We start from the raw sequence: 72,089 nt of genomic DNA, 5'->3' as shown, positions 1-72,089 counted from the left end.
ATGGAAACTTCCACTGGACAGTTCAAGTCTAGACTTCTGACATGTGGCATGCTTCTTTCTCTTTTCAAATGTTAAAGATAAATTTGATCTGATCTATCTTAAACAGTATGAGATTGGACTAATAAGAATGCAAACTACAGATTCTTAATGTATTGAGCAGGAAATTACTATATGAATTATACATTTATCTCTACTAAGTACACAAAAATTATGTACTTATTCCTAGATTAAAATGTATAGAATAAAATTCATTCATAAGATTTCTTAAAATTGTTTCAATTGTGAATTATAGCCAATTTAAAATTAATTAAAATTAATAAATATTCAATAAAAGAGACACTCAAAGTAAATACATTTTAGATTAATTCAGAATTCACTTATTACTAATGCCTCCCTCCCAAAAAATAGGATATGGATAATTTATCTCATGACATCTTTTTTTTTTGCATACTGCAATTTTTTTTCTAATTTCCTTAAATATATGAATAATTCCCATTACTGTACAATAGTTGATTATCCTTACTTAACTAATGACTACACAAACCACCACCAGAGATCTAACTGCAAGAATAAAAGTCAAAATCAGCTGTTGTTCCAGGTATTTTTAACCTATTCATTTCAAATCATAGTCAGGTGAATTAAACTGAAAATAATTGCCATAAAGTAATTTAATTTAAAACATTTCAATATTTAAAAAAGAAAAATAAATTATCTATTATTTCCCATCTAGGCATTTCACATGACATCACTCCTGAAGCTTAATCATGTTTTAATCCTTTTGTAAATCAAGTTATGTTTCATTTATTTTAAAGGAACGAATGTAGAAACCCCATAGAATGCATGAACAAATCATCTTTTGTATAAATTTTTGGACTTATTGTTTGATATTTAATAACAGGGATTTGCACTAAAACTAATACAACTTTCTGAAAAATTGTTTTTAAGCAAATTTAACCAGTCCACACAAAGTTGTGTGCCACTTGATTGAAAAACCATGGGAAGACAGAGAAGTTAGTGATATGCTTTCATAAAAGAGATAAGCCCACATTACATGTGAAGGCAAAATTAACTTGAGTACTGAGCTTGAGATTCTGATTATACAAATGCTGTTTTAGGAGACAAGATACATGATGAAATGACAATAAATTTTATTTAAATCTCATATGTATCTCAGATACACATGATCTCTCATATTAAGAGAGCTTAACCAAATAGTATTAAAGCCAATTATTTTAAAAAGGGGAAAATATAAACCAATATATATATATATATAATATTATATATTTTATATATATTTATATAAAATATATAATATTATATAAAATATTATATATTTTATATAATATAAAATTGGTTTATATTATATATATATTTATATATATAATATAAACCAATATATATTGGTTTATATTATATTACTGTAATTAGACAATATTATGAACTTTCCCTATTTCATCTATGATTTGAAATGTGAAGCAGTTTTTAAGTTGGTATAATTTAATGAAATATATATTTCATTTATACCAACTTAAAAACTGCTTCACATTTCAAATCATAGATGAAATAGGGAAAGTTCATAATATTGTCTAATTACAGTAATCAAATAATTAAGTTCTAGGTCTGAGAAAATGATTTTATTTCTTGTAAAACACATCAATTCTCATCATCTTGCATTAAATGCGCTGTGATTTTTAACTTATATGTTTTAAACAAAACAAAAATATATTACCTAGAAAGACCTAGTGCTGGTATAAAAGACTGGTTAACTATCAGAAGATTTGTCAATATAATTAACTACATTACATGGCTGAGGGAAAAAGAAAAACGTGTTATCATTTCAGAAGATATTTAGAAAAAGCTTATGATATAATAGACACTAAATTTGATTTAAAAAATAAAATTTTGGTAAACAAGAAATAGAAGGTTATCATTCTAACCTTACAAAATATATTTAGAAAAAAAATACAGTAAATATTACATGAATGGTGACATTTTAGATGTAGTACTATCAAAGCAAGAGCAAGATAATTGTGCCTGTTAGTTTGAGTCCTGTTCAAAATTGTACTGGAAATCCTTGCAATAAGACAAGATAAGGAAGAAGGACACAAGAAAAAGAACAAAAAAGCCAAAAATATTTGGTTTTCTATAAGAACAAGAAAGGAGAGCAAATTTCTAGGACAAAAGATGAATACACAAAAATTAATAGCTTCCCAGTACAGAGTGGAAGCTAATTAGAAAAAAATTATTGTAACAACAGGAAACAAAAAGAAATTAATAAGCAGGACTTTTGTTGTGAGGGTTACAAACATTGTTGAAGGACATATAAGAAAACCTAATGTCAACATGCACTAAGTTCACCTTTTGGGGGACTCAATATTAGAATTAATTATCTACTAACTGTTCTGGAAATTTAATGCAATTTAAATGAAAATCTTACAGTATTTTATATGCAACCAGACAGCGTATATTATTTAATGGTTGAAAGATAGACAAAGAATCTAAAGAGAAAAAATATAAAGTTCATAAAAACCCACAAAAACTAAAATCCTGTCACCTGACCAAATTAATAACTGTCAGATGGAAGAAAAAAAATGTAACCACCTGCTTCATAACAAAATTAAATTTTCAATGCTAAAAGAATCTAAAATGTAAAAACTCTTAGATGATCTCATGAAAATGATAAAAAACCTTAAGCCTCACAGATCATAATCATAACAGAAATATTAATACATATCTTCACCTATACTTCTCAATAACTTTTGCAGACAACATTTAAAATTACAGAATCAGTTTGAAAAGTCAAAAAATATATTGATGCTGAGTAGTATCTATATTCAGAAGTTTTCTATTCATCGAGAATTATTTTAATAGGATATTCAAGCAGAATCTTTTATTAGTATCTGTATTTTCTACACAGATCCTGGCATGAGAAGCTTAATACATGTCTCCTGAATGAACATTGGAATGCTTAAATAACTATCAATTATCATTTATCAAAACTGCAGATGTAAAAGAAACAGGGGTAAAGCTGAAACAACATTGCCCTTATGATATACCCTGGAAATTGCTTTTATGAATAAACTACAGATAACAACTTGTTTACTTGTCATTTGTCTTTTTCTCTTAAAATTGAAAGACAGAATGTGAAAATGCAGTCCTTTCTTGGCAATATAATGTAACTGGCTTCCTAATTAATCACTTCAGAAGCTGAGGAAGCTTTCAGTAAATTCATCTTCTCTATGATTTTTTGTCAGTATGTATTGACCTTTTAACATTTAAAACACTTACTATAATTTCTGTGTCAGTAACAGTGCATGATATGTCACCATTCTTAGTAGAATTAATATTCCCTTCCATCTCCTTTTCATTAAGTTTACTGACTAGATGTGAAGAGCATTGTTCCTCAACATTGTAAGGAGGTGACACCTCTCTGCAACCCCAGGCCACAATTATATCAGACTACACTTAAAGGAATGATTATCTGAGTAATCCCATGAACCAAAACAACAACAACAAAAAATCTTTTTAAAAGAAAATTGTCTTTCAATTCATATGATTAAAAACAACATACAGGACAGTGGTTCTCAATGAAGGAGGGAGGAGTGAAAGATATTTGCTTACCTCCACACATATGTGTTCAGCTATGTCTAGAGGCATTTTTCACTATAGCAATTGGGGAGGGCACACAATTACTTTCATTTCTTGGGATGCTTCTAAACATAACTCACAGGAAAGTTCTGTACATCAAAGTTGTACAGAAAGAAAAAAAGGTCAACACTGCTAAAGTTGAGATACCATGATGTAGAGAAACTGAGTGCCTCATGAAATATTTCTCAATAAATTTTATATTTTAAACAATTCCCTGGCCCTCTCTTCTTGATTCCATGTAGTGATGTTATCAATACAAAAACACAGTATGATTATTAATTACCACTGACTCTTCCATGGCTATGAAATAGAGTTCCTGTGGCATCCTCACATCCATCAATTAAAGATCAAATGTTTACAGCAGATAAGCAGATATTGGCTTTTAAGTTTATAAGACTATTATATAGACAAGATTTGATTTTATATAAGTTCATGTAAAAACAATTATTTATTAATTCTGCTTAAAACAGTTGTTATTTGGATCAATATGAAGTTTAGAATGTAGTGAATCCTGTCTCAATACTCCCATTTCATCAACACTACAAAGTTATTCTGGAGAAAGATTATATTCATCAATTTTCTTTCTAAAAATAAAGTATATTTTTCTTCCTACAATATTAAATCTGCATATCTCTGCCAAGACACTTCTATCCACTGGACAAATGCTATTTTCAAAACAATGTGACCACCCCCAGAACACAAAAGTAATCTTTCACAAAATTGGGGATGCATCAGTCAACTGTGCTTGCTCACAGAAAACAATTGCTTTTTTGAACAGCCATTAGGTTACAGATAGAGACATCTCTGTATCATTTTGCTGAAACAATTGTAAACATGGTCAAATTGGACATACATAGACTATGTCATTTCTTTGCATTTTTGTTTTAAGACAAATGAGAAAAACATTTTAAGCATGTTGCATGTTCACGAAATGAGGCCAACATTGTAATTGTGGCTCAGAATTTCCATGTTTTAACAAGTACTCTAAGAGAAATGTATGTAAATGATATGAGCACACAATTCACAAACATGAAATATTAATGATTAACAAAAATGGTTAAGCTTCATCAGTAATCCAGAATATGCAAATTAAAACAAAGACTCTATACCTATAAAATGACCAGAGCAGAGTAGAAGACATCCTTTCAAGTTTCTAGTACAGAAATATATTAAGTCCCTACTGTCTACATGGAATGTTCATACAAATGAATATTTGAAAATAAAAATTTAAAGCCACCTAATGGACAAATCTTTTATTTTTATTTTAATAGAAAATATCATGACATTGAAGGATTTTATACAACATTCATACGTGCTAGATGGGCTACAGCAAGAGTTCTCTGTCAATCTGGTTCAAATATATTTTCTACAAAGAATTTATTAGAGATTCTATAAAGAATGTTGCATTATTATAATTTACTATAGCAAATTGACTTGTCATATAGGAAAGAGAAGATCTCCTCTTAATTGCATTTGAGTTCAAAGCCCAAATAATATCCCAATGCCCAAAACAAACTTTTCCTGTTTGGGGCATTGGGAGATTATTGGGAAGTATTTGTTTTGAGCATTGGGAGATTATTGGGAAGAATTTGTTTTGGACATTGGGAGATTATTTAGGATTTGAACTCAAATGCAATTAAGTACTTTACTACTTAAAAAATAAGGAGTTGTTCCAGTAAAATATAAAATGTACATTTCATTTTCTTTGTTTCTATCACTGCAAACCCCAATTCATGTTATACACAAAGGTAGGTAAGGTCAAATTTTATTAGGAAGGAATAGGAAACTAAATTTTAGTGCTTTTTGAAATTATTAGTTTCAAAAATACAGGGAAACATAACTTTTCTTAGTAGAGGCTGTGTATACCAACTCATGCATTGGCACATTAGCTTCTAGCTCACACCAAACAAATGAATCGGAGAATAGTAAAAATGCAAAAGTATATGAACAATATCTTGACCTTTTTTTGTATTTGGTTACCAATTGGTTTCTCAGTGCAACCTTTTGCTTGCCACCATTTCCTTACAGAGGTTAAGTCTAAAAATATATTCTAATAGCACAATTTCACTAAGAATAGGGTCTCTTTAGCTAGTGTCTAAAGTATTATACAAATGTTTTAAGCTCCCAGGTTAATATAATTATCACACCTGAAAGTTACTACCAGTACTTTGGTATAAAAAAAAAGAGCAACAAAACTAAAGCCAGGAATGGTTAACAATACTGCAAAATAGGTGGGTTAATCAGTGCACTCACTCTTGCTTTCCACCACCCATCCCCCAAGAAAATAAAATACATATTTCTCACATTCACAATTTAAAAAGAAAATCAAGAAAAAGATTTTCTTTAAAGAATTGCTCCCCCTCCATTTGTTTTTCCTGTTCTGAAAGAGAATTATCTGCTAGCAGCAGCATTTGCTAAATGATGCATTTCTTGAGATAAAGTTGCATGGTAGGTGGAGGAAAAAATTTGCCACCTGTTCGATAGTCATTTGAATTTGAGTGCTAAATTTTTCACTGTATTTATTTCCACCTTTGATAAATTAATTAAAAATTTGAGATGGTAAAAATCATTTCCATTGTTTTCCAGATAGATTCAAATTATGCATACAACATTGAATTCTAAAGATGTTAATAACTTTTCTACTGTCCTTCATCACCCCACCCAAACAAATCTTGAATGTTAGACCACAAGAATTTGTGCAAACACACATACACACATGCTCAACTTCTATTATGAATAACTAGGAAAATATTTTAAATAAAATCAGACATAGAATTTCCAACTCCTGAAATGAATTAACATCTATAAAATAAGCTTGTCAAGTTCATTGGAAAAAAAATCTTAGTTTAATTAATTCTGTATAAACACATTCTGTATAAACACACCTCCTAGGTAACTGTGGTTGACAAGATTTGGTTATGATTACAAATTTCATAAAAATTATGGCATAGCTTTACATATTATGATTGTATTTATAGCTTTGACTATAAAATGATTGATTGTAGATCATTCCCTTGCTCAAAACTATGCAATGACTCACTAATCTCTAAACAACAATCAAATTCTACACTCTTAGATTCAAAGTTTCTTTGCCAAGCTCTCTTTAACTGATTCCAGATTTCAACAAAGGATTCAAAAAATATATATATTTAGTAATAAGAGAATAAGCAAAAATACAAATTAATATTTCAATGTAATAATTTTTCCTTTAAAGTACATTGCTTATACATATTCACAGCTATAACCTTTTGTCTATTGCTAACCAAATTATGTGGAAAAGCCATTTTATTTAAATATTTTAATAGAAAGGAAATTCATTTCATTTAAATCTAATATCTGCTAATCTTATAATTTAACTGCATTGAAGCACTTTAAGTATAAAAACTTCAAACAAAAGTAAATGTGGATTATGTTTTGAGTACTAATTTTAAATACATTTCTCCTAAACCCTATTCAGGTTTTTTTTTCTCCTAGTCAGCCATTCTTTTTATTAAATTCCTCACACCAAACACAGTATCCTTTCAGTGCAAGCATACTAGCTCCAAGATATAAATTTGTCTCAAATAGTTTTCTCTGTTATGATAAAAGATGTGAAAATAACTCAAATAACTCCTAAATTTAAGAGTAGTTGCAATCTTCCAGCAGATTATACTATTATTTTCTTTATCAAATTACCATTGGTGCACCATAACTAAGTATTTTTATGACTGGAAAACTACTTCCAATGAAACTATTTCCAGTTTTTGCTTGCATCTGAGTATTAATCAGCAACAATGAATATAATCTAAATTTTGTATCCATTCTTTAATAGGAGAGATACCCTAAATTACTCTTTAGTAATATTGTGATATATTACTCTCTCTCTCTCTCTATATATATATATATATATATATGTATATATATATATATATATATATATAATGAAGAAATCCAACACTATTAAGTGAATAGATATAAACAGTGCTACCGACTTAAAAACTAGCCTCTTTAAATTCACTCATACATTCAACATTCATTCAGTACCTGCTACATGCCAGGAATTGCATTAAGAAACAAGAAAAAAAAAAACAGCAGTCAGGATACTTTCTTCTAAGATATCATCATCAAATAAATAATTACTTTCCAAAGGATTAACTGATATATTAAGATAACATTATCTACCAACAAATATCATGTTGTATAATTCATATAAACAATAATAACAGTTAATTACAAACTTTGTTGGGAGTCCATAAGGTTATAAGTTCATATTTAGCATATAAACACCATGGTTTTTAAAAAGTCACATATTTTTCTTACTATAATATTAAAGGATTATTTTCTTCTGGATCACGTATCTGTAAGTCTGCATCAGCAATCAAATAATATCCACTATTCAAAAAATAAACTGCAGATCTGGCCGGCGGCCCGGTCTGGCAGGCAGATGGGTGGGGCAGCGGCCACGGGCACAGGTGGCCCCACTGGCATAACAAATACTCGTGGCCTGGTGCCCCTGGTCCCTCCGCCGCCTGGCCCCGCAACACCCGCGAACCCGTGCATTGCCCAGAGGACCCGCAGCCCTTTAGAATTACTGAGGAGGCATGCCGAACACTAAATCAGAAATGAGCCTTGAACCAGACCCTATAGAGGATGATGTGGAGAGCAAGAAAATGAAAATGGAGAGAAGATCGTCAGCTTCAGACTTAAACTCTGATGGAGATACAAGAATGACACCTGAGCCAGGAGCAGGTCCAGCCCAAGGATTGCTGAGGGCAACAGAGGCCACCATAATGTGAAGAGGTGAGGGACTGGTGAGTGACGGGCCAGTGGATATGTGAACCTCACACAGTGACATGAAGTCTGAAAAGAGACCGCCCTCTCCGCATGTGATTGTGCTATCTGACAATGAGCAACCTTCAAACCCAAGGGTGAATGTACTGACCAAGACAACCTTGAAGGAGACGAGCAGTTAGGCTCTCCTGAAAAGTAGTCCTGACAAACAAGAAAGAATGATCAAGCAGCTAAAAGGAGAGCTAAGATTAAAAGAAGCAAAGCTTGTATTGTTGAAAAAGTTGCGGCAGAGTCAAATACCAAAAGAAGCCACCTCCCGGAAGCCCACGGGCTCCAATGGGAGCACTGTGACTACCCCTCCCCCATTCGTGTGAGACACTCAGAACCTTCCCTTTGGCAAGACATCAATTCAGACCTCTTCAACTCGAGTACCATCCCGCCACCCCCGGTCCGTGGCGGGCAACAGGTGTTTTCTAAGCCGGGACCTTAGGGGACATAACAGATCATCATGCCCCCACTTGTCAGGGGGTCCCAGCAAATCCATAACATCCGGCAACATTCCACCACAGAGCCACCGCCTCTTCTTCTACCCCCCCACACCCCCGCTTCTGTGCCCAGTGTGCAAATTCAAATTCAGGGACAGAAAATCATCCAGCAGGGACTCATCCATGTCACCAATGTCTCCAACACCAATCTGCTGTCAACCTCCCACAGCCCACCCCAGCATCACTGAAGGGGACAACAGCTGCCTCCGCTCAGGCCAACTCCATCCCTACCAGTGTTGCTTCTGTGGTTACTTCTGGTGAGTTTCCAGCCAGCCGATAGGTGGTCACCAAGCTTGCACTAGGCAAACAACTAGAGAAGACACTGCTGGGGATCCCCCCACCCGATTCCCCAGCCACAGAGATGAATTTTCTGCCAAGTGCTGCCAACAATGAGTTCATATACCTTGTTGGCCTGGAGGAGGTAGTGCAGAACCTACTGGAGACACAAGCAGGCAGGATGTTGGCTGCTGCAGCTGCTGCTGTGCTATCCCGGGAGTCCTACATGTGTGCACAGCACAATACAGACTTCACATGCCATTGGCAGGAGGAGAAGGGTGGGGCCATCATGTGAGAGAATTGCATGACATCCAACCAGAAGAAGGCACTCAAGGTGGAGCATACTAGAGCCTGAAGGCTGCCTTTGTGAAGGCGCTGCAACAGGAGCAAGAGATTAAACAGCACCTTGTGCAGCAGGGCATGGCCACCACAACCACCACCAAGGCTGATCCCACTGCTGCTCCCCACTTAGCCCTGAAGCAGGTTCATAAAAGGCCCAAGACTGGAGTAACGGTTCTAGCCAGCTGTCCTGAAGCTCAGCCACAACACCCCACGGTGTACTGCACACATTCGGCCAGTCACCCAAACTGCAGAACACAGCCTCGGCCACAACCCTGGTCAGCAGGACTGGCAGACATTCCTAGAGAGCTGCAGGTACGGCCAAGAGCAGTGTCACCTCCAACTGGAAGAAAACGCTCCTGAGCACAGGGGGGACCCTGACATTTGTCAGTCCAAACTTGGCAGTTCATTAGATGTCCTCTGCTGTGGATCGCCAGCGAAAATAACTCTTCTGCATGATTCCACCATGCTCCATACCCCAGTCGGCCACGTGGAAATAGTGTGAGCCAGGCCCAGTGGAGGACAGGCTCCTCCTCCCTCCCAACTGGCCCTTGTTCTAAAAGGATACACCACCACTGCCCTCTGAGAGCGAGTGATGGCCACTCTGCTACTGAAGCAAGATATTAATCCTTGGTTGCAGAGCCTCATCACAGCTGGGGAAAGGGGTGCTGCTTCATGGTGGGCAGGGATCAGAACTGAGGGACCTTTCTGCGGGCTTCCTTCCTTACTTTCTTTGCCTTTAGTTTGCCCAACACAGCAGAAAAGTGGACCTCAGGGGCTGGCTGTTCTTGTGGCCTTCTCTCTCCACTCCAGGTAGGCACACACTACCTGTTCATCTTGGACACTGTGACACACTCAGGTGAGGCTGGCACCCAGGGCTTCTAAAGCCAAGCAAGGCATTTCATTTTCTTTTTTGCTTTTCCCCATCTTAGTCTCTCAGTCTTCGACCACCTCCCCCATGGCAACCTATAGGTTAAAGTTTTTTGTTTTTTTTTCTAATAATCTCATGATGATGGAGTTTAATGTAAACCATGCAGGTCCAGGGGTCCCTGTCATGCACACAGACCCACCAGGCCCATACCTGGAAGGTGATTCACTAATGGTGCTTCAGCCCCCCAGCAGAGATGACTGGCCCAACCCAGATGACTAATGGACACAGGGACAGCCAACATGGCTCTTGCTTCAGCTGAAAGCCTCCATTGCTGCTCGTTTGAGACCCCCAGACTTCCCACAAGTAGCAGATGAACACACTGCAGCCAGACCCAGCCAGGGACCCAGGGATTCCTGAAGTGGTGTGCTGCCCTCAAATCAGGGAGGAGAGAATCAACTGGCAGCCACACCCAGGAGCCTGAGCAGGAAGTTAGGAGGGAGGGCTGCTGTGGGGTTTCTGTTGTTATTGTTTTTGTGGTTATTTTATTAATTTTTTTCCTTTTCTTTTCCTATCTTTTTGATGGACACAATCTGAAGCCACCCTGGCATGTGCACCTTTCAGTGAGCTAGCACAGGTGTGTCCAAGCTGGAAGGTGCTGTCCAGGTGTGTGGCAAGCTGCTTTTCCTCAGACTTAAAGATTTTCACTTGGGATTATTTAGAGCCTTACCTTAAAGTTGGGGGTTGCTGTCAAGGTCTGCTTTCAGGCTTCATTTCTCTCACTATTTTACTTTAGAATCTATATAAATGTTTTTTAAAAGAATCAGGTCTGCTTTCAGTTTTATTTTCTTTTTATTTCTGGCCCTTTTTCTTAAAAATTGGTTTTGTGAGGAAAAGTGGAAGCCATTCTGCGTCTACCACATGCTGGGCCACCCCTGTGCCCAAGTGAGGGTATCCCATGTACATGCACATCTGTGTACCTACCTACAAGAAGACTGGGCACCATCATTCCCTAGTTACTCTCCAGCCCATTTTCCTACTGATACATTCAAGGATTTTAGTTTAAAATCCTTATTCTGTAGGATCACCTTCTCCAAACACAACTGCTACAACATTCCAATAAAGGCTCATTTAACCGCCCCCCCCAAAAAAAATGCAACTGTACTTATATGAAAGAAAGACAAAATTTATGATGATTTAAAAAATGGCAGCCTTTAATTGCATCTATTTATAAACTTCAGCAACATATCTATGAAAAATATGTTAATGAGGCAAATCTCTGATCTACTGAAGACCAACAATTTTGGTTCCAGTTCCCCATATTTATGTTTACCTGTGAATCATTCAAAATGATTAGGCACACATCCTCTCTGTAGGAAAAATGATCATAATAAATGAAAAATTGATTCATCCAGTTGATGCTAAGGAATTACCTACTGTATCATCTATTAACAACATATTCCATCCATAGAATTTTAAAATTTCCATTTTGAATATTTTTATCTTTAGCTAGATACTATTAATTTGGAACATATTTCACCATAGAACATAAGGAAAGTTCTGATGTAATCATATCTATAAAGAGAGACATATTTGAATCTTATAGTAAACTTATCTTTAATATTAACTTATAATACAGTTGATGAAATGATATTTTTTAAAATGAAATATAAACTAAGATTGGGTTGAATCATCAAATAAAAATGTACCTAGGTGGAGAAAAAGTGATTAGGCATTTCAAAGTACATGATACACCCAAAAGAGTGATTTCTAAGGTGCCTTTGAGCTCCTGGATTCAAAGAGCTCTTAACAAGATTATTATGTTCTTTTTAAGATTTCAAGGTCTTATCTCATTGATTAGTGAAACACTATATTTTTGAAACCAGGAAAATGAAAAATTAAAATAGAAAATTATACAAGGAACCTTGAAAATCATGATTAAGAATCATTTAAAATTTTTGAAACACCTGCAGTGAGAGATTTAAATGTGGGAAGGAAGAAGGGAAGGGAGAGACAGAGGGAGATCATAAGCATTAGTTTAGCACACTGTCCACATACCCTAGACTCAGCTTGCCACTTCATCCATATTCTCCTCACATTTGGTTCATAAACTTTTGGTACTCAATAATGCAGTATTTGAACTTTTTGTAATCGTAATCAAGCCCTTGGACTTCCCATGATAAGAAACAGTGTCTAGAGAGGTAGGCAACTCGATCTGAGATAAGAAATTTCCTACATTGAGAGAAATGCCACTTTTCAGGCTAGAGTCACTTCCTGGTGAATCAGGTTTAAAAGCTCAGAAACAGTAGCATACTTGCTCATCACTTGTTATTTTACAGCTCCTATTTCATTCAACAATAACTGAGTAACAGCCCAAATTTTAATATTCTCCCCATTCATCTGATAAAGACAAAGTGTTGAAGGGCATTATCAATGCCAACCACATAATTGTATGCCACTGTTACCTAGTTCTATAATATTTTTAAGATTATTAAATTTCTTTCATTTTTAAATTAAAATAAATCTATTTTTAAACTGACACATATGGAGATTTTTAAAGTGTTCACAACAATCTGTGCCATTTCCAGAGACATGTGAGGACATTCCAGTTGTAAGCTATTATTTTATAGTGGTCTTTGTTTCTTTAAATTATTTATTGGTGCAATTCATTATGCCACATTCATACTTTCATAATTTGATCAATCTCATTCAGAGTACACCTGATTTACTTGCTCTCCCCACTTCTACCATTATTATTTAAATTAATGTAATATATGTATATATATATATATATATATATATATATATATGTGTGTGTGTGTGTGTGTGTGTGTGTGTGTGTGTGTGTGTGTGTGTGTGTGTGTGTACATGCAGGATTCACTGTGGTACATTTACAAAAATCAAGCATAATTTGTTAGATTTGTTCACTAGTATGTCCCCATATGTTCTACTTCTCCCTCCCTCTCAAGCAACTTCATCTATTGATTTCCCTTCTATTTTTCTTTTTGAATTTCTTTTTACTTCTCTCTAGCTTCTTCATAAAAGAAAATATTCAACACTTGACTTTCTGAATCTGGCTTATTTTGTTTAGCATGATGTTCTCCAGTTCCATTAATTTGCCAACAAATGCCATGATTTCATTCTACTTTATGGCTGAGTACAATTCTCTTGTTTATATATACCACATATTTTTATCCATTCTTATGTTGATGGGAACCTGTGCTGGTTGCATAACTTGACTATTGTAATGTACATAGAAGCATAAATATTCTATATGATTTTGAACTGTTTTAAACAAACTGAAACTGTTTTAAGATAGAAACATATAAACATAGATTCCTTCAATTTTTCTTTTTTCAGTACAGGAGAGTGAACTGAGGGGCACTCTTATCATTGAGCTACTTCCCCATTACCACCATCTATCTTTATTTTGACCCAGGGACTCACTAAGTTGCTGAAGTAGGCCTTAAACTTGTGATCCTCCTGGGACAGCCTTCTAAGTAACTAGGATAAGTGTGTGCCACAACACCCAGCTGAGTCCTTTAATTGTTGAATACAATTAACACTGACTAACTTATATTATGCACTCAGTTTTGTACTTTTGACAGTTCTGATGTCAATGGAGTAATTTTGAATACTTCTATTTTTTACAATCAAATTTTATTAAGAAAAAAATCCCATTATTTTATTAAAAATGTGGCAATACTCCTTATTAACTTAAAAAAGACTTGAATCTATCAAAGTTTTAATGTCTAGCATCTTAGTTTTTACTCATTTCTGCATTTATGTGATTATGCAAAAATTAATATACTTCCTGGGAACAGTGGTGCATGCCTTTATTCCCAGCAGCTCAGGAAGCTGAGGCAAGATGATAATAAATTCAAAGCCAGCCTCAGCCACTTAGCAAGTCCCTAAGCAATTCAGCAAGACACAGTCTCTAAAAAAAGGTCTGAGTATGTGGCTTAAGGTTTAAGTGCCCCTGGCTTCAATTACTGATACTCCTCCTGCACCCCCCCCCCAAAAAAAGTAAAAGTGTTGGGGGAGTACCATTAAAATACAAGAGACATCAGTAGAGTAGCAGAAAGGGATTGTACCTATGTGCAAACAGGGAGAAGACTTATTTTATAGAGTTTTGGGATAACATCATGCAAGTTGCTTATCACTTTTACAGCTGTACACAATAAATTGTATTATATTTAACTAAGCTAAACCAGTACATTTTTACCTTGGGAATAAATATGTCTCATATGAAATTGAGAATATCTGATATACAAGATAAATTAAAGTTATAAACTGGTTTTGTTTATATTTCCCTTATTGAAGGATTATTTTTTCACTTCTCAATTCCTGTGGGGGAAAATGGATAAAAATAATAGGTACTTTCATCATAGCAAGTTATTCCAGTAATAAAATTTCAGTGTAAGTGGAAACAAAATCATTTTATTTTAAACTAAGATTTCATCCTGATGAGTAATCTGAGACCAAATTATTGCTTTTTGGAAAGCAATATGTGTACCCTTATACGATATAAAACATCTAAATAATAAATTGTTCCCTGTCCAACATGAAGGATGGCATTTTATTCTTCTTGATCAAAAGAATACCATTAGGTTTAAGCATAAACTTTATTTTCCATGCTGCATGATATGCACTTTGAAATTCGGTACCTATCTCCTACTTATTTCTCCTCATTTATTCCAGATATGTTTTGCTTCTGTAATGTTTTCATTGCCCTTGTATCCATCATCAATACTAATATTACAGTAAACAAAAATTTTATTTAACCTATTTGTCTTGGTTCTGAATTTTCACAACTGTAAAATAAACAATTTAATCATTTATGAATAAAGATATTGTGGGAGATGAAGAACAGTCTGTCTGCATGGATACAAATCTATATTTTTAATACTCACAAGAGTTATGCCTGACATATAATAGTGAGTAACTGCTAAACACTTTAAACTTAATATAAGCTGAGTGCAGTGGCATACACTTCTAATCCCTGCAGCTCCAGAGGCTGAGGCAGAAAGATCTTGAGTTTAAGGCAGCCTCAGTAAAAGTGAGACACTAAGTATTTCTGTCTCTAAATAAAAATATAAGATAGGGGTGGGGATGTGGCTCAATGTTCGAGTGCCCCTGAGTAGTTCATTAACTGGTTGCATTATTTGCATTGTATTATTCCTAAATATTAGTTTTAATGCAAGTTAGGGAGATTATTTTTAATATAAATTAACATTTCTGTTTCAGTGAGTAGAACATTTTCCTGCTATTTTTACCCTACTCTGAAATTACTAGGGACCTCCACATTGAGAGTAAGGGATGGATTCAGAGCTCTGCTGCCTCTCCTGGGGCATTATGAGGAGCCCATTACAGAAGGAGGAGAAGCTCCATCCCCACCATGTTGATAGGTATGCCCTAGATCTGGCTACTGTTAGACCAAAAACCATCTACTTAAATAGTGAGGAAATGGTAATAAGAAGTAAGAAGAAGTTATTGTACATGATATCCTAAGTGATGAATAATTATTTGCTATATATAGGTACAGCATATTTGTATGTTGATTAGATTTACTATGTAATCTTTTGGTACTGATAATGTTCAATTTAGAAATAAAAACAGATACTTCTCAATGGCCTACAATGTTCACCCTCTGATGTCAGTGTCCTGTGATATTTCTTCCCCAGTGCACTAGAGTTAGTTGTCCTAGGTTTTGAGCTGGAGATACTTGTATTCTTGGTACTTTGTTTCATCCTCCCTCTCTTTCTCTATTTTACATTATGGCTTTGTCTCAATGTTTCTGTTTATTTGTCTTCCTGCTCATCAAGTCTACTGCTTTCACTGCTAAAGCTATGAAAATTCTAACATCTCATTGGGAGTTCTCACTTGTGAATTCTTAGGATATGACTTTTCCACAAATATATATTGTCTGTGGCTCCTGCTTTGGTAAGAGTGTACTCATTTTACCCTAGCTTGGCTCCAGTCATTTCTTCTCCTTCTCCAAACTTGTCTTCCAGCTCTTTAATTTCTTAACCATGGGGCAAATTCCATAGGAAATAGTATTTTAAGATGTGTTTTGAAATTGTGGTATTTATACACAATGCAATGTTACTCAAGTATAAAGAAGAATGAAATTGTGATTATTTTTCAGTAAAAGAATGAAATTGGAGACTGTTGTGCAGATGAAATAAGCCAATCCCAAAAGGCAAAGGCCAAGTGTTCTCTCTGATAGGCAGATGCTAATACATAAGGAAAGGGGAGGGAAAAATAGAAATACTTTGGATTCCACAAAGGAATGAAGGGAAGTGAGCAGGGATAAGAATGGGAAAGACAATAGAATGACTTGGACATCACATTCCTATGTTCACATATGAATAGACAACCAGTGTAACTCCACATCATGTACAACCACGTGAATGGGAAGTGATGCTATGTGTTTGTGTAATATGTCATAATACATTCTACTGTGATGTATAGTTAAGAAGAACAAATTATTTTAAAAAGGCCTTCTGTGAGCCCTTAAAAGCAATCTCTCCTTGTTATTCTTACAAGATCTCCTTCAATTTTTTTTTTTTTTTTATCTTTTAGGATCATTTGCCTGGTTGAGTTGTCTTGTATATGTCTGAGTTTTTTCCTAGATGGTAAATTTTGAGGGATTTCTTAAAACTATGGTATAAATTTATGTATAAGCAAAAATATAAATGTACATATTGCATGAGGGATTGATCCATTTATGGTTGACCATTGAGCTACATCCTCAATGGTGGCAGTGGTAAAAGTACTGGCTCACCATAGAGGGAGGGAAAACTGTGGATAGATTTGATATGGAAAAGAACCTGAGATCAGAAAAGCAGCCTGAACTTAGCTGATCCAGAGGCTGCAACCTGAATTGGTGTTTTAAAAAGGGCTCTGTTTCTCTCAACTGCCCATTTTGAACCAATGCAGGAGACATCTTGAAGCAGCCACACTATAGGTGCTGCTGCGGGAGCATGAATATCACAGCAAGCATTGACATATTGCCCCAGCAATCACCTACCATGTGATCCAGGGTGTACCTAGCAGAACATGAGTGAAACAGGCATTGGTACTGGCCTAAAAACAGATACACAGAACAATGGTATAAAACAGAAAAGAGACAAAACCACACAGATACAGTCATCGGATCCTTATTAAAGGTGCCAAAAACATACATTTAAGATATACAACCTTTTTTACAAATGCTGCTGGGACAACTGTTTGTATGTAAAAGAATAAAATGAGACCCTTATCTCTGACCCTGAAATCAACTTAGTCTGGATCAATGACTTCAAACTTTGACCAGAGTCTATGCAACTTCTAGAAGAAAGTGTAGGGTCCAGACTCCAGCTTTTAGGCACAGGCATTGAATTTCTCAATAGAACCCTTAAAGCCCAAGAAATGCTGCTAAGGGTTAATAAGGGAGATGACATCAAATTAAGGAAGCAATTATAAATGTGAAGAGAGAACCCACAGAATGGGATAAAATCTTTACTAACTACTCTTCTGACGCAGGATTAATGTCTAGAATATATGCAAAGTTCAACAAACTTAACAATAGAAAACCAAATTACCCAGTTAATAAATAATGGAATGAATTAAACAGATACTTCTCAAAAGAAGAATTAGAAATTGCCAAGAAATAACTGAAAATATTCAACATAATTAGCAATTAAGGAAATGCAAACCAAAACTACACTCAGATTTCATCTCACACCAATTGGAATGTCCGTAATTAAGAATACAAATGATAATGAATAGGAGATACACTAAGCTGCCACTGCATGGGTGAAATGTGAAGCCTGTGACACTGGGCCAGCCCTGATTCTGGTGGCTGGAGGTAAAGAATATATTTCAGAAAAGCTCCATAGAACACTATCATCAGCTCCGAACTCATAGTAAAGATAGCCATGGAAAACCTTGTTGGAACCTCACTAGATCTGACTATAACTGGCATTCTCAAGAATTATTTCTTTCAAAAGTAGCAGGAATGAAAATCAAAGATATATTCCTACCACTTCAAGAAGTTCCTGTAAAAGCCAACAATGTCTAGCATATCAGTTTCTTTCATTATCAAGCAAATACTCAAGCCACCAACACAGAAGAAATCACAAAAATGTCTTTTTATCAATGTTTTTCACAGTGACCTGTTAGAGTCATGAAATCAATTCTGTGAGTAACTGTAAGAATGTTTTTAAAAGACAATAAAATATAAAGTCCCAGACTGCTTTGTATAGATTTTTTGCTTAAATAATGCACATCTTTAGGAATATTGAGATCCAATTTAATATATGAGAAAAATATTGATACAAGGAATATGATAAATAGAGTATATATTGACTAAGGAATGGCTTTCAGTAATTTGGTAATGGGTGTCACTTGGTGTCCATGACAACAAGGTTAATGTGCAGTCTGGCTTTACATTACCATGACTTGCAACTGGATGTGAAATCTGAGATTAATTTGCAGACTTTCAGTACATATTTGTAAAGATGTTATAAATATATAGGCTATATATTTTTTCCTTTTATTTATTTTTGAATTACTAGCAGTTATAACATTTTAATCAAACTTGAATAAATTATTGTTAAAATGGATCATTTCTTTATTAGAAGAAAGAGGAATAATGAAATGAAATGTCAGAAAGTATGTTCTGCAACTGGAAGTGTGAAAATTGAGGCCATTGTAAAAAATATTGACTATAATCTTCCAAATTCAACTTTTTCATTTGAGCCACATTTCAAAAAAAAAAGTAACTACAAGAGGTTATAATGAAGATTACTTAAATATGATTTTATCCTTTGGAGAAGATAATGCTAAGAGAAGATATTCAACCCGCCAAAAACAAATGCCAAATGTTTTTTTTTTCTGATATTAGGAGACTGATTTATAGTGGTGTAGAGAGAGGGAGCATGGGAGGAATAGAGGAACTTTACATAGAGCCGAGAGGTGGGAGGGCAAGGGAGGGGAAAGGGGGTTAGCAAGGGTGGTGAAATGTGATGGACATCATTATCCAAAGTACATGTGTGAAGACATGAATTGGTGTGAACATACTTTATATACAACTAGAGATATGAAAAATTGTGCTATATTGTTGAGGGCCACGAATCAAGTCAAAATGGCTCCTGGCAGTTTGCCAGGAGGAGTGGGTTTGTGAAGCAACACCAGAGAGCCATTATGATGATGAGGATTCCTTATTGGCTGACTGCTGTATCTAGATGATGTTAATTAAGTTAAGCTGTGTGTAATTAGTTAAGCATGTATACCTCTGCTGTCTGGCAGAGAGGCGGCTCCTGCTACCTTGGGTGCCCACTACTTTGATTTCCCACTCAATTCATGCTGAGTTCACTCAAACTAAAGTAGTTCCTGCTTCAAACTTCAAGTTGTTTGTCACCTCTTGCTGGACTATGGCACTATATATGTGTAATAAGAATTGTAATGCATTATACTGTCATTTATTTTAAAAAATCAATTAAAAACTTTCATAAAAGAAATATATATATATATATATATATATATATAGTTTTATCAAATGCAAAATACTTTTGAAAATGATAGGCCTCAGTGTATTATTTGTAATTATTTTTCTGCAAATGAAGCTTAAAACTTTTAAATATAAGAGATATTTGGAAACTCAACTTGCTGATCTTTTATTGATAAGCCTCTTGAATATTTTTCAAAGAAAGAAAAAAGACATAAAGTTATCAACACAATTTTTTATTGCCCTACTGCTGCTGAGAAAGACTTAATCTCATTATATTTAGTTACATATAATGTGTCAAAAGAGAAAATGGATCACACAATTGCTGAAAAAAATATTCTTCCAGCATTTTTGGATATGGTATGTATATGTAATATTTGATTATAAGTCATCTGATAAATTAAAAACTATACCCTATTTTTTATGCATTTATTTGTTGTCATACAGGTTGGGTGGTTGCATACTTTCGCTATTCTATAAACTGTTGAGAGCCAAGGCCATTCAGAATGACACCAGGCATTTGCCAGAGGGAATGTTTGAAAGGTGACACCAGCGAACCATTGAGATAATGATTTGAGTTAAGCTATATATAATTGCTGTGATGCTGGATTGAGTGTATTGTATATTTGACCTTTGGGCAATGGGGTGGCTCTTGCTGCCTTGAATGCCCACTACTTTGGAGTTCTCACGGGGATTCCCAGAGTTCCCATTGTTTGGGGAAGTGCCAGAGGAGGGATTTCCGGTTTGGGGGGTTTCTGGAAGGGCCGCATGGGTGGTGTTGGCGGAAAAGCATGCAAGCAGTGCTGGTGAGAGTTAAAATAAAGTAGTTGCTGTTTGAACTTACAAGGCTTTGTGGCGGCTCGTGCCCAGCCGGATTGCAGCATTTGGTGGCCCGTAAGTGTGGCATAACATTCTAGCAATGTGTTTTTATATTTGTGTGCTAACAATACATCATCCATATAGTGAAATATTTGTAGTTCAGAATTTTGATTTCTAAGTGGCTGGATTGCTTTTTTTTTAACATAAATTTGACACATAGTTGGACTGTTAGCCATCCCTTGAGGGAGTACTTTCCATTAATATCTCTAATCGGGACCTTCATGATTCAGTGCAGGGATAGTAAATGCAAAACGTGGACTATCCTCAGGATGAATTGGAATTGAAAAAAAAAACAATCTTTAATATGTATAGCTAAAATATACCATGTTTTTGGCAAAGCAGACAATTGGGGAATCCCCAATTGAGCAGGTACCATAATAACCATCTCATTATTAATGGCTCTTAAATCTTGCAATAATCTCCATTTACCAAATTTCTTTTTAATGACAAAAATGGGAGTATTATGGGGAGATACAGAAGGTTGTATATGTCCCTTCACTAATTGTTGTTTGACCAGGTCATAGGCTACTTGTATCTTTCTTTAGTCAGGGGCCACTGAGGAACCCATACTAGTCTTTCTAATTTCCAAGTAATTTTTATTGTCCCAGTGACCCCTTCTGAAAACCCAATCCTTGTCTGTTTATTCCTTGATCTATTTTAATTTGTGCTGCTATATCTTTTTCTTGTTCTCCTAATCATTTTTCTTTCCTAAAACCTTGTCTAGCCCTAATAGTGGGCACATTTTGATTGATGTTATTTGTTAATATCAAACCTAATTGATCTAGGACATCTCGTCCCCATAAATTTATAGGAAGATGATCCAATGCATATGGCTGTATAGTTCCTTCACATCCTTCAGGATTCTTCCAATCTAATACCATTGCACTTCTATGGGGATTAGTTGCCACTCCTAGGCCTCGAAGCATTTGAGTGGCCTGTTGTAATGGCCAATGTTTTGGCCACTCTTGACGACATATGATGTTAAGGTCTGCACCTGTGTCCAGTACCCCATTAAATTCACATCCTTAAGTATTTACTTTTTGGGCAAGAATCTAAATTTAAAGACAGCATAGCCCAATCTACACCTATGGAGTCTAATACCCTGGAACCTAATTCTACAGTATGACTGGAAAATTTATCATGCAGGCTGGGTATTATTAATAACTGTGCTATTCTATCTCCTGGTGAAATTACTGATATATCTCTTGGAGAACTAGCTATAATTTTTATTGCAACCATTGAAAACAATATTTTCACAGAAAATGAGTGATAGAAGTACTCTTATAATCTAATCCTGAGCAGAAAAAAATCAGGAACAGAGTGATTCTGATTTGAGGATGATTCTGAGGAAAGACACAGCTGGGAAAATGGCTAGAGGCTGTACTGAAAAGCAAGTCAGCAGATAGGAAGTCTGGCTTGTAATTTTCTTTCTCATGATTTTTGAATAGTTTTGATTTCCCATAGGAAAACATATCTTTATGATTTAAAAATACATATTGAAAGATTTTTAAAACCTCAATTTCTGCAGATGGTCCTATGGTCCTGTATCTGTGAGCTATGAGCAGCCTCAGGGAGGCCCAAGGATGGGCTCTGCTTGCTGTGGGTGCACCTTGCCTATATGCATTTCAGGACCTGGCTGCACAAATTCTCCAGAATTGTGACCATCCACCTGCAGGTTCTGCAGAGCCTCACTGAAGCTGCACAAAAGCATAACACAGTTGGCAGTGAGTTGGGAGGGAGGCGCAGTCCCTGGTCTGTCCACAGGAGCACAAGAAAAGACCCTTCAGGGGCATATCTGAGAGATTTTGGGAACAGCTGGCTAGTGCTTCCTGTTTCCCAAGACCCAAAAGAGCAGGTTAAAAACCTAGAATGCAAGGACACACTGCTCCTGCCAGAAGCTCTGGCCTATGGGAACTACAGCCAATGAAGCAGGTGGGTGGAGAAGCAGGGACCCTGTGGGGTCACATGGTTGCTCTGCTCTTCTCAGACACTAGATGTGTTTGCTGCAATGACTTGTGCTGAAATTCTGACAAGACACACCCTAAAGCCAAGTTCCCAGGCCTGGATGCATCTAGGAAAGAAGCTGTTTATACCACTGGAGCTTGTCTGCCCAGATTGGTACTTTCAAGACAGCAGGAGCACAGCCAGAGCTGTCACTGAAGAGGTCAGGTGAGACCCGGAGCCCGGCTCACCCTGGCATGCTTGGCCTGTGCTCATCAGTGGAATCCAGGTCCTGGTACAGTTGGCAGGAGGGTAAGCAGGTGCTCTTTCCATGGGAGGGGCTTTTTGTGCACTCACTCTTACATTGATGAACCATGTCAAGTGCCAGGCATCTCGTTAGTGCTGGAGAAACAGAAAAAACACATTCAGGAAGGCCATGGTGCCCCAGGACCACAGAAAGTCAGGCAGGTTTTTAAGCTGCACTTTGAGAACCACTTTGGTGGCAGGGAGCCATGAGAACAGACAGAGGCAGACAGGGCAAGCAGAGGGGCAGGCCTTCATGGTTGGGGAGGGTCCCAACCTGTGCTGGGCCATGAGGATCAAGAGGGACTCACCGTGTGCAGGATTATGAGATAGTGGGCACAGTGGCAGTACCTCATATGCTGAGGTAGCAAAGTGAGACCCCAAGTCCTGCCTGCATGGAGAGCTGTGGGAGTGCTGAGGACAGGGCTGGTGGATAACTTTTCCTGTCAGTTCATCCTTCAGTGTTGCCTCACACCTGCCTTCTCATCCCCTCCTCCTGCCTCAGAGTCCTTTTTTGGAGCTGAGTGTATAACACCCTCTCTTGAAAGAACCCAGTGGAATCAGGTTTTCTCCATTGCACTCTTTGTGGAGCACATGCTTCTGGGGACCGAGAGCCAGATTCCTGAGCTGTGTCAGCTGGTGACACAAGTACATCTTTCACTAGACAATGTGAGCACTGGGCACTTCTCTTGGTGGAATGCAGAGTTTGGGAGTCCACTATGCCCTCACCTGCAGGTCAGTGCTGGGCCCTCATCCAGTCCCATTGGGGAATGTGGCTCATCAGCTGGCCATTGCATAGATAAGCTCAGTTCAAGAATTTGCCCTCCCTGATAGCTGAGTCAGGGCATATTACTTAGGGACAGGAATGACTGTACAGAAAGGGATTTCTTCAGGAACTTGCTTGCAGATGCTTTGCAAGAGCTGAAGGATTAGGCTCCACCCACCTACAGGATGACCTAGAGCAAGCCAGTAGCCTAGCCCTTGGGGCCAAAGTCACCATCATACTCGGCAGGATGACAGTGGTGCAAGAGAGTGCCACTGGAGCTGGGACATCAAAATATATGCTATCCATGGGACCATGGAAACAGGAAACCACTGAGCCTCTGCTCCCAACACCAGATAAAGCCAATGATAGCATAACCTGTGCCCCTCAGAGAAAGCCACCATCTCTGTAGCCAGGCTATCCAGTAACAATGGTCACTCAGCACAACAAGGTTCCCACCTCTTTTACCCCGTGGCCTGGGCTAGGGTAATTGTTTCATGATCTCATCCCATTGCCCTCCAAAGTGTCCATTGTCCAGGTGTCTGAGAAAGGCAATTATAGACAGGTATGTAGCCTTTGAAATGCAGGCAGGTACACAGAAAGAGATGGGCATAAAAACTTGACCAAAATGTCAGAGGCCTTGTGCAGGACAGCCTGTGTAGGCCAGGGCTTGCTCACAGCTCCAAGGAGCCAGGTGCCCATATTGCTTCCAATTTGATCCTCTGTCCTCCTTTACATCCAACTTCCAGCTGCTGATCTTTGAAGCCTGTTCTTGCTGTCATATACTGGAGAGAAAAAGAAGGGAGTGGCAATGCCAGGGATGGAACCAAGGGCTTGATGTATGCTAGGTTGGCTTCCTGCCACTGAAGCTTACCTCAGCTCCTGCACACAGTGCCTTTTAAACACAGCCCAGTGAGCACACTTTTGCATTCATGCACACACACACACACACACACACACACACACACACACACACACCAGCTCATATTTCATGGCTCTAAACTAAGTACATTGGCCTCATCTAGTTGAAAGGCAGCGAGAAACTGTTTGCAGAGTGTGCTTATGTACCATTAATCATAGAGGGTTTTATTTTTCCCTTGAGAAAAAGGAAAAACAAGTTTTATCACTCTGCTGGCAAAGGAGAAACACAAGGGACTCCTGTCCCAGAGGCATCCTTTACTACCTTCCCACATGGCCTGAACACAGTTCTCTCCAAGTTTTACTGTCCCATGCAGCACCTTCAGACCTCTGGAGATGTACTGGCCACTCATCCAGGTCCAGTGTGGTCTCCGGTGGTCAGGTAGCCTGCTAGCTGACAGATGGGTCTTCTGATCCTGAGAGCCAGCATGTGGATGTTTATAGATGGTGGGAGACTTTTTTCCCCAATGAAATGACTTCAAAAACTTCATGGGTTTCTGGATCACTTTCTTCTAGTCAGATCCCTGTGCAAATAATCTCAACCACAGATGGTACCCAGTTAGTTTACAAACTTAAAGTCTGTGCTGTACACTGGCCTCTGCTCTGTGTGTCTCCTCCAGCTACAGAGAAGCTCCAGGGCCATTCATTGGCTACCTGATGCCTGGGAAGGGTGCTGTCGTGCATTGATCTTTGCTACAAGTTTCTCTTCTCTGGCTGGAAGCTGAGGGATGCCTGAGAACTCCAGTCAAACCTCCTGCAGACGGCCACTTCAGAGCTGCCCCCTACATTTAGCCTATACACCCTGGGTATTGGTAAAAGCTGACAATAGCCAGCATGTGATGGGTATTCAAGTCTTCTTGTCAGCTCTGACAGGAGGGTTAGACATTGTACACAGAGGTAGCTGTTAGGCAGTAGGCCAGCTGCAGAGAAAGACGCTAGGGAGACCAATTCTTGTGACTCATGCATATTTTCTACAGGTAACTGGGAACTGGCTTTCCCTTCTGTCCTATCCCTAATGTTCCTAACTATCACCCCACAACTGGGCCCCTGCTGCTTTTTTTAAAAAAAATGTGCTAAAATACCCATTACACCAAATGCACCGTGTAACCACTTTTAAATGTATTGTCAGTGGTTTCAAGCATAGAGGTGTTACACAGCCACCAGATCCTGCTCCAGAGTGTCCTCACCTTCCCCACCCAACAAGGACTCCCCTGCCCCACCCCAGCCCCTGGAGATTCCTGCTCTACTTTCTGTCACTCTGACTGCCTCAGATACCTCACATAAATAGAATAGCTCAGCATTTGTCTGGCTTGTGTCACCTAGCATGATGTTTTCAAGGTTCATCTATATGGTGAAATGTATCAGCATTCAACTTTCTTATAGCTAGATAATGAATGCTACTATATGGGTGGATACTGAGACTGTCCACTCATATGTTAATAGACACTCAGGCTGCTTCCACCTTCTGCATCTTCTGGCTGTTATGATTGCTGTGAACTTTGGTGTTCATCAACATTTGAGATCTGCTTTAATTCTTTTGGATATATACCTAGAAGATGACTCACTGTATCAATTTATTAAATTTTTCTCTCTCTCTTTTTGGGGGGTAGGTGCTGGAGATTGAATGCAGGGGTGCTCCACCACTGAGCTAAATTTCAGCCCCTTTTAAAATTTTGAGTCAGGATTTGGCTAAGTTGCTGAGACTGGCCTTGAACACATGATTCTCCTGCCTCAGCCTTCTTTGTTGCTGGGTATGTGCCACCTTGCCTGGTTCAGAATTTTGTTTTGTTTTGTTGGGTTTTTTTAAATAATGAACATTTCAATTTTTTAGAATACTTTTATTTATTTCTTAATTTTAATGTGGTGTTGAGGATAGAACCCAGTGCTTCACACATGCTAGGCAAGTGATCTACCACTGAGCTTCTAACCTGGTCCTCAGAGTGTGCATTGCCATAATAGTTAGTTTTGTTGAGCACCTTTTCTTGTGCTTTTTGGGTATTTATGTATCTTTGAAGAAATGGCTAAGTCTTTTGCCCATTGCTGAGTTTGTTTGTTAATTAACAAATCAAATTTATCAGGATAATTAACACACATCATTTCCAAATATGATAAATTCTGGGAATTCAAGGATAGCTCAAAAATATCTATAAATATCATCAGTTATATAAGCTAAACAATAAGCTCTAAGTGATAATTCCAATAGGTATAGAGAACATTTGACAAAATGTATAATTTAGAAAAAATATAACCTCAGCAAAGTAGAAATAGGGATCAGTCTTTACTTGTATAATGCCCAGTGGACTACTTCCTATAGGAACATCTGTACTAACATTGATACCACAGGTTACCAGTGACAAGTTCTGCTTCCTCAAATGTTGAAGTTTGAACATTAGAGAAACATGCAGAGGCAAGTGTACAAAGCAGGGTTTATTTAAAAAGGGATAACATAGACTTCTCCCAGGAGGGACAAAGGGGGCCATAGCCAGTATCCTGGTATCCCAAGAAGTGAGGGTGTTCTGCCTTTTTATATGTCCTAGGCTTTCTTTGTTCTCCAGATCTCTTCTCCCTTATCTCTCTCCTTCCTGTGTAAGTGACAAGGCTCAGGAGATGGATGGCCAAAAGGTGAGATGCAGATAGGCTGGAGGAGCCAAAGCAGAGTGATTTAGGCAGAAAGAGGGCTTATTAAATCTCCCTATATATCCCTGGGACGGGTTACCTTAGAAACAGGTTGGAACAGGGCGGGTTATGTTGATAAGGGTGGAGGAAGTGTTCTGAAGGAATTAACATTTCAATCCTTCCATTCTCTGGATTGACCCTTGCCTATCTGAGTGTCTAATTCTGGCTTCAATATTATACCTGACCACAAACTCTCAGAAACAGCCATTAAATCATTAAATTCACTGTCCTGCATTGCTGGAGATGTGCATTTCTAAATGAAAGTCCTGGAGACACTTTGATTTATTTTGTGGTGCTCAGGTGGAACTCAGAGCTTTATTCATACCAGCATTCCCCAGCCCAAATTCCTGTTTTTACTGAAGCAAACATATGCTAGAGTATTAGTACAGCACTGAAAATCACTTTCAGAATTGTGAAAACCCAAATACACATTAAGTATCCCTTATTGGAAACAGGTATCTGAATTTTCATGGGTGCTGCCATACAGTGGTTAATGCCAGTGATCTGCAGGATGTTTACACAGGCACAGAAAACCTCAGAGAAGCTTAGGAATGTGATTACCTGGGAGCCAAGGGGGAACTTGACCAGAAAGGGCAGCCTGTGTTGCAACAGATGAATTTATATGTGCTGTTGCTTTAAAATATGATCTAACCATGGGTGGAAGTACACACCTACAGTCCCAGCTCCTCAGGAGACTGAGGCAGGAAGATGGCTTGAGTCCAGGAGTGTGAGAGCTTAGACAACACAGCAGTAAATAAGTAAATAAATAAAATAAGACCTAAAGCCAATATTAAAAAAATGCAGAGCTCTCTCAGAGCTTAATGGTATATAGGTTTCTTTGTTTCCTTTTCTCCTTTTTGATACTGGGGTCCAAACTCAGGACCTGGCATATTGCCAGGCAAGTACTCTACTACTAAGCCACATCTGCAGCTCACCTTTCATAGAATTTCATTAACAGGTGAGAAGTGTTTGAAAGGGAAAAAGTGAAAAGATAAAAGATTAAGGGAATTCTGTGACTGCTAATGACCAACTCATGGTCTTTACCTCCAAGTATGGTTGTCAGCTTTGGGTGCTCACCTCAGTGACAGGCAGCACACACTCAGACCTGCCCAAGCTGTAAATAACAGTCCCTTCTTGGATTCCTCCCTTCCTCTCACATCTTGTCTGATGTCATCTTCATAGTTTCAGCTTTTTAAATCTTGCTGGAATCTGCCCTCTTGTCTGCCTCCCCTTACCCTCTTCCCTGTCTGTTCTGCCATCTCTGCCTCTGTAGGTTACTAAGGCAAATGGCCATGGGCTCCCCACCCCAAATCTTACTCCTTGATACACAAGGCTAGGAGTAATTTCCTTTAAAAAAAGTGGAATCATGTCACCATAAGTCCTCTTAACTGGACTTCAGTGTCCTTCCTATAACCTCAAGGTAAATCAAGTAAACACTTATTGACAGTGGCTTGCAGCCCTTTGTGATCTGTCCCCTGTTTGATATGACCCTGTAGGCTGGGCTCCCACCACTACTATCTTTCCCACACCCTATTCCCTACACCCACAGTCCTCTCAGGTTGGCTTAATTAGAATTTCTCCACACAAGCTCCAAAAACCAGAGAGCAAGAAAGGAAAGCCCCCTCTCATTTCCAAGGCCTATGACATAAGATGAGCCTATTACAGATGTCACTGTGCCCCCTGGGGAAAATGAACAGACCAGGCTGCAAAGTAGCTCAGACCAGGGAGACAAATGAAAAGAGAGTGAAGAGCCCCACACTCATATGCTGTAGGCAGAGGTTTACCTATCTGCTCTAGAGCAGAGGTTGACCTATATGCTCTACCAGGTTATAACCAGCCACCCTCTTCCACTGTGGGGTAGGGTCTTTGGGGTTTGAAACAGTCTGTTTGCCAGAGAAGCCTAAGAAAAGGAGCTGAACTTTAAAAGCTTTCTGGGTTGTTCCCAGTCATTGCAGAATGCCCGGTCCATCTGAGCCCTCTGTCCTCCACACCCACACCTCCTAACATCATGGGAAAAGTCTTCAGAGTCAGTTCATCTTCTGTCCTTGCAGCTGCACACCAGGGTGCACTCGCCTCCTCCCTCTGTGTCTCTATGCTATCTTGTCCCTGCAAACCCCTATTCTCTCAGACTTCCTAGCTCTGAAGGCATGCCCAACTTATTAGATGATTAGAGGTCTTTTCATAAAGTCAGTGTGGTAACCTCATTGTCACAGCCTCCAGGAGACCCAGCGTTTCTCATCTCTCCCAGTGTCCACATGATGCTGCCTTTATGCTAGTGCCTTCCAGTGCTTTGTCTTTGAGCCTCCAGCAGCCAATGCAAGTGGTGAAGTCAGCATTGACTTACAAGAAGGCCAGGAGGGAAGGGGCAAGCAGGGGTGAGGCTAACCACCACCCTTAGAACAGCTCCTGGAAAATGGAGTTGGGGATCCTCACACATACCAGTTCCCAGGTGGGCACGTTTGAACTGAGAACTCATCTTTGAACTCAATCCCCACCACCATTTGGGGGGAAGGTTATTTTGTCACTTCTTTCAAATCTTTTACCTTGCATATCCTACCCATGGGTGAGGCAGAGAAGGAGGCCATGGGTGGAGTAGAGATGGGAGGTTTGTTTTTGGTAGTGAGCAACAGGGCAGAGAAAATGGAGGCAGGAAGGAGGTGGCCTCAGGTGCCTGCTAGCCTGCATGCCTGATGGCAGTTGGTGTATGAAGAGAGATGAATCGTTAGCCTCATGGCCTTCCAAGAGTTGTCCTTCCTGGTGGATTTGGTGCAGTGGCTATAGAAGCCAGGCCTCATGCCCAAGGCAGATGCCTCATTTCAGGGCAGTAAAGTGGCCCCTCTGCTTCAGCCTGGTCACAGGGGGAGGCTCATGTGAGCCACCAATACCCAGAGCCAGAAAAGAAGAGAATTTTCTAAAAACCTGGACCCCTGTGGCAGTTCCTCTTTGTGCTGCCTCAAGGACAGCCCATACAGAGGAGTGAGAATCAGCTTAGCTGACCGTGACTCCCCAGTGGCTCTGTAGGTCCTCCTTGTGTGTGGAAATTTGATGCTCTACCATCAAGGTACTCTTGCTCCCAAAAGAGGTCAGGGTGGGTGCTTGGAAGGATGAAAGGGCACTTCCAACCCCATGGCAACAGCATCTGCTGCCAGCAGGACTTTGATGTCTCCATTCTGGACTCATTTTCACCATCAGGCCATGAGACACAGGACAGATCCCCCACCCAGAGAAGAGCCCCCTTTTTACCCCACCTTCACTGCCTACCCTCCTCTTCTCCACAGCACCCTACACTGGCCCATCTCCAGGACCATGATCCAGTGCCAACCTGGCCACTGAGAAAAGTCACAGGGTCTGAACTCAGAGAGCCCTACCCTCACTACCATCCATGAAGTGGACAGAATGGCCTCTTTGCATAATCAGGACTGTGGATGAATAGACCTTGGTCCAGGAGGGTGCTGAGGTTGTTGGTCATCCTGGACACTGCCCTTGGACCCCACAGCCCCAAAGCCAAAGGATAAACTCATGTTGACCTGGATGCTAGTCTTGAGAGCAGCAGGCTGCTCCTGGGCATGGGAACATATACATAGGCCTGAGGGCAGCAGCAAAGGGGACAGGAAAAAGAAAATTGCCAGAAAATGAAAGGAAGAAGAGGGTGAAGTGTTGTGAGGACGCTAATTAGGCTACTGGACCTGTAAAGGAAGAAGGCTTCCTCTGCACCAACCTCACCAATAAAGTCAGGGCACAGAGGGTCTTGGAGTCTGGGCCCTGAGTGCTCTGCAGGTCTGCAGATGGTGAGATTCTGTTAATCCCTCATACTGTGCCCATTTGCAGGCTGCATGGCTTACAGCTGGCCAACCCCACTTCACCAGTTCACTCTCCTCTGCCATATGCCAAGCTTTGGTGTGGCCTGCTACCTTGGTGTCTTCACAGAGCTGACCTGTTCTGGAGTGGCCAAGAAACTCCTGCAAGTAGATGGGCTGGAGAACAGCACCCTGCACAATGAGAAGGTAAGGAGGGCTGGACAGCCTGAGCCCAGCCAGAAGGTGCCTGGAATGGCCCTGGGGATGGGGAGGATTGGTCAGCTACCTTCTGCTTACCTCTGTGTGCCTAGATCCTGGCCTGGAGTAAAGCACACCTGGTGTTCTCTGGGTGCCTCCGTCCATGAGGCCCTGGGTAGTGCATCCTAGCCTGTAGCTTACAACCCCTTGGGCTGCTGGACTCCTCCCTCTGCTATTATTAGTCTTCCATCTCCACCTCTGTGCTGCTACCACACTCACATAGGTTACTGTAGATTTTGTTGTCCAGTCACCCCCATGCCATTCCAGCTGCCTGTCCCCCTAGCTCAGCCTCCAGACCCTGCTCATGGTGCTGCCTATGCTTTGGACTGCTGCTCCTGACTGTGACTACATCCACTCTTTCTCGCTCCTCCATCTCTTTTCTCTGGCCCTGCAAACTGAACTGGGAAGGTGACATTAACACTTTGGCCCTTCCATTGGACAGCAAATTCCAAGAGCTGAGACCCCATCTGTCCTTTTCTCCAGCTAAGGAGCCTGTGTAGAGCACTCACTCCATCAACATCAGTGGAGGGTACAGAGGTCCAGACTCTACCCAGGCCAATGTGATACACTCTGGGCTCACCTTTTCCCTTGCAAAGGAAAGTATGGAGGTGACCCACACATGCCCAATCTCCTGGTAGGAGAGGAAGCAGAAGGAAGGTAAAAGCTCAGTCCTGGCCATAGCCTGCTGCCAGGGTGGCCCCTTGTGCCCCAGACCACTCCTCTACTTACCAGTGCTGTGTTCCAAAATGAGCTGCTGCCCATCTCAAATCCTGTTTTAAGGTCAAGCCTTAGACACACTCAAGGCTGTCTCAGCAGATGGCTTTACTTGGGTACAGTATCCATCCAAGATACATCTCTTCTCTTTCCTGGCTTGTAACTAGGTTTTTAAGAGAAAGAGGCTCACACCAGCACTTCACCAAGGAAAGAAGTTCTTTTAAAGTTTTCTACCTATTTTGTAGATTCAGCTTCTGTGGACTGAAGAAGATACTTCTCTTCACTCAGGAGGCTCTGGCACTATCTTGGGAATGGTGACTGGCCTGGACCTTCACCCTACTCTGTGAGGTCAGAGGCAGTGCATGCACTCGCACACATGCACTTCAGACCCTCTGCTGTCAGCACTTGCCCACTGTGCCTGGGGACAGGCACTGGGAAGGAGCCTAAGGGACAGGAGTCCAAGAGTTTTCTGCTTACACTCAGGACCTCATCAGAGCCTTTAGCCCCTGTGGCTGGCCTGGACCCAAGGGCATGTGTCCCATATTTCTCTGACCTACCTTTTATGCTATAGGCCCTGAAGAGACACAGCCTTAGCACCAAGCTTCTTTACATTTCTGTGGGCCAAAAGATGAGCCTGGAGACATCCGTACACTTAACCTGATGCTGCTGCAGGTGCCAGATTCCAGAACCCTTGTACCAGGTGGGGTCCAGCACTTTCTCCTAAACTTCTCACCATTTGTCAGCTCAGTTGGGGTCACAGAGCAGTGGTTTGAGGACAAGAAGGCCCTGGGCTGAGGACAAGCCCATGGGCCCCTTGCTGGGGAACCTGGTGTGTACATATTGGTCCCTAGAGACAGGAGGGTAGACAGGAGGATGCAGAGTTCTCAGGAATTCTATACTGAGAATTCCCGGCCTGTACTTCAGAAGCCACTGTGCCCGACACTCAGCTTCTCCTGTACTTCAACCTCCTTCACCCAGGTACCAAGTTTTCTGGAGGATCATTTGATGTTATCTCTGATGGCAGGGTGCTCCACCAGTCCCCAATCAGGAGCTCAGAAGGAGCATTTCTTAGCTGAGGACCCATGCAGGAACACTTGGGGAGAGCACTGAGGAAGACTTATGGCATCAGAAACTCCAGGGTGTGGCTATACCAGGTACTCAGCACCTAAACTGGTGCTCAGAGGTCAGGGGATCAGCACTCTAATGAGCCAGTTGGCTCAGCTGAGAGGAACTCAGCCTGCAGCTGAGCACATGATGCCCACAGCTCACTTTCACCTTCAGTTATGATGAGGGGATGCCAGTCACATGCCAGTAAGTGTTCCACAGAAGCCATAAGGTGAAAATATAAGGGAAGCCATGATCAAGAAGATATCTGGCTCAGGAACAGCATTTGCAAAGGCTCTGGCTCAGGTAGGAGTTTGATTAGGCAGCTCAGCCAGATGATGGTGGGTCAGGGAGTGTATAAAGCAAACAGGAGCCAGTTTGTATCTTAAGCTTTCATGTTGTAGACTTCACTGCAGGAATTCAGAAGCCAGTGTTCAGGGCTTTCAGATCTGGCTTTTGAGGCAGCAGCTCCTTGTGTACTACCAGGCCCTTGGGCCTTTGGCAGGAGTTGGGGATATGGTCTGTACCTGCCTTTCACATCCAGCCTTGGAGACTGCAGAGAGGTGGGGCAGAGGGACCAGAAGCCTCCCCTCTCTTTCTGCTAATTCGGATCTCCCAACTTCTGGGTCTGTTGCCTGTACTGAATGGATGGAGGCAACCACCAAGCACATTCTTTTGAAAGTGGGCTTAAGCCCTGCCTGGGCCTGATTGTAGGTTGCAGAATGACCTCTAGGTGGCAACAGCAGCCTGCATACCACCATGGCTGTGTTCCTGGGGTAGCTTTGCAAAGAGGTGGTGAATGAGTGGGCTTGTGGATGTCCACTAGCAAAAGCCTCGCTCTCTCCCATCCAGGATGTTGCTGAAGTCTTAGGCTGGGCTGTCTAACCTGAGTACATCCCCATCCCCAAGAGGTCTTTTCTCTTCCATTCTTTTGCAGTGGCCTAATGAAAAAAAATCCAGGAGATTCTCTCAGAGGCCCTCAGCCCTAGAACTCTGGATTTTGCTATCCCAGACCTGCAGGGCAGGTCTCTGTCCTCTTCTCAGCTTACCAATGAATGACTCCTGTTCTTTCAGCTGAGGTGTCAGCCACATGAAAAGGACTTTGTCCACCTAGAAATAGACAGGGTCATGTGCCTTGAGCTGAAGAAGAGCCCACCAAGTCCTAAACTCACAAATCAGAGAAAAGTCCCTTGCATCCAGAAGCTCATGTCCCTGTATCTGCTGGGATGGGTATGGGTACTGCAGGCCTCACATTTTCTTTCTGGGCCTATTGGCCTCTCAGCCCTCCTAGATAATGTGAGAGATGGTCTTGGAATTGAGCCTCCCTCCTACTGCTTGGTGGACACCTGGTCATAGATACTGCTGCATTGCCAGTGCCAGGTGCAAATATTCCTGCCATGCTGGGCTGTTGCCTGTCAGACATTCACTGCCCACCTCACCTACTTCCCCAGTGAAGCAGAAGCCATTTGAGGATTAGCTGCTGCTGTCCATGAGTCATATGATCCCAAAGCTAAGCTAAACACATCTGAGCTAGGATCATGGGGGCTTCTTGAGGCCAGGGTCCCAGTTGGGACTGTGCCCTGTTCCATATTCCTTCTCACCAGGGTCTTTCCCAGTCTCCACCTGTGACACACAAGCCCTATTTTACTCTGATATCCTTGCTGAACATTCTATAAATGGCAGGAGTCACAGTTGGAATGACAGACTAGCTCTACTGGGAGTCCTCAAAAGAGAGTTGAGTGAAGTCTTTAGACTTCACTCATGTGGGGAGCTGCTCATATAGGGAGGACCCTAGGACCCTCTTCATCTGTCTCAGAGCCTCAACACTGAGGTTCTTGGCATCCCTGTCACCCACACACCAGTGGCTGTTATTCCTAATATCTGGAAAGCTGGGCCTGAGGTGTAAGGGTATCGCAGACTGTTGGTCAGGAAAGGTGTGTCCAGAGTCTGGCTCAGAATCGCCATCACATCTTACCAAGCTCTATCTCCTTCAGGGTGACATCTGCTCTTGAGAACACATTTGCAGGACTCTGGGTCACTTCATGCCATCTCCACAAGTTCAGAAGAGGTGAGCACTAGGGGAGGCTCAGGCTGCTCACAGGTGACTGCTTTCAGTAGCCAGCCTCTTTATGCTGCAGTGTTGTGGCTATGAACTGGCCAGGAACACAGGAGAAGACCTCTAGGTGGCAACAGGTCTCCAAAGGGGGAGAAGAGTGAGACAGACTCCTGGCTTTTGGGGAACTCTCTGGAAATAACTAACCCAAAACTTGTCTCCTTGCAGGGTTATCTCAGCTTCTCATGGTCCACTTTACATTCAAGAGACCCTGCCTTGTGTTTCACAGAAATGACATGGCCTCTGGTAGCTCTTCACAACTAGCTATATCACATGCAGCCTGGCCCTCTTTTCCTCATCTGTGAGGCAGCACAGTAGTTCTGGTCCCAGGTGTCACAACACAGTCCTGTTGTGAGGACTGTAGATGGGGTAGCAAAGTCCGATGGCAGCCTCACCACGAGGCAGGTACTGGATTGTATAGTTGAAGAAATTCAGGCCTAGTATGTAAATAAGCAGTAGCACAGGCTGCAGCAGCACAGGCTGCAGTGACAGCCTGGCTTCCAGGCCCTATTTCTGGCACTTCTTACTCCCTGAAAGAAGCTGTGTGAACACCAGAGCTCTTCTGCTCATTCCACTCTATTGAATATAAACCTGCATCCACCTGCTCTGTCTTTTCTTTCAGAATTCATTTTTAACTTGTGCCCCACCAGCCATAGTGGGCCACAGTCGGGGTCCATGCTGGTGTGGTACTTAGGCCTGGACAGCACAAGTCATTCAAGAGCTGTGCATCCTCTATGATTATTTCTCTTCTTTTCTCATTTCCTTGTGACTGTCCCTAAGCCTTATTAAGCTGAGAGACAGGCCACTGGGACTGCCCAGCTTCACAGTTGAAGCTGTCAATCTAAGTACAGGGTGGGCCTGTCAACCTCTGGGCAGACGCATCCTCAGGCCTTCCAATGACCACACAGAGTCTTCTGGGCTGGCTCTGGCATTTTATGGTAGCCCTTTCTCCATATCATTACCAGGAACCAGAATGCACAGAGTCCTAAGGCATGACCCAAAAGAGGCCTGGGAGAGCCTGTAGACCACTAAGGACCACAGCAGAGGCCCCAGGGCAGGCTTGGAGGCTCACAGGAAAAGCAGGGCCAAGCAGAGTGGAGAGAACTGAGTGCTGTGAGCACTTGGACTGCTAACTTTCCACTCCACCCTCAGGAAAGTAGCTATGAGGACCTCACCCACCAAACCACAGGTAGAGGCCCATCAGAACATGGAGGAGGGTCCTGGACATGCCCATTGGAACACCTAGTATGGCCAGTGGTAGTCTATCCTATCCAGCACTGACTGGTGGATGTGGCCACAGTGCCCCAATAGGACAGACCTTCCCAGCGCCAGTTCCAGACCATAATGTGTCTACAATTGCCCTCCTAGAGTATGTGAAGAGGATTTATGTTCATGTGCACAATGGACCCAAAGCTGTGTGAATATCACAGCTCTCCTGCTCAGCCCATTCTTTGAATATAAACCTGCCTCCACCTGCTCTGTCTTTTCTTTGAAGGTTCATTTTTACCTGGTGCCCCACCAGCCATAGTGAGCCACAGAGGGAGTTCACACTGGTGTGGCCATGCTTCAGTACTCATGAGTCTGTCCTCAGCCTGGAATGAGGCCAAGGCATGGGCTGCCAGGGGTTCAGAGGATGCCAAACAGGAAGCCAAGTGAGACCCTGTGCCCACTGCCAGAGAGCTAGGGACACTCCTGCCACCCTCACCCAGAGGAACAGCCTCAAGCCCCGTCTCCAATGTGGGAAGGCAACTTGTTCCCTGCCTAGCTGGCCACTTTCTCTCTTTACCTAAGCTTAAAGTGGAAACTGAGAGGAAGGGCACAATGGATTGCCCACCTGTGACCTGCCTCATTCCCAGTCCTTCATGTACCAGTTTGCCCCCCAGACTCCAGGCTCCCAGAGTGGAGTTGGCAGAGAGTAGGTGGCTGCAGATCCTCTGGGACCCATTTCCCCAGTTCCAGATCAAGATGGAAGAAGGTAATCAACAATGGAGAAGAGGAGGGAGGTGTGTCATCTTTAAAGAAATGGAGGACAGTGAAAAATCATGTCCCTGAAGTGCCCCAGTCTATTCCCAAGTCACATTAAGCCCAGACAAGAATGTCCAGGTAAATGCCATCCTGAGGGACACTGACTCTCACACAGGGTATATAAGGCAGACCAGAATTCTCAGAATGAGCTGTTTTTTGTTTGTTTGTTTGTTTGTTTTTGTTTGTTTGGGTTTTTTTTGCACACAACCTAGGACAGAAGCTTTTTTGGATGCTTGTCATAAAAGAATAAAAGCAGATGAAGGACTCTAATGATGTCACTGCTGTGGCCTGACAAGTAAACCCCTCTCCCTGGATGACCGGCCTGTGTCGGGGGCACCGTGGAGATGAAAATTTCCTCTTGTTTTCCAGCTGCCATTGGACAAGGTATAAAAAAGAAAGATTTGCATGAGGTATACTGGGGCAGGGGGAGGGGGCACTGCCTGTCCAACTTGCTACCCTGGGCTTTCTCCATGAAAAGCTTTCAATACACCAATGTCCCTTGGCATGGTGGCACACACCTGTGATCCCAGCAGCTCAGGAGGCTGAAGCAGGAGGATTGTGAGTTCAAAGCCAGCCTCAGCAACTTAGTGAGGCCCTATCTCTAAATAAAATATATAAAATATCTGGGGATGTGGTTCAGTGGTGAGAAACCCCTGTGTCCAATTCTTGGTACCAAAAAATGTACACCAATATCTTACATGCCATATGTGCATAATTCCTTGGGTCTCTCAGCAACCTGTCATATTACCCTAGTGCAACTGGGCTGTGGAGCAAACAAAAAGGCAGCAGGAAAAGAGACTCTGCCACATGCTGTGCATGATGGCTTCCTGATGAGCCCAAGGGACAGCCCAACATATCCTGACTAGATACAGTCCAGCTGCCAGGCACCTCATGCAAGGCAGTGTGCATTGAGTGTTTAGCACCCCCTTGGGGTGGGTCTACAGTAGCCTCTGAGAAAGCTGACCACCAGCTCTCACTTAGAACCTGTTTTCCTCATAAGGTTTGGCAGACATTAGATGTGCAACTACATATGAAGTCTCTTGGACATGCAGAAAATCCCCAGTAAGTGAAGTGTGGATGAGCAGGAGTTTAGTCCCAGGCTGGGCCCAGGAAAAAGATGGTGGGCAGAGGGCTTGCACCTGTGCACTGAGCACCTGTTCATGGGTCAGCCTCTTAGCCAAGCCACCCAGTGGAATTCTGTCAAGGGTGTTAAGGAAACAGGACCATAGTGAAAGCACCCAGAACTGTCCTTCTAAAATGTCACTTGCCCAAGCAGACCTGAGCAAGGCTCTCCAGGGGACACATGACTGCCACAGGCTTGGGCAGGCATTGCACACACAGAGAGCCAGGAAAAAGGTGGAACTCTCACCCAAGTCCAAGGGTAGACACAACTTTGAGGACCCCTTCCCACTGAGGATTGGAGACATTTGCCTGTCTTTTAAGGAAAGAGGGCACCTAAGTTGACAGCAGAGGGGGCAGAGCCAGGTGGGGAGATATAGGGGCTCCAGGGGACCTGAACAGAGAGAAACTAGTTGCAAAAGACACTAGCAGTGTCCAGATTCCTGTCTGTCTCCCCCCCCCCCAGGTACTCATGGGAAAGCTGGCAGCTTCAGTCCAACCCCCCCACCCCCAGACTCTGGGCTGCTTAAGGGGGTCAAGCTGGTGCCCCTTGGCCTCTTCCTCAACATCTCACTAGAGCCATGGGCCTCCTGGAGCCGGCCCTTCAGGGCCTCAGAGCAAGCTCAGGCTGCAGGGGAGACAATATACCTCTTAGATCCCTAGCACAGGTCCCCAGGGTGTTGCTGTCCTGCCTCCTCAGAAGAGGGTCTGAAGGGCTTTGCCTGGTGCTCTGTGTCCTGATGGGAACATCTGTGTACAGGTTCTAATTCATATTTTTGCTCTGTGTGCTGGGATAAGTTACTTCACCTCTGTGTGCCTCTTTCCCCATCAGTGGGATGCTAGGATCAGTGTCTCCAGAATAAGCTGTGTGTTTGGGGGGCAAGATGGGGTGTCTGCACTTTTCCCTCCAGGCACAGTACCCCAGATGTAGACACACCTCTCTTGCCCAAGAAAGCTGTCTCTAATCCCTCATGAAGGTCTTGGGGCACCACCAGGGGCCTGTGTGGGATGGGGGCTCACCGACCTGGCCCACCTGCCCCAGCAGCAACCCAGGCAGCCCAGCAATACCCACTGTACTCCCCTGGCCATGCACTTGGTGGAGTTTTGCTACCCAGATTTCTGTTACTGTGGTAAAATAAGTGAGACAATTACCTTAAAAAGAGGGCATTCATGTTTTCCAGAGGTTTTAGTTCATGCCACCTGGTCCTGTGGCATGGTGTTCATGGTCACCACAGGTCCATGATGGGCCTGTGGCAAGGCAGCACATCATAGCAGGAATGAAGCTGCTCACCTCATGGCAGCCAGGAAGAAAACAAGAAGAGACCAGGGGCCCACTCTTCCCTATCAACCTAGGACTCCTACTAGGCCCATTCTCTACAGGTTCCACTACCTCTGGATAGAACCATGGGCTGGGGATCAAGCCTAACACATAGGCCTCTCAGTGACACTCAAAGTCCAAACAATGGCACCACTGGGCTGGGCTGTCTGCCTGGACTGCAAGATGCTGGTCAACCTCCTCCACCTTCACTGCTTATCAGTTTCTGTTATCTTCCCCTGTCCATGGCTCCCAGCATGAGCAGTAGACCCCTGAGCACAGAGTGGAGCCATCCTCAAGCACACTTGCTCCAGGCCTATCTTTTGACCAGGTTGTCATCCTCCCTGGGGATTCCTCACAGTCTCTCATGTGGGTGAATCCTGGAGCAAGAATGTGCAGGTGTACAAGCCAAGTCATCCTATGTATGATCAGAACTCCAGGTCACATGTGACAGAAACTACCTGAAGCAAAAGTGAGTCCTGTGTGTTGACTCCAGGGTGATTCACTCCAGGGCCTTCCAGCCTCCTGGCTCTTTACCATCCCTGACCCATGGGGGTTCAGCAGAAACTCTAGATTTCCTCCTTCCTGCATCTAGTGACCTCATGCATGTGGATGTTCTAACTGAATGGCTCCAGCTAAACCCACAGGTGGTGTGCCTTGACTGGCCCAGCCTGTCACAGGCCTTTCCCTGAGCATGTCACTGTGGCTTGGGGTGGCCAGAGCCAGGGTCAGACCCAGCCTTCACCCACCCATGGAGATGGGGTTTCTCAGTGTAAAATCAAAGCTATGTTGCGAGAGAAAAAACATCAGGTGGGGAAACTGAGGCTGGGGCTTTTTACAGAAGTATAGAAGCCTCAGGGACTCATGAAGCTTTATTCTGAATGCCTAGTAAGGCACCGTCTCCTCCCACTAGCACCCTGTCCCATCCCCTGGTAATTCTCTTCCAATGCCAGCAGGGAAAATGTGTTTAGGGCCACATTATTAACTTGCCAATCTCATTTATGGGTCACAAATGCTAAAGGCTTAGACGATCCACTTATATAATGAGATGTTCAGGACAAGTTACTTGGGGAAATGTCAGGCAGGATCCATCATACTCATAGGGAGAGAGAGACAATCAACCAGAGCAACAATTGGATTCAGCCTCCAGCAGGGCCAAGAAGGAGGGCAGGGCCTCACTGTTCCCTTTACTGGAGCTAGGAACGCTGGGCATGCACTGTGGTATCTGCTACCTCATTTATTTCTTTGTCACCTGCCCAAATGAGTCATGGCTGAAAGAGGGGAATAACAGAAGACAGAGCAGTGCTGAGGAGGGACAGATGTTCAAGCAGGTGGGCAGAGATCAAGTGCCAGACTCAGCTCTTGCCTCTCTGGCCAGAAACACTCATGTGTTCTGGGTGCCTGGGATGTGTCTCCCAGATGAGGAGACACATACCCTACCCATGGCTTTGCCTATGGTAGAGCCCCAGCACCTCCTCTGGTGCAGTAGATAACCCCACCCTGGTCTACTCAGCAAGTGATTGAGAGCTACCAATTGCCAGCCCTCCAGCCTTATATCTATTCATGATACTGACATATGGTATCTCCACATAGATCCACTGGTCCAAGGATGCTGCTAATTGAGAGAGTAAAGCATGTCCTCATTAGATCCCTGCTGAAGCAGAACAAATGTAAGATGCTAGGGAGCAGAGGGCAGCCTGAGGTATGTGTCCGCATGCAGCATTGCAGGGGTAAGGGAGGAAGGAAGGGGCAACATGGGCAGGCTGCAGGCTTGGCAGTCGGTTCTGGGTCTCAGAAGACTCCTGGGCCTCAGTTGATGAAGTCCTAAGGAACTGGGTTGACCATCCTGGCCCAGGCAGGCTGGCTTGTAGCAAGACCTCAGCTGACAGCAGGCCCCATCATCTCCCTTCATTTCACACCAAAGAAATGCTGAGCCAGTGACCATAGATGCACCAGAGGCTCAGCAGCCCAGCAAATAAGGCCCTAAAATGTTCTAGTTCTTTCTCCAACAAAGACATTCTATCTCATATTGAACCAAAGTCCTGAGAGCTCTAGACCAGAGTCTTCTGTTTTTATTGGGGGCAGCCTGGACCCGTATCAGTGATTATGGTATTGTTACTCACCAGTGCTTTCCCCACCAGGCCCCCACTCCATTCTGTGGTCCCTCTCCAGTGCCCAGCTGAGGATTAGCCACCAAAAAGCCCTACTCCTGGGACTGCAGAGGGCAGAGCTTAGACAAAAGTCAGGGTCTCAGGGTCCTAAGCAGCCTTTCCTCCCCACTCAGGTCTGGAGCTTGCTGCCTGGAAAGAGGCTTCTTCACCAACTGGCCACCTGCATCCTAAATGACCAGTGGGTTTGAGATTTGTGGCCACCACCTCCCAGGAGGTGTAGGACCATGGTCCCCTGACCTAGTATGACCATCTGCCCCTGCAGTGATAGGAAGTTAGAGGAGATGGAGATGGGATCCAGGACATGAAAGGCTAGGATGCTCAGGCTGTCTAGGGGAAGCGCTGGGGGTGGGGCTTGCCCTTGGATGCAGCTGAGCTTCTGAACGTCTGGGACACTAGAAAGCTCAGGATGCCCTTCCATTGGCCTGTGCTTGCTCTCTGTGAAGTGGAAGTCTCATGGGGTATGACTGAGTGTTTCACCTACTCCTTCTTGGCAAGGGTAGATCTGGGGCCTGGAACTAGCACCCCAACACTGTGGGATTTTCACAGGGAGTCAAGCAGGGGCAGAGTCTTATCCCTCAAGGGTGCAGCCTGCTAGAGAGGGGCCCTCATCAACTCCCTCCAGGCAGCTGGAGTGAAGGGCTACTGCCAAGACAGCTCTGACTCTAGGTCCATCAGCACCGTTATTCTAGCCCTGTTGGGCCATCTGGGTGTTCTGACTTTTCCAGCCTCACCCTGGACAAGGTGCTTCTGTCCCAACAGAATGTATGGGGGGTCTCTGCCCCTGGCCCTGGCCCTGGCTGACAGTGTTCACATCTGCTGAAGGTGCTGGGCAACCACATGTCAGGCAGTGCTGTGCAATGAGGCATCTGCTGCTACCATCTTGGGGCAGATGACTGCCAGTGAGCTAAGTGTGTAAAAAGGAAGGGATGCCATAGGAACCCTTTCTTGCAGGGAGAATGGGGTGGAAGAGGCAGGCACCTGTTAGCTGGAGAAGCAGGGACCACATCTAAGGGAGAGTTCTGGGATCACATGGGCTCCAAGGTTGGAGTGGGGACCAGAAGCCAGATCACAGGTAGCTTGGGCCCAGCCTCAGAGAGGGTGCAGGACTCTGCAGGACAGGATTGGCATGCCCTTGTCATGCCTGTTCTGGTGGTCTTAGGCATGTCCCTTCCCTCTCAGTTCTTTAGGGCCTGAAAGAAAGTGTTGGTATTTTCAAGTGCTTTCATTTCCTGATCCCTGAGATTGGAAAGATAGGGGCTTCATCAGCACACACATGCTTGCCGTCTGCAGGATCCTCTGGCCAGGAAGTGACAGGACCCCAGCAACCCTACTAGACTCCCCTCAGGGTGTGCAGGAAGGGCCTCCACCCTGCATCCAGAGGCTGAGGCTCCTACAGAGCTTTAAGTGGTGGTCATTGAGGTCTCCATGCAGAGCAAGACCCTTTGTCAGCTTTCCTCATCCTCCTAGGTTGCAGCAAGAACCACATGGTAAAGGGTATGGCCAGGATGCTGGGCAGGAAGCTGACTGAAATATGAGATCCTGCCTGCTTTGTTTGCCTGCAAAGCCAGTCCACTGGACCCAGAAACCCTCAGTGATATTGGGCCCCAAGGAAATAGAGGTGTGAAATTTCATCAAGGAAACAGCCCAGTCACCAAAGCCTTGTTTTGGTTGGAAGGGTCTGAGGCTAGAAAGAAGGCCCCATGGGTGTTCGCAGCCGCCGCCGCGCCGCCGTCGCTCTCTAACGCCAGCGCCGCCTCTAGCTCGCCGAGCTCCAGCCGAAGGAGAAGGGGGAAAGGAGGTCTTTCTACCATGGCTCGTACAAAGCAGACTGCCCGCAAATCGACCGGTGGTAAAGCACCCAGGAAACAACTGGCTACAAAAGCCGCTGTAAGAGTGCGCCCTCTACTGGAGGGGTGAAGAAACCTCATCGTTATAGGCCTGGTACTGTGGCACTCCGTGAAATTAGACGTTATCAGAAGTCCACTGAACTTCTGATTCGCAAACTTCCCTTCCAGCGTCTGGTGCGAGAAATTGCTCAGGACTTCAAAACAGATCTGCGCTTCCAGAGCGCAGCTATTGGTGCTTTGCAGGAGGCCAGTGAGGCCTATCTGGTTGGCCTTTTTGAAGACACCAACCTGTGTGCTATCCATGCCAAACGTGTAACAATTATGCCAAAAGACATCCAACTAGCACGCCGCATACGTGGAGAACGTGCTTAAGAATTCACTATGATGGGAAACATTTCATTCTCAAAAAAAAAAAAAATTTTTTTTCCTCTTCTTCCTGTTATTGGTAGTTCTGAACGTTAGATATTTTTTTCCATGGGGTCAAAAGGTACCTAAGTATATGATTGCGAGTGGAAAAATAGGGGACAGAAATCAGGTATTGGCCGTTTTTCCATTTTCATTTGTGTGTGAATTTTTAATATAAATGCGGGGATGTAAAGCATTAATGCAAGTCAAAATGTTTCAGTGAACAGGTTTCAGCAGTTCAACTTTATAACAATTATAAATAAAACTGTTAAATTTTTCTGGACAATGCCAGCATTTGGATTTTTTTAAACAAGTAAATTTCTTATTGACGGCAACTAAATGGTGTTTGTAGCATTTTTATCATACAGTAGATTCCATCCATTCACTATACTTTTCTAACTGAGTTGTCCTACATGCAAGTACATGTTTTTAATGTTGTCTGTCTTCTGTGCTGTTCCTGTAAGTTTGCTATTAAAATACATTAAACTATAAAAAAAAAAAAAAAAAAAAAAAAAAACAAAAAAAAAAAAAGAAAGAAAGAAGGCCCCATGGGCAACCCCAGAGTCCCTGCTGTAGAGTAATGCACACTCAGGCCACAAGGGCTTCTTCTTGGTGACAGAGAACATGGCAGGATAGCCTGTACTCAGTCCTAATGTTCTGGACTTGGAGTCCTGGGCTCTCAGCCTCCTGTAACCAGCACACCACAGTAGGACAGAAAACTGGGGCTAAGAAAGCCTGAGTCACTTGCCCAGGTAACTCAGGGCTACTTATTGCCAAGCTGCACTATGAATCTAGGTTCTGGTCAGCTTTCATGCAGCCCAAGGTATGTAGACCTGTAACACCAGACCAGAAGAGCCTACATTCTCTGGATGGTCTGCCAGCTGCATCCAGAGGTCCAAGGGAACATGACAGGTGGGCCCATTTCCCCTTTTCCCACCTTCCAGTAACCTACACCCAGCCACTGACCATGTGCCAAAGGTCTCCGCCTGCTGTGACTCAGCCCAGCTGTTACTCAGCCTCCTGTTTGCTGGTTCTTGCCTGTTTTTAACTTTTCAAAGTATGACTTCACCATTGAGTCCTGGCAGGGTGACTTCTGCAGCTCTGGCAGGTCCTCCTCTCAAGCCTCAGTCCATGCATGCCCAGGAGTGTCCTTGGCTTCCTCTCACCAAGTGGCTGAGAATTAGATGCTGGGATGAGGCATCCTTGGACTCTGGTCCTGGACAGACTGTCACCCCCAGGGCCAGAAGTCTGTTCATAGTCACCCTTCCTAGGTGCCTCCAAATCCAAGGGCCCAATGTCCGTGACATCATAGATTGAAGACCAAGAGGCCAGAAACCCTTCAAGAGAGGAGCACCCAAGAGTCCCCTTCAGAAGGAAGAGGCAAGAAATGGGGTTTGTCATGGGAAGGCTCAAGAGGTGGGTCAGTGCCATGAGAGGCCGGAGCATCATGTGGATAAGGGCTGTCCCTGGGGGAAGGCAGCTTCCCTGAAACTCAGCACGGGCAGTAGAGGCTGCTGTTTTGTTAGGCACTGAGCCCCATGTCCTTAGGAGCCAAGCAAGAAAGGACAGCCCTGAGGCAGATGGGATCCTTCTCAGGACTGGGCCCAGCATGGTACAATTGGTGGAGTGTTAAAAGTGGAGGTTTGCCATGTTGAAGTTGAGGCCTGGGTTTAGTCTATGTGAACTCATTTAGGATTCGTGTCTCTCCTCATTCCGAAATGGACTTATTGTCCCCCTTGAGGGCAGTGCTCTGGTGCCAATGAGACAATGTGGGAGCCACCAAGTGTAGAACCGAGTTCTGATCCCTGTATCTTGAAGGTTCTCCATCTTTGAGAAGATTTGCTGCCCAAAGGGGCCTGCTGAAAAGGAGTTGGCCTACACTCCACAGGGGATCTGGGAGGAGAAAAAGAACTGCTTTGGTGACAGGTAGTGAGGGATTTACTATGTTTTAAATGCAAAATCACAATAAACTGCAAACAATTCATAGGAAATAAAATTGTACATGACAAAAAATGAGATATTTAATATCTACTCCTAGTCTGTGGTTTGTTTCTTCATTATCTTTTTTTTTCTTTTTCAGACCATAAGTTATTGATTCATTGATTGATTCATGCATTATTTGTGATGGGATATCATTTTGTTGACAGGCTTTCTTTAAACTCCTGGACTCATGCATTCCTACTACCTGAGTCTCACGGGTTCTTAAAAGTTTTAAATTTTATCAAAGTCCCAATTTACCAGTATTTTCTTCCATGGATTATATGTTGATATTGAATTAAAAACCTACTGTAAAAATGCAAGGCTACCTAGATATTTTCTCATATTATTTTATAAATGTCTTACAGATTCATTTTTAAATTTAGATTTACAAATTTAACTCATGGAAGTAAAGAGCAAAATGATTGGTATCAGATACTGAGCTCAAAATAGACACATCCACCAGTGGAATATCATAGAAGACACTGAGATAAATCCACACACGTAGAATCATCTGATCCTTGACAAGATGTCAAAAACATACATTGGAGAAAAGACAGCCATTTTAACAAATGGTGTTGAGAAAATGGATAGCATATGCAGAAGAATAAAATGAGACTCTTATATATTTAAAAATAACTAGAAGTAAGTTTAAAATGTTTCACCACAAAAATATAATAGATGAGCAATGAACTAGATAGATAATATTAATAAGCTTAACATTTGAATCATTCTACATTTTGTGTGTGTGTATAAAATCACACGGCACCCCATAAATATATATAAGTTCTCTTCTCAAAACAATGTAATAAAAATTAGATCTAAGACACAGGTTCAGTTAATATTCATTGAAAGAAGAAAGAATTGTATTAGTGTTATGATTGGAATCTAGAATGTTCCCCACAGGGCTCATGTGCTGAGAGCATGGTCCCCTGGGCATCAAGGTTCAGAGGTGGAGTTTCTAGGCAGTAACTGGATCATGAGTGCTCTGACCTCATCATGGGATTAATCCATTGATAGCTGAATGGACTTCTAGAAGGTGAGACCAAATGGGAGCAAGTAGGTCACTTGGAACTTGGCCTGAAATTTATCTTCTCCACAGCCCATACTCTCGCTCTCTTTCTCTGCTTCCTGGCTGCCCTAAACTGAACAGCTCTTCTTCACTAAGCATGCTACCATGATATTCTGCCTCACCTCAGGTCCAAGAAATGGAACCAGCCAACAAAGGAAGTAGAGAAAGCAGTACTTAGAAGAAAGATTTTAGCACAGGATGCATATATCCAAAGAAGAAAGCCGTAACATCAATAATTTAAGGATCCATTTTAGGAAAATAGAGAAAGAGCCTAAGTAAATCAGGAAAAGATATAAAAATTAGGAGAAAAATCAATGGAGTTTTTTTAAATCAATATGAAAAAAGTCAACAAAATCAAAACTAATTTTTAAATAAGTTCAACAGAACATGAGCTTCTAGCAGGAAACTACAAACTGATTTCTCTGACAGCAGTGGAAGTGTAATAAAGTAAAAGCAGAGGTGTGTCCTGGGGGGAGGGGAGAGCAGGTTGTGTCCTGACAGGGCGAGTGCTGCTCATAGAATGAAGTCAGCAGAATGGAAGTCACCACCTCTTTCAAATGAAACATGACAGTGACTGAAGGGAGGGTGCAAAGGCACTCTTCTCCTGTAGCAGAGCAGCTGTGCCTCCTCTACTCACACCAATGTGACCCAGAAGAGGACGTGGAGCATCCCGCTTCATTTCTCATGGCACCTTCTGGCCTGAGATCCACTGTGCCTTCCTTAGCCAGTGAGGGGTCCCAGTCCCATGGGAGCTGCTGGGCCCTGGGTCTTCACCCTCCCACACAACCTCAACTGGCCCAAATAGCCTCCATCATCTTCCCAATGAATGCCCACCAGTGGCTGCATGGAGTGCCTAGGGAGGGTGGGCTGCCCACCTTCCAGGCTTCATCGCTATCAGAGCATTTCAGCAGACCTCAGAGTATTTGTGAGAACTTCCAGAACTGGCAGCTTTTCAAAATTCTAATTCACAGGCAACTTTCTGAGACTCTGGATGTGAGAGGACATTCCTGCTTCCTTGGGGGAGTATTCAACACAAAGACCCAGAACTCTTCTTGGAGCTCTGAAAAGAGAAAAACTGTGGGATGAAAAAGGAGGCTAACTGTGGGGAAACTTAGAAAGTTTCTGAGGGAGGAGGAACAAGCTGAGAGAGCTACATTCACTGCCACATTCATCTCACACCCATGCATAAAATGTGCCTTATGACAGTTGCCATCAATGCCTTGTAAGAGCAGCAATCTTTATTTTTAATGATCATCACCATTACCCAGAGGACCCAAGGTCAGAGCAGGTCCATGGGTTAATGTGGGCCAGGATTTGAAGTTGGATGTCTTGCTTCATATGTTGGTTCCTACTCTAGACATTTCATCTTAAAACATAGGTCTGATTGTTCATGGCACAGTGGATAACTGAAGCCCACAGCAACCATGGAAAAGACCCTGTGGAAGGGTTTGCAGGAATGGCAGCACACAAGCAACTTTGAACAGATGATTTTTCTACAAGACTGCAGAAATGGGTCAGGTTTCAGGGCCCAGACCCACTTGGGGGATCATGGTTTGCACAGCAGGGTTTGGTACAGTCTATCACATACCTACGTGTTGGCTTCGAGGAATCTAGCTCTCTAAATAGTGGTTCCCTCTAGCTGGTTGACAGGGCATTCTCTTTGCCAACAATCCCAGCACTCCAGCCTCCATACTCCTGATTCTAACTCTACCTTGAGGTTCAGGGTCAGGATAGAGAGGAATAACCAGCCCAGTAAAAAGGTCTCCCACTGCTTTCTTGGCTCTGCAGAAAGGAAAAGTTGCACTAGCCTCACTCAGGCCACCTGCCTGGGAACTGGCACCTTTTTACAGAAAAGAGTTGGTTATAACTCATGAAAGTGGCCACTACTTCAACATGATGTTCCAGAAGAGGGTGGCAGTGGGGAGTGCTTGGTCAGGGGAATCTAGCACCTCAGATGCCTCAAGGACATGTGTCTAGTCTTTACTGTATTTATTGTATTATTTTCTCTATGTAATTTTTGCCGTTCTAACAAGTGAAAAGAAGATAAAGAACCGGCCTTCATTGGAAGCAACCCAATGTTCTCAAATTAGCTTACTCTTTCACATGACCCATCTTGTGCCTTTGTCTCCCACATGATCCTTCCAAAGCTCATGGTCCTAGCCTCAGTATCCTTGAATTGGGTCAGGACCCCTGGTGTTCCCTGATATAAATAACATTTCTGACCAGTTTCTGGCACTTACCTAATCTGTGTGATTCTTGGCAGGGACAGGAGAGACCTGGAATAAGCTTGAGCTAGGGGCCCTGCCTGGGTCCCTCAGATCTGATTCCCTTAAGATGTTAGGTGATATACTGTGTCCCCAGAACTGTGGTTCGCCCTTGGGAGCAGCTCTTTCCTGGGACTGACCCAGCTCACTCCAGGACACAGCTCCATATCACTGCCACCATCTCCTGCCTGATATACCTGACCTGCTTCTCAGCTTGGCCTGTGCCTTTCTTACCCAAACTCCACCTAGGTATGTGGAGTTTGAGGCTGCAGGGGAGATGAAGGATCCAAGGATGCAGTTGTCAGGAGTTTTCCAGTGCCTACATCCTCCTGTCCCTTCAAGGCTGGTTCTTCCAAGGCCCCCAGTCCCTGAGGGTGTCCAACACCCAGGCAGAGTTTTCTCATTCCCACAGAAACTCATGATGGTAGTAAAGGAGGTCAAGAAAGGTTTTTGTCCCAAATAAAAACTTTTCCTTTGGTATCGGGGATTTTGTCTTGCAAGCACAACTGCCCCCTAGCATCTGAGGTCCCAGCCACCCTGTGTTTTGAACTCTGTATTAACTGGGCCTTGTACACAGCTCTTTTCTCTCATTGCTTGGCTGAATACTAATGCACCATCTGCCAGGAATTTAAGTCCTGGGTGGGAAGAGAAATGGATTATCAGTTGCTCCAAATATCCTCCCATGTGACTGTCCTAGATGTTCCATCTGGTGCACTGTCACCTCCCTTGGGTCCTCAGATCTGGTTGTCTTGGTGCATGGCAGATCAAGTTAGGTCCCCTGATCTCTGCCTTCTTCCAAGTGTTTAAGATGAAGCTGGATCCCCCATCTATGCACTGTTCAATCCCAAGTACCCCACCCCACAGAAGTGACAGGGCAAACACACCATCTGGACCCTCAGGCGACAGGGCAATGGATCCCATACCCCTGAATTAAAGGTAGTCCACGGTGGAAGAGGGCTTCAGAAATGAGGGACCTCTGCCATGCGGCCACCGACCACCGGAGCAGGAAGCCAGGAGCAGGACGCAGCCATAGGCTCAGATTTGTGCGCAGGGAGAGAAAAGACCAGCCCCCTGTGCTCCCCTCCTTCAAGCCACCAGTCCCTCTCCCCAGCTGCATGTCTCCTTAACCGTCACCCTGCCCACATTCGCGCACCTCCCCGGGTCACAGGAGCTCACCGCTGCCGCTGCTGCTTCGTAGCTCTGTGTCCTAAGTGACCTACTGAACACCCCAGGCCTCGATTTCTTGGTCTGCAAAGTGGGGCAATCACAGCAGAGCCGAAGGAGTTGACCGAGCTGGCCGAGTGAGCGGAGCGCGCAGGAACCCGAGTGGCCCTCCGGAGGCCGGGCTGTGCCATTCTTCCCCGACGCTTCCTTCGTCTCCCTCCCTTCCGAGCCAGGCACGGTGCTCTCCCACCCTCCCCGACACGTGAGCTGCTGCACTGGCTCACGCCTGGGTCACCTGGCTCCAGCGACAGTGGAGCCCCTCAGCGTGTCGCCGCCAGAGCTGCACAGCTGCGCTCGGGAGCCCTGGCTCCTCCCCAGGATGTAGCGCGGAGCCCGGCTCCAGAGGTCCCAGCTTCTCCTGGGGTGCAGCCTGGAGCCCCGCTCGGGAGCCCGACTCTTCCCCTGGGTGCAGCGCGCAGCGCAGAGCCCGGTTCCAGATGTCTTGGCCCCTTTCCGGGGTGCAGCGCAGAGCCCCTCTCCGGAGCCCTGGCTCCTCCCTGGATTGCAGCTCAGAGCCCCGCTCTAGAGCCTCGTCTCTTCCCAAGTGCTGTGCGGAGCCAGGGGCAGTGCAGGTCCTTGGGCTGCAACCCCGAGCGGTGGGAAGGCTCCAGGCCCAGAGCTCAGAGCCTCTGCGAGCCGCATATCACGGACCGGGAAACAAGGCGAGGCGGTGAGGCTGAAGGGAGGCGCTGGGAGCCCTGCGGCCAAGGGCAGTTCTTTGGCCTAGGGGTGCGAGAGGTCCCGGGTTCAAAGCCCGGATGAGCCTAGGCTTGTCTCCACTCCCCGCGGCCCCCCTGCAGGCCTTAGAAGGCCATGGGGCCACCGCAGCTCCGGAGCCCGCAAGCCAGAGGCAGCCCCGCAGGGAGCATGACCCCTGAGGGCGGAGGATCCCAGGGCGCACCACGCACCCGCTGCACCCGCTGCCCACGCTGCCCACGCAGGTTGGGGGCCAGGTTTGTGTCCCTCACACACTTTCTACGTCTTCCCGCCACTCCTCATAGCCGTATTTGAGAGTGAAGCGTTCCTCTAAAGTTTCGCTCACCCATCCTAGAATCTTAAAAAGTTATCTCCAGATAATGGAAAATAAAATAATGTGTGCAACATTCATAGCCCAGCTTCAAAAATGTACCAAATTTTACCTTCCTTTCTCTCCCTACGAATTGGTAATCCTCTCCTGGATCTGTGAAATTTCTATTAAAAAAAAAAAAGCATATAAACACTGCATCAAAACATGAGAAAGAGACTGGGGATATAGCTCAGTTGGTAGAGTGCTAGGCTAGCATACATAAGGCCCTGGGTTCAATCCCCAGCACCACCAAAAATCAAATGAACACACACACACACACACACACACACACACACACACACACACACACGGACTTTCCCGAAAGCATATGTTACCTGTTACTAAGGGAAAACTGCTTTTGAAAGGAGTGGGCAAGCTGCAGAGTAACCCTCTAGGTTGCCACTGACACTATTTGCTCCCTTGACTTTGTTTATCTGCTGGTCATCATTGTTAAGCAAGTCCCAGGGCATTTAGTTGCTTACTTTGCTCCTAAAGATAGGAATAAAGGCTCTGATTTGATGTGGCAGGATTGCATTGTGCCATCGGGCAAGTTTGCTATTCTTGGCCCTTCTTGATTCCCACAAAGCTTTGTGGCCATTTGTCTCATCAGCAAATTCCACCCCGTCCTGTTTTTCACGGTGGACTGTCTACTCCTCTGTCCCCAGTTCCTTGGCAGGCCTTATTCCTGGCAGTTCCAAGGGAGACAACACTTGACATCTCAATGCAAAAAGTCACTTTTATAGCCAAGGGCTCTGGGATTGAGGCACTGAAGACAGTATGAAGATAATCAAGTCTCTGACAGCCGACAGGCATTGCCAAGCACCCACTATAAATTATATTTAAGACTTTCAATCACCATAGTAAGAAATGTTATGCCCAAAACATAAGAATGGAGGCTCAAGGCTCTTCCATGTTTGCCAAAGTTCAGCTTGCTAACCCAGGATTGGATTCAGGGCTGCCCCATGGTGGAAATCTCTGCTGCTTTCTAAATTTAACCCTCGGACAGTACCTTGAAAGAAAAGATGAGGCTAGAGAGACTTGGGTGTCATGAGCCAAGAGAAAATTGGTAAATCCTAGAACACATGAGCTTTCTTCGGGTGGTCCAGGGAGAAAAGCAAGAGTCCAGAGGCTAAAGGTTAGAATTGATCTGTTAAGGGAAGAAGGATGTGTAGAACACAGAGATTAGAGAACCAGGAGAGAAGAGTTAGGTTCCCTCTTTTCAGTTTTTCAATTGGGTAGAACAACTTGTCCACTATCCACCAAACAGCTTCACTCAGTGCTTATTTCATGGACTTACAAAGGCCCAGGCAGGTGAGCAAATGGTGTGGCTGATAAGAGGCAAGAGGTAAAAGTGGGAAAAGTGGAAAACTCAGGTCTGTCAACAAGGGCAGCTCTCAGGTCCCACTGACTCCAGCCACATCTTACAGGTTTTTTTTAGAAGGACATGAAATTTTCAGTTTTATGTTTTTTTTCAATAAAATATAAATAGCCTGGAAGCAGCCTTCAGGTCATCAGTTTTCCTCTTCTACCCCAAAAGGCCAGAGTATTCCTACCACAAAAAAATATTAACACCAGTCCCAAAGTTGCCCAGCTTCTGAGGTATCCCAGAGCCCGAAGCTAGGTATTTATTTTTCATGTGTACTTTTTAAGTTAGGGTTAAAAAATCATCTATTATTTCTCATATAATCTGATTTGGCAGAGCAGAATTCGTAGTGAAAGTGATTAGTATTAAATCTCAACAGTTGCAGACAAAAATGACACTAATGAGGAGGGGAAAGTCAAAGGAAACCTCTGGTTGTAGGTTGAAACCAAAGACTGGAAACAAGGTGTTTTGCATGACTTTGCAGACAAGGAGATGGATGGGAAGACTCCAACACAGGTAGCAGTCGGTACCATGAACAAGGCAGGCAGTAAGGGGAGTTTGAGTTTTCCTCCCCACTTTCTCCCTTAATAGGTACATGTTGGGCCGAATAACAACTAACTGCTCTTTGAACAATTCAGAGTGCTAGAAAAACCAAACCAAATAAACAAACCCTCATCTAAAGACAGTCACCACTTAATTTAACTGATCTAATCTAATCTAAGTCGTGTGGCAGGTCCATGACAAAAACAATTGTGAGGTCTCCTTAACCCTGCATACCTATGTGCCTCAGATCCAGGGATATTTAGGATACTGCTGCAAGGTCAGGGAACATGGGTGAAGACACTATACAAAAAAATAGAATTTTTCTTTCTGCAAAGAGTGAAAATTCCATCTGTACCTGAGAGCAGTATGTGTGTCCCTGGAGTCCTGTGAGCTTACATAAACATCTGTATTGATTTTCTTCTTGATAAAAAAGATAAAACTGTTTCTGTCTATTGGATGTTGTCATCCATGCTGGGAACTGAGACAGTCATGGGTGGCCATTAGGGGAGCTCAGCTGGCTCTGAGATGCAGCATAGAAGGATGGGAAGAATCTTTGTTTCAAAGATGAATGTGAAAAGTGACATTAGCCACTCTTGGAAGTGCCATGTCTCCAGACCCCTTTTTATGTCAGATGTTAATTTTCCCTATTTTTAAAGGGAAAATATAGTTATGGTTTCACATTCTTCCAATGAAACCATCTCAATGTTACTTTTGAGCCTTTGTTTCACCATCAGCCATAGGGAAATAAATAGCGGGGTGTTGGAGCTGGCTTACACCAGCTGATGGTTAGACTCTTCCAGATCCACTTTTGGTGACATCACATTGGTGGTTTCAATGAAGTCACATAGATGGGTTGAAATTAGTCATGTTGTGAGTCTTCTTTATGCCATAAACATTGGCAAACGTTATATATAAGGGCTTTCATTTTTTTTTGACTCTGTTTACCAGCCTACCACTAGAAAAAATAAAATAAAAATAAAATAATACAAAATCATACCCAGTGTATGATACGTCAAGATCATTGTATTGTCATGAGCAACTAATAAAAAAAGAATTTTAATGCAAAAATACATGTATAATGGCATAAATTGATCTGAACATACCTTATATACAGAGATATGAAAAATTGTGCTATATGTGTGTAATAAGGATTGTAATACATTCCACTGTTGTAGTGTATTTATATAAAATAATAAAATCAATTAAAAAATATTTCAGAGAAACAAAACAAAAAAAATAAAAATAAAAAATAAAAAATAAAAAATAAAGTTTCGCTCACACACGTAGACAACGCATAACTCCGGAGTGCAAAAGAGAGCTGTCCGGTACTCAAACCTGGGACCTCTTGCACCCTAAGCGAGACTCATACACCTAGACCAAGGAGCCGCTATGATTCTGTGTTTTCAGACATCATAAAGGAAGGTGAAGCAGTTTAGTTAATGCTCCCAAGTGGTTATTAGTGTTTATATTCTCTGTTTTTTGTTTCTTGTTTTAAATAGCCCTCTGGTTTTAAATTTTCCCTATACTCTTTGAAAATAAGCGACACAGAAGAAAGCAACGATGTCATCACCAGTGTAATACTGACCTCTTATTTCAAAACCATAATTCTATTTATATCCATGACTAAGAAATTGCACGGAGCAGGTAGCAATGTCCCAATGGCAAATTCCATACTCTCCCCTTTACTGAGTTTCGCAGGTTGCACTTGTTCTCTGTCCCTTTATGGTAAGATTGTTGGCTTCTTGCGGATACTTTTTAATGCTAGAGTTCTAAGTCCCACCTTTCGTGCCTCGCACATTGCCATCCCTGTGTTTTTACTGGGACTGTTCTCTTCAGAAGAAGAACCTATCTGCTTGTGTCTCAGACTCTGACCTTTCCACAAAAAGATCTTTCAGCATATCAAAAACAATTTATGTGACATATGATTGGGTTGAATCTTGTCTGCTTTGATTTATCAGAGGGCGGGATACCTGGCACCATCACTGAATTCTACTGTATAACTGCCAACCAATTGTATAATTGCTGCCTATTGTCCCAATATCTTTCATTAAATGTAGAAGGAATGGCTTCTTATCTATGTTTTAAATTTTTAAATACTTTGCATTGAGGTAGAACATGTTTAGCAAAGCTGGGACTCAGTGAATAATTCTGAATGACTGCAATTTGTCTCAAAATCCTTATCAATACAAATTTTGGAACTTGTCAAACTGTAACTGAATTCTCAATCTTGCAAATCACTATCCAGATAGGAAACAACAAGTAGGTAACTATCCAAGAAGTAGACTCGTTTCATCATTTCACAATTCATTCATTCATCATTGTCAGTTTGTTCACTGTTAATTCATTCAACAAGCATTTGGTATATTTTGTGCTGGATAGTGAATTGTTAACTTTCTTCCAAAGGTTTGACATCAGAAAATTGCAGGCCTGGAGTTCTAACTTTCAGTCTCTACCCTTTTTTGTTTTATTTGAAACTGCCCTGGCTTCAAGTCTTAGGGCTCAAGGCAAGAAGGATAAAAATATCCTTTAAAATGTTAATGAGTTCTAGATGCCAGGACAGTTTATTCACCAAAATCTAACTGAGGGAAAAAATGTGCCCTGGACACCTAAAGGAGCCTATCCTTCCCCCTGAAATGAGGAAGCCACAGTTTGCAACTCTTTAGGCAAAGTAACCAGTAATCACAAGCAAGGAGGGCTGGATGCTCTCCTTCCCCATGGGAATCTAGAATAGTTATTATCCTTGTAGGTTTTCTCCCCCTTTGTTCTTCTGTCTTGTGATTGAAAGGAGTTTGTCTTTTACTCCACAAGCTAATACTAGTGTGTTCCATTTGTCCCCCACAAAGATGCAGGAAGCTGACTAACAAAACTCAGAATGTCCACTGCCCATTTACAGTGGGAAGTGTCCATCTCTGGGTAGGCAGAATGTCTGTAATGTCTGTAGGTGACTACAGAGTGTGTTGTTCCCTGAGTCAGGTCTTGTGGCACAGGAAACTGCATGTTGAGGAATGTTCTACCGGCTGCACTGAGGGAAAAGAAGTCTGGTGACACATCTTCCTGTAACAGTGAACAACCTCCTGTCTCTCGCCCTGTTCTCTGAGTTTGCTTTCCCTTTTTCCCTGGTGAACCTCTATCTATTAGCACAAAAAGACCAGGATGAATGCAAACTTCACAAATCTGCTCAGTGCTTTATTCAGAAATGAAATTTCACACAGAAGCAGGGGACGCAGGAATGAAATGAGCTGAGGTGGGACCCACTTTCCTGGTGGAAAATGAGCCCACAAACAAAGAAGGGGCCTGGGCCTATACAGGTTATTCTAAGAGGTGGTCTGGTGAGCATACCAATTTTCTCTGGGCACCCAGGAATTTGGAGTTTGTTCTATCAGTGAAGGAGTCAGTTTTAGTGCTTAGGAATTTAGGGTTTGTTTGAAATTGGAGGGAGTCTAGGGTCAGTAGTCAGTTTCTGGAATTTATTGTACTAGACCTGAAGGAGGGCCTGGGGTCAGTGATTGTTATCTGGAAAGGATTTATTTTTAGGAGGGTTAATGCTTCAGCCTCTTCCCAGAGACTGCCTTTCTAGGTTTGATGGACACCTCTTCCTCGGGGTTTGTTTTATCACTGGGAAAGGATAAGTGCTCTCAAGGATCAGTTCGGCTTTCCTTCTCACTCTCTTATCCCAGGGCCCCCTACTTTTGTGGGTTGTCATTTTCCATGTCTAATACTATCATTAAATGTCACCTCAAATGTGACACTCACTGCTGTGAGTCTTCCCCAGACTCCTCTTGGGCCAGCTTCCCAAGCAGAGGGAGGTCTGGGTATGTTAGAGTACATCAAAACCCACAGGAACCACACCACTGGGTCCTGGAGGCCTTTGGCCTTGCATTCCCCCTTTATTTTTCCTTCTCTTTGAGCATTTTAAGGAAACCGAGTGAACTGGTAGACTACACACTGGTCAGTGTGATGACCAGGTGTTCCACATCCTCTGTTGAATTCATGCCTTAGTATTTATGTGCCACGTTGGCACATAAAATTAACCACCATACCAGAAATGGGTGATGGAAGTCAGGCCATTCGTGGAGCTGTCCATTGTTGGTTTCTGGTGATCTCTGCTGTCTATTTCAGCACCTCCTATTTACCTCTTGTGTTATTAACAGCCTTCTGTTAGTCACTGGGGCAGGATGCCCCACATGATCAGCTTAAAGGGGTAAGGGGTTTATTTGGGCTCAGGGTTTCAGAGATTGCAGTTCGGGATGCTTGGCTCTCTGTTCTGGGCCCATGGCAGCACCATGACTCATGGTGGGACACAAGGAGGAGTGAGGCCCTCATCTCCAAATGGCCAGGAAGCCATGGGAGGGACACAGGCTGCAGCTGGGTCCCCCTCTCATCCAAGGGCACCCTTCCTCCCACTAATTAGGCCCTGCTGCTTGACAGTCCCACTACCTCCCATGGCACCAAGGGCTGGGACCAGGCTGTCAACACACAGGCCTCGGGGACAGCTCCACTAAGTGTTTCCTGACTCCTGCCCTCCTCACCTGCTTCTCACTCTGTCAGAGGCAGCCTGGTGGTGCCAACTCACCTGCTCCAGGCCACGGTTTCTGGAATGTTTTCCTTGGCCTCATTGACTCAGGATCCTATTCCCTTGCCTTGCCAGGTGCTCCCCGCCTGTGCCCCAGCATTGGCTTTTCCTTGATCCGGTCCTGTCCAGTCTCTGGCTGGGCTCACTGTGTGTGCGTCTTTGCTGATCCCATCCAGGTTTGACTTAGAGGCTCATCTGGCAGAGACAGATGTCCAGTTACTATTTGTTGAATAAATGGTGACTCCTACATGTATCCTTGGTGCTGTGAACTGGAGGTTCTCAGCCAGCTGACATCACTCCATGGTCACAAATCTGCTTGAGTGTCCAGGAGCAGCTAGAGCTCTGTGTTCAAACTCAGCTGCACATCTCCCCCATCCCCAGCTGTCCTTTGGTCCCCTCCTGGGAACCCTTCTCCTATCCTGCTGTCTGTCTGCCTCCCCTCCTCCCCCCACTCACCTGAGCCCCAGACTGTGTTGGTTCATCCTAGGATACTTTCCTTCACCCTGCCTCCCCACCAAACATGCCTCTACTTAGCCCACCCTTCCTTTCCACTGGGCTGCGACTAGTGTCAATCATTTTAAGTTCAGATTACTGCAAGACCCCCCTCCTAAATGGTCTCCCTAAAGCTGATTGTGTGCCCTTCGAATCTGCCCTTCCACCTCTGTTGTGGGTAGCCTTAATTGGGATATTCCTCTGAGCCCCACATTCGTCCCCATTCCTCCAAGATAGATTGGGACCCTCAGCTTGGCTCACCTCCTCCCTGTATCTGGCGGCCCCCCGTGCACACACTGCCTTTTGCCCCTTCTCTTCATGGCAGGCTATTTCATGTCTCCTTGGTTTTGTGTACAGTAGCACACTCTCTCCTGGTTTTCCTCCCCCCTCAGGTGTATACTCAAGTGTTCTTGGCCTTGGAAGTCAGAGTGCACAAAGGTGAGTGTGAGCACAGCCCATGAGCATGTCTTCCACTATAAAATAGCAGAAAGTGAAAGGGCCATGATTCTCATTATTTGCTCACTTACATTGCTTTCTGTTATTTATAGCTAGGAATATATTAATTTTTTCTATATTCTTCTGTGGCTTTCCCACTAGAATATAAACCTCAAATGATCCCTAGGAAAGTGTCTGGGATATAGTAGAAATTCTGTAGATATTTATTGAGTGTATTTATTGGTGGTACTTATAGTGTTCCATACAAATTTTTAAGTGGCAAAAAAACAAAACAACTCAGGCACGGTGTCACACGCCTATAATCCCAGTGGCTCGGGAGGCAGAGGCAAGAGATGGTAAGTTCAAAGCCAGCCTCAGCAATTTAGCAAGGTGCTAAGCAACTCATTGAGACCCTGTCTCTAAATAAAATACAGAAATAGGGCTGAGAATGTGGCTCAGTGGCTGAGTGCCCCTGAGTTCAATCCCTGGTACCAAAAAAAAAAAAAAAAAGTTTTAAGTAGAAAAGTTTTTGAATTTGTAATCATTTAAGCTGCCTAAGGTTGTAAGGTGGGTAGTTTACCTTGTGTAGATTAACACTGAATTCTTCATAGGTTGCTGTGGTACCCCAGGAAGCCCAGGGTGCCTAGCAAGCAGCATTGGCCTGGCGACCACAGCCAGGGCACTGGCTTGGTACCTCACTTAGTCTGGCTTTACCTCTCATTTGTCACTTCCCCTTGACCACAGTCACACACAGGCAGTCCTGACCCCCAACATCTGCCTGATTTATGTGGTTCTCTTCAACCCTGCTTATCTTCTCTGATCTGTGTCAATTACCAGAAAGTGCACTAACTTCAAAATCTAGTCCCACTCTTAAGTGCCACTTCCTCTCAGTCTCACTGCAGCAGTTCCTAGAGCTCTTGTGACTTCCAATCCTTCCCCACTTTCTTGTTTGCATTAGTCACTCCTGGATGGTTGCCTCCTGCCTGGTCCTTAGTGTGTGTTCTGTGTTCCGATCACTGCCAGGCACTCCTGTCCCCTTGCTATGCTCTCTGGTTTCGGGAGGCCTGTCACCCTCTGCTCATGGCTCTGCATGGCCTGTCCTCTGGTTGCCCTGGCTGTGGCAGGGTCTTGCGCTGGAGCTTCCAGTGTTAGGAAGCCCTCCTTTGGTCCCACAGTCCACGTTAGCTACATTTCTAGGCTTCAGACCTCAGCAGAATTCCCCAGGCGGTATCTGCACTCCAGCCTGGCACGCACCTCTCCTTTCTGCTCTCAGTTCAGTCCAGGCCCCAAGCTGCCCCCGCCGCTCCATTGAAGCTCCTCCTATCAGAGTCACTCACCTGTGGACTTCAAGTTGCCCAACCCTGTTGGTCCTTTTGTGTAGTCACTTGGTGTGACCTCTCAGCCCCTTCAGCCCACCTGGTCATGTTCCCCCAGCCCTGACCTCTACAGGTGGATGTGCCTCCAGCCTAGTCCCCGCTCCCAGTGGGGGCACCTGCCCCTGTGGTTTTCTGTACCACCCATGCTGGTAGCCTCCAGGGTTCAAGCCCCAGACTTCCACACCCGCACATCCCCTACTGCTTGACTCATTTGGATGTCTGAAAGTGCCACGGACATTTCAAACCGAGCACTTCCCAAAACTTCAGATGGCTTTCCTTCTCTCCAGTTAAGTCTCTGGCCCTGTAATCACCTTAATTTATCCAGTTGCTCAGGCTGGAAACCCAGGGGCTTTTCTTCTCCACTTGTGAGATGCCTGCCTCACCAGTTCTCTTGCCACTTCCTCCCCTCAGTGAGATCACCACTGCACTGCTCAGCGCTGGACCTTGGTAGTAGCTTCTTCTCCCGCTTCTTCTTTAATTTTATCTCTTGAAACAGGTCTGTGTTGCCTAGACTGGCCACAAACCCCTCAGTGCAGGCGATCCTCCTGCCTGGCCCCTGCTTCTGTCCACATCCCCTCTGTTCCTTTTTCAGCATAGCAGCAGGAACTATTTATAGTCAGATCCCTTTTTTGTTGTTGTTGTTTAAAACCTTGCAGTCCTCAAAATAAATGAATAAAATTCTTCAGTTGTATCAGATTATCCTTGTCTCTCATACTATCAGAGCCCAACATAAGCATATGTATACATTGTTAAATGCAAGATTATACACAGATTGTTTGTTTCTTAGTACCAGGGATTGAACTCAGGGCCACTTTACCACTGAGCCACATCCTAAGCCCTTTATATTTTGAAACAGGGTCTTGCTAAAATGCTCAGCGTCTCTCTCATTAAGTTGCTAAGGCTGGCTTTGAACTTGCAGTCCTCCTGCCTCAGCCCTCTGGAGTCACTGGGATTACAGGCACAACTGCCATTCCTGGCTGTTTCTTCTTTTCAGTCTCTAGTTGTTGTGCTTCTAGTCTTTGATATATGTTCACTCCAGCAAATGACAAGCAGAGAATTAATGTTTTCACTGCCAGGGTGCATACTAGCATGGGTCCATGTTCAAGAGCTTCCCAGTTTTTGGTGGGTCTGTTGTGAGTTCCCTGCTGATGAATGGAACTCCCCTTGCACCCCAGACAAGAGCATGAGAAGAGGGCACTGGAAAGTCTCAGTTCCTGGTAGTGATGGAGGCTCCGGCCAGGGGCCAGCACACAAACCTGGACCCGTTTTGCTAAATTTTCTGTGGCTTCAAAAGCATGCAACTAGTGAAGTCACACAGAGCCTCACACTCAAAAGGGTCCTGCAGGGAACTTGGAGTTGTCTTAGAATTCTGCATCATTTTATCTCTCAGTTTGTATTTTGTACATGAAGTCTATGACAGGACTGTGGAGTATGTGCAGGAACTTGGAGTGGCAACTCAGATAAAGTTGTGACCCCTGCCAAGCCCATGCATCCCAGGACAGGTTTTGGCCTGCCACTCTTTACCCCTTGGTCCTCTGGGCCTTCCCACCTGTGAATTCTGCCCTTGCCCTTTGCCCCTCTGGGTTTAGCACAGGCCCAGCAGGGCCTTGGGAAGGTCAGGGTCAGGGTGTGCCCTGGAGCACTACAGCAAATCAGTGGCCAACTCTGCAGGATCCTCTTACCCTCCTCACCTGGGTACCAAGTACTTTTCCCCTTGTGGCTTGGGCTCTGCAAATTATGTGGCAATAGACTGGTTGGGTGATCGGTAGCAAGTGCCTTGGGAAATGTTAGGGCTAAAGTCATATTGTCTTGCTCTGTGTTCCAGAGTTTGGGTATGATCCATCCTTTGTACTTTATTCTAGAGCAAGCCCCAAATCAGTCTCTAAGAAAAGTGTTGTTCCTGCTATCAAGGGACATCCTGTGGCTCACCTCCCAACTTTCGTGAGGCCATAGATGAGAGAGGTGTGATTAGGCACCTCAGTTTTTACAACTGTTAACATGTTGTGTCAGGATGTAGGCCTACCTTGGTAAGCCACACACAGCATGCTGGCAGAGAACATTACTGAAAATGTTTGCAAACCAGTGTTTATCAGTGCAGCTGAGGGTGGGGTTATTTGTGAAATGTGGTTTCAGTGATGCGTCTGTGATGTGTTCCCTGAGCTTTGCCTTATTTTGCCCTTGATTCAGCTTTGCACTTGGATCATCAGCTGGGTTCCTTACACAGTGTCTCCTTTGCACTCTGCTGCTGGGTCCAGTCAGCATTGGACAGTGTTGAACAGTTTTCCTTACAGATTGCCTTACAGCCTCTCCTTTCCAAGGAAGGCAGACCTCAATGAGCGCTTACACTCAGCCCCAGTGCAGCAGCCTGGCAGAAGGCAGATGACGTGCTCCTCCTGAGACAGTGCTGTGGCAGACATCATCGAAGACAGGCGTGGCCTGAGTCCCTTTGAACATGCAGTCAACAGAACCAAAACTGCTGGGCTCATCCCGGGAGCAGTAGTGGCTACAAGGAAGGAGAAGCCAACATCTCATTCCATAGACATTTTAATTTTTGTCCAGAACCACTCTGGCTCACAAGTAGACCTAAATGTTGTTACAGCTGCTTATTTATCAAATGTATATGGAGGAGTGCTTGCCTCACAAGGGCAAGTCCTGGGTTCCATCCCCAGCACTGGAAAAAAAATGTATATAGAGCTCATACTTGACCAGCTACTATGCTGAGTCCTTTGTGAATATTAACTCCTTTTGGTCCTGTAATTAGCTCATGGATTAAGTACTAGAGGTGGTGCATCCCTGATTTGACATGCTTGGGACCAGAAATGTTTCAGATTTCATGTTTCTTCTTTTTTTTTTAATTTGGAGATATTTGCATGTGCATGATGAGGTATCTTGGGGTGTGCTCTAAGTATGGACATGAAATTCACTCATGTTTCATACCCACCTTGTACACAGAGTTTGAAGTCTTCTTATATAATTTTGTTTTGTTTGGGGACTGGGGATTGAACTTGGAGACATTCAACCACTGAGCCATATCCCAGCCCTGTTTTGTATTTTATTTAGAGTTGCTTAGTGCCTTGCCATTGCTGAGGCTGGCTTTGAACACACAGTCCTCTTGCCTCAGCCTCCCGAGCCACTGGGATTATAGGTGTGCACCACTGGGCCCAGCCTTATATAGTATTTTTGATCTCCTATGTTTTGACTGTGATCTGTCACTGGAGGTTTGATATACAATTTTCCATTTGTAGTGTCATTTTTGTGCTCAGCAAAACTTCGCATTTTGGGCATTTTGAATTTTCCCAAAGTTACACGTAATTTGTGTTGTCTCAGGCAGTGAGACAGTCTGTGTCTTCCATAGTTCAGGAAAAACTTTTGAGATGTTTTTTAAAAAACTTACCTTACCAGTGGGGCAACTTTTGATGTGCAAAACAAATAATATTTATTAGAAGGTATATATACACACAAATACACTCCCCTTCCACAATACTTGGGTTAAATCCAGGGACTCTTTACCACTGAGCTACATCCCCAGCCCTTTTTATTTTCTAATTTACTTAGTGACTTTGTCCTGCTCAATTACAAAGGCAAGAGCCCCTGCCCTGGCTCTTTTATATATATTTGGATACAAGTGACTTATCAAACTTTTTATTTATTTGCAAATAAATATTTCCACTGTCTTATGGAAATTTTCTCCCGTTTTGTTGATATTTTGAAGCATGGAAGTTTTTCAATTTAGATTTTAAGTTCTGTTGATCTGTTTTTTTTTTTCTTTCTTGCTTATGCTTTTGGTACTGTATCTAAGAAGTCATTGCCCAATATTACAAAATCTTGCTTCTATGTCTTCTAGTTATGGCTCTTAACAGTAGCATCTATGATCCATTGGAGTTAATTTTTGTTTTGTTTAATATAGTTTTGTTTTGGTACCTTATTTGGTGTGTACAGTTTGCTTTTTTAGCTTAATAATATGCCTTGGAGATCATTCCATGCCTTCACTAAACTTCCTGATTCCTCCTTCCTTCTTTGGGTGCTGTGGCATTCCCTTGAGGGCATATACCCTTAAATTTATTAAACAGGCTTGGTGAGGTAGCACACACCTGTAATCCCTGTGGCTTGGGAGGCTGAGAAAAGAGGTTGAGGAAGGAGGTTCAGGAGTTCAGAGCCAGCCTCAGCAACTTAGTGAGGCCCTTAGAATCTCAGTAAGATTCAGTCACTAGAATAAAAAATATATTTTTTAAAAGGGGTGTGGCTGGGGATATGGTTCAGTGGTTAAAAATCCCTGGGTTCAATTCCTGGTACCCTCCCCCCCCCAAATAAAAAGTTGCTTGAGCAGTCCCTGTTGCTGGAAATTTTCCTAAATATTTGGGTTTTTGAAAATTATTTCAAAATGTGAACGTGGCTTGACAAGTTATTCCTTGGGGCTGGGGTTGTGGCTCAGCAACAGAGTGCTTGCTTAGCACATGTGAGGCCCTGAGTTTGATCCTCAATACCACATATAAATAAATAAAATAAAGTAATTGTGTTCAATTTCAACTAAAAAAAATTAATATTTATTTATTCCATAATAACCTCCTCAAAATAAAGTTTAAACCATTTGGCAGACTTGGTTGTTATAGTCAGATGGTTGTTGTAGACATTATTCCCATCCAGAGGCCTTTGGTAAGCCCCAGCGCTCTGGAGAATGGCCCTGAGAAATTCAAGAGGCTTCTTTTCTTTGAAGAATCCCAGGGAGTCAGGGGGCAGGACATCAGTTATCTGAAAGTGCCTGGGACTTACCTCTAGGGGAAGCAGGTCCCTGCAGGGCTGTGGTCCTCACCGATATGGTTCCAGATGACTGACCCTCCACTGGCCTAGTTGTGTGTAAATCAAGTGATAGCAATCTCAACTTGGATCAATACCTCCAGCCAATAATCTCTAGGTATTTAGGGTAGGCCCTAAGTACCTAGAGATTATGAAACCCGGGTTTCTGTTAAGAGGTCGGTTAGGGGGGAATCCTGAAATGGGCCAAAGTTGGACTGATCTGCAGAAACTTATCTGACCAGGAGAAAGTAAACAGAACAGGCAAGTGGGAAGCTGAGATCACTGATGAAGTCATCCCCCCAGCCCCTGCTACTGCTAACAGTTCTTCACTGAGATACTGTGAGCTCTTATTTTATGCACTGGTCATATTAGCATTGTAACATAAAAAAGAACTTTGGAATTATTCAAATCCTATTCTTGTTCAGTAAATTAACCTTTCTGGGCTAGAGTTTTTTCATTTGTAAAATGAACATGCACTGAATTTGATTCCAAACCTGCAGTATATTAGAGAATTTACTTAGGATGTCTGTGTGGTACACACCTGTAATCCCAGCTGCTTAGGAGGTTGAGGCTGGAAGATGGCAAGTTTGGGGCCAGCCTAAGCAATTTAGCCAGACTTCATCAAAAAAATAAAATAAAATACACTTTTTACAAATGTTTTACTTACTTATTTATTTTGTGGTACTGGGGATTCAACCCAAGGGCGCTTTACCACTGAGCTACATTCCCAGCTTTTTTATTTTTTATTTTGAGACAGGGTCTTGATGAGCTGCCCAGGCTGGCCTTGAACTTGTAATCTTACCTCTGCTGTCTGAGTTTCTGGAGTTACAGGTGTGCACCACTGTGCCTGACCAAAAAAACAAATAATAGACAAATTTAAAAAGTGAAACTTACAGGGGTGCCTCAGGGGCTGCTGAACAGCACAGCTGACCTGATTCAATGCTGCAGAGAGTAAGAAAGTTAAAAGCATTTCCACAAAGTTTAAGGCTCTCTCAGCCTTGCAGAGCCAAGCCACCCTAGAAGGCATCACTAGGTTACAGCATATTCCTGGTGGCCACATAAGTTCCAGGTTACCAAGTAAAGGTTAAATGGAAAACTGCATTATTTTTCTTATTTTTTATTTCAATTTAATTTCAGACTTACAGACAAGTTGTGAAAGAGTGCAAAGAATACCATCTGTGCTTCACTTGGATTCTGCAGATAAACATTTTTCCCACTGGCTCAGTCTCTCCCTCCCTCTCTCCCCTTTCTCCTGGCTCAGGAGCAAAGGAGCCGTGTTCTTCCTGGACACTAAGGACATGATCTTTGTAACCACAGGGTCATGATGGGAGTCAGGAAATGATCCTGGAGCATGGTGTGGACTAACATGCTGCTCAGCTCAGGGTGCTGTGCCCTTTAGGGCAGCAGCAAGTCCCGAGCACGTGCCTCCTCCTCCTGCTCCCACCCCCAGCTCTTTCCTCACCCTTAGTCTGTGATGCTTCCTCCTTGTCTTTAGAATTTTTCATTGACTTTTATGTGGTAGGTGGACGCTGGGTGGGTGTGGACGCTCTGTGGGTCATCCGCACTGGCAGGAGGCCACATGGTGAGTCCTGGGTGGGTGAGTCCTGTGTGGGTGAGTCCTGTGTGGGTGAGTCCTGGGTAGGATGACCTTCAGAACCATGCTGCTCTTCTTCACTATTTTTTCTCCTTTGGAATTCCTGACTATCTTGTGGGGAACGTTTTGAAACTATGTAAATGTCTTGTTTCTCCCCAACCATTGTACTCACACTGGTTCGTCTTTTTATGAAGACAGAAGAAAGCAAAACTCCTCAGCAAGATTCCCATCAAAATGATTGTGGTGTTGAAAAATGTAACTTATATAGCATTTGATAACTATCAGGTGGAATTCCTTAGTACTCACTAAGTTAAAGACTTCAGACCTTTGTGATACTTTTTTTCAAAACATCCTATATCTAAGGTGGACTCAGACTCACGACTCATGCGGTGTGATTTTGTGATTGCTGTTGTCTTTGATACATGAGTTACTCCCACCACTTTTGTATTTGTCTACTATCAAGGGTGTAATAAAATAAACAAAAATGCTTTTAGAAAAGATTGATCCCAAGTGCCTCTTCTTTTCCTCCTTTTTCTGTGTATCTGCCAATCTCAACCAAAGACTCCACTTTTACTGTATTGCCCACCTAAAAATCCCCAGCCGTGTTTCATTTCCAACTCTTCATCCAATCTAAGCCTTCCCCTTCAACTTAAGAACTTTTCTCTCTTTGGCCAAATTAACCTACATAATTTGCTTTTAAAAAGCAAACACCAACTTACGTTTTTCTCTTTCTGCAAAGTGACCTTCCAGTCTGTCTTGATTCTGTCCACATTCCAGATAAAATCAAGGGCATCTCCATAAAGGGAGCCTGACCTCTCCATTGAATGTGACTTCAACTGCACATGGTCTGTTGGTACTGTAGGGGAGATGATGCAGGAGGGACTTACACAGGGAAAACAGTGGTATAAACGACATGTCAGATACCGACCAAGAGGTCCATAACCTCTCTCCCACAGGCCATTTTCCGGTGTTCTGCATTTGACTAGACACTGCACACAGCACACACACAGCACTTTTCAGTACACATTCCCATGTGTGTGTCCATGTGTGGTAGCTAATGAGGCTGCATCCCCATAGAACCTAGCATTTATTAGCTATTCAATAAAGAGGTGTTTTATTGACTCCTTTTTTTTAACCTTTTTTTTTTGGTATTGAGGATGGAATCCAGGGATACTTTACCATTGAGCAACATTCCCAGACCTTTTTTAAAAATTATTATTATTATTTTAAATTTTGAGACAGGGTCTTGCTCAATTGCTGAAGCTGGCCTCGGAGTTGTGAGCCTCCTGCCTCAGCCTCCCCAGTTGCTAGGATTAGAGGCATGTACCACACCCCCATTGATTATCCTTTTTGTTCTGGTGAAGCCTTCTCACAACAGGATGGGGGACAGATGTTTCCATCCTTCATGTTTTAATTCATGTCTAAGTGTGAGTGTTTAGGCTTGGAGCCCTTTCTGGCAGTGAGAAATTGGTGCTGATTAGTTTGGATGCCTTTACTAGATTTTCCTAGGAGTGAAGGAGCACTTCACTGGGATTTGGGGCTCATTTGAGGGCAAATTGTTTATTGTAGTAAGACATAAATAGGTGCTTCTGTTTCATTAACTGAAGCTTCACATTATAGGGAACCTCATATCTGCCTGTCATCTGTTTTAAATGTTTGACAGCTGTCTGGTCATTCGTAGCTGCTGTTGGGGTACAGAGGCCAAGTCAGGCTCCTGCCTGGAGATGGGGGTCCCACAGGAGTTAGGGTTAACTGTGGAGCTGGTAACTAAAGGGAGTTTGCTTCAATGGATGGTAGCCATGGTGTGTACAGGGAGTGCTGAGTACTGAGGCAAAGGGGTGGCCGCTGGGGGCTTCAACAAGCAGGCAGGCAGAGGGTCCCAGAGGCAGGCCTGGTCTCGGGATGGGTGGAAACCAGCATCATGCGGCCAGAGGAGCACACACTGGGGGCTTTTTGGTGATGGATTAGGACTATGGGTTCTGGAAGGCGTGCAGGAGATTTTCACCTGGGTTTAAATAAGAAACGGGTACAGACAGGTTAGAAGTAAGCTGGGGTTTACCCAGAGCCCGCCCAAGGATAACCCAGCAATGGACCAGCTCCATTTGAGTCACTCCCTGTGTGGGGAGGATGCCACCAGCCTATCTGTGGCCATTGGGCTAACTCTGCATGCCAGTGCGGTTCTGAAATGGCAGGGTTTTGTTAGTTCTCTGGTAAACAGTTACTGATTCAGAAGGTCATAGTGCACTGCTTTGGTCTTCGAGAAGTTCATGTCCAAGCCTGTCCTGCTCACCAGGCGCAGTCTTGTGCAGGAGCTTCGGGTCCCCAAATCTCACTGGTGTGCTGGAAGGTGGTCCTGTGTTTCGAATCACCCAAGGGCCTTTAAAAGGTCCAAATTCCCGTGCCACACTTTATACCAATTCAGTCAGAGTGGGGAGAGGTGGCAGTGGGACCCAGCAGTAGTAATCTTTTTAATAGACTTTATTTTCTAGAGCAGTTTAAAGTTTACAACAAAATTGAGAGGAAGGCACAGAGGTGACCCATAGTTTCCTGCCCACAGGCCCCCCAGAGAATGTGGTGTCCCCATGGGGGTCACGCTTGCTGCTGTGTGTTTCATGGATTTGGTCTGTGGTGTCGTGATGCCTCTGCCATTATGGGGTCTCACATAGAATGGCTCATTACTTTTCAGTGGTTTCAGTTTGAAGGTTTTTCCTCTCTTTTGGGCCATATTTTGGGGTGAGGCATAACCCTGTTACTGTCAGCCCAGGTGTCCTTCAGCCTCTTGTTCTGTCACTGCGGTGGTATTTTGTATTGAGCTCTCTAACACGCTGTGAACCACCATCTGTGAGCTCAGGGACATAGGTTGAAGGTGCAGCATTGGTTCTCAGCTTGAGGAGTCTTTAAGTCCCTCGAGCCCTGGGAAGTGTGAAGTAGGAGTATGTGTCACATATCAGACAAGCCCCAGAGCACTCGACACGGATGGCAAGACAGACTGCTACAGCTTATTAGAAGTAAAATTGTCTGACTTTGTACCCAAAGTGTCTTATTTTCATCTGCTATGATGAGAAAATGTTCAGGTACTTGGTGCAGAATGTCGGGCCGCACCACCAGCGACTCTGGCACTGATGTGTGGACTCTAGTCTTCCATGCAGCCCCACCCCACGTAACAGCCCCTCAGTCAGGGCCAGGGCCCAGCCGCTGCGGCTGCACTGGAGGTGTTTGTCCCCACTGGGCTGTCAGGACCCAGGGGCTGAGGCTGAGTCCTAGCTTGTGTGGGAAGAATGAATGGCTGATTGAGGAAAGGGAATCAGTCACCAGAGAGAGCAGAGCAGATGTTGAGGGCAAGGAAGGAACACCAGGGCTTGCAGGGACCTTGATTAGTCCATGACTGGCCCGATTCAGGACCTTTTGGACATTGCTCATTTCAGAAACAGAAAGGTCTTTGAGGCTGGGGATGTGGCCCGCTGGCCATAGATCATGGGGAAGGAATTGGCCTGGCGTGGTGACCCTGTCTGTGAGATTGCAGGCGGGAACTCCCCTTTGGGAGTCCCCTGCCTTCCTAGACCCACAGCTGCATTTCTGTGAATGCTGTGCTCCTGGCACTGGCTGGAGCCACTCAGGGGTGGCAACTTATCTTAGGGCTGAGCTTATCTGAGCTGTTTGATAGTTTTTATTCTCCTTAATATTTTTTATTCATTTTTCCCAAAATTCAGACAGATATTTGTTGAACACATTGCAAAAGTCCAGTGTTCATCCAGCAATAAGGGTCTACACACTGGTGAACGGGGACACCGTCCCTGCATTCTGATGGCCACAGACATTGGTCCTTCCAGCAGAGTGTGAGTCGACAGGGGAGGACAGGATGTGGGGGTCTCAGGGTGGGGGCTCAGGGCAAATGCTAGAGGAAGTCGCTTGGAGATTGGGCCTGCAGCATAATTTCAGACAGAGTGGAGCGGAGTGTGTTCCTGACAGTGAAAAGATGGTTTATTAATGTGTAGGGCTCATGGGATGGAGTGTGTTTTTGCTGCCTCCCCTACTTTGTGCCATTCACCTGGGGAGCTAGAAATAGCAGAGAGGAGCCTGCATCAGCCCCAGGGTGGCCCAGCTCTGAGGAGCATAGCTGCCGGATTCCATGCTTTCCCTGGGATCTGGAATTTAAAGGGAGTTCCCTCATCACCTTACTACAGGGAAGGCAGGACCTGTGGGAAGATGCTGTGGGCGCAGAGGTGGCTTGGGGGTGTGAGAAGTTCCCTTCCCAGTGTTCGGTTTCTCAGGGAAACAGGAAGTCAGTCAGTAGTAAGAAGGAGAAGCTGGCAGAGGTGGAGATTTGGAGGAAAGTGGGCTGGGAAGGGCTTTTCTGCATCCCAGATTGTCTCATGCCGAGAATGAAAATGGGAAAAGTACCCTCTGGCCTGCCTGGTGCCAGGGAAGCTCAACTTGATGTTCTCTGGACAGCACAGCCTGGCAAATCTCAATGTGGGTGTCACTGGCTTTTGTTGCAGTGAGACAGAACCAAATCTGTGGGACAGGCAGAGAAATTTAGCTGCTTCTCCTGGTTTGATCAAGCTGTGTGAAATTCGCTTTTCCTTTTTACATCCTTGGCTTGCTTATTAGGCTGGTGGGCAGCTGAGTCTGGCCAGCCAGATCCAGGCACTGTCCCTGGTCTGGCTGCAGTGATGGGTGGATGGGATATGTGGACAGACTGCTGGGCGCATTTGGAGCCTGCATGAGAGGCAGGGCTGTTGGGAGTGGCCGACACACACTTGGTATGCAGGAGTTGCAGGTGAGAAAGGCAGGGTCTCCTGGAGGTCAGCGACCGCCTGTGGAGGGTGAAGCCCACCCTGTGGCTGTGTGCTTTGGAGGCTGGGCAGGGAAGCAGTGCATACAGGAGGACTTGGGGAAAGTGTGCTGGGTGGCTGGGGGATGGTGGGCTTTAACTTCATACCAGGCAGCAGGATCAGTGAACCAGGTATCAGAGACACTGGGAAGCCAGAGGAGACGTATAAAAGCCTGACTGTGAGGAATGGTGAGG

General features: G+C 43.8%; 3 pseudogenes; all 3 read left to right on the top strand.

Moving 5' to 3' along the window:
- Positions 1-8,636: 8,636 nt before the first annotated feature.
- Positions 8,637-10,078, top strand: LOC144371343 (transcriptional repressor p66-alpha pseudogene; annotated as a pseudogene).
- Positions 10,079-30,149: 20,071 nt separating this feature from the next.
- LOC144371230 (endonuclease V-like) lies at positions 30,150-39,212 on the top strand (annotated as a pseudogene).
- Positions 39,213-43,745: 4,533 nt separating this feature from the next.
- On the top strand, positions 43,746-44,573 carry LOC144371485 (histone H3.3A-like; annotated as a pseudogene).
- The last annotated feature ends 27,516 nt before the right edge of the window (positions 44,574-72,089 follow it).

The sequence above is a fragment of the Ictidomys tridecemlineatus genome, chromosome 16, assembly GCF_052094955.1.
Source record: "Ictidomys tridecemlineatus isolate mIctTri1 chromosome 16, mIctTri1.hap1, whole genome shotgun sequence".
Taxonomy (NCBI): domain Eukaryota; kingdom Metazoa; phylum Chordata; class Mammalia; order Rodentia; family Sciuridae; genus Ictidomys; species Ictidomys tridecemlineatus.
The sequence above is the reverse complement of the archived record's forward strand: the minus strand, read 5'-3'. Positions and strand labels throughout refer to the sequence as shown.